Below are 72,089 nucleotides of genomic sequence, written 5' to 3'. Positions count from 1 at the left end.
GTGTGTAAATCAACCATACTACTCCATGCGTTAAATTCAGGGCAATAAAGATAACTAAATGTAAACTGAATGAAGTGAAAATCAATTCAAAATTTTTAATGACATTTATGTTGAGAATCACTCAGGGTCTAAAGCTTGGCTTTATTCATTAATAGCATAACATCTATGTAACCTTGAGTAAATTATTCCGTCTCTTTGTTGTCAACTTGCCATATATACCGATGAGAAAAATAACTAATCAATCATGGAACTGATAAGAGAATTAAAAGAATATGTACATATAAAGCATCCAATAAGTGAGCACTATAGAAGTGTAAACTATTAGAAGACTCCAAAGATCTGATTTAGGAGATGGATTCACTGTCGGCATATGAACTTAGAAAACTTCAGTTCTAGCTGCAACGCAGTTTACTCATATACAAAAACAAGAACTTGAGAAGGTGATCCATAAAGACCCTTCCTCTTCAGAAGTCTACTACTGTGTAGATAAGATATCACCAAACTGTGCTGTCATGCCTATGTTACAAAAGTGGTAAATGCTGATGAAAAACTGATTGTTCTAATAAAATAATACTTGTGCATTTCAACTTCTGTGCAACTGCTTTTTGTTCATGCATCTGCTCATTTACTTCTCTTTGCTACCGAACATCTTATGAGTCTCAAATCACATTCATGGAAAATAATACGGAGGGAGCTGATCTCATCTTGCTCGGACTCACAGATGACCCACAGCTGCAGGCTCCTCTCTTCGTAATCTTCACCTTCATTTACCTCCTCACTCTGATTGGGAACCTGGGGATGACCACGTTGATCCTGCTGGACTCTCGTCTTCACATCCCTATGTACTTTTTTCTCTGTAACCTGTCTCTGGTGGACTTTTGCTACTCTTCCACCATCACTCCAAAGGTGATGGCTGGGCTCTTTATAGGAGATAAGATCATCTCCTACCATGCATGTGCGGCTCAGATGTTCTTTTTTGTAGCCTTTGCCACTGTGGAAAATTATCTGTTGGCCTCAATGGCTTATGACCGCTACGCAGCAGTGTGCAAGCCCCTGCATTACACCACCTCCATGACCACAAGTGTGTGTGCACGTCTGGCCATAGGCTCTTATATCTTTGGTATTCTGACTGCTGCTATCGATGTTGGGGACACATTCTGTCTCTCTTTTTGTATGTCCAATGTCGTCCATCACTTTTTCTGTGATATTCCAGCAGTCGTGTCTCTGACTTGTTCAGATAAAGACATTAATGAGCTGATTCTTTTTCTTATTTCGAGCTTTAATATCTTTTCCGCACTTCTTGTTATTTTGATTTCCTACTTGCTCATATTTACCACTGTTTTGAAGATGCAATCAGGTGAAGGCTACCAGAAGGCTTTGTCTACCTGTGCCTCCCACCTCACTGCTGTCTCCATCTTCTATGGGACCGTCATCTTCATGTACTTACAGCCCAGCTCCAGCCACTCCATGGACACAGACAAAATCGCATCTGTGTTCTATACGATGCTCATCCCCATGCTGAACCCTATGGTCTACAGCCTACGGAACAGAGAAGTCAAGAGTGCATTTAAGAAGGTTGTTGAGAAGGCAAAGTACTCTCTAGGTTTAATCTTTTAATGGTGTGACATCCACAGAAATTATTTCATCTCCCTTAGACCTATTCTACGTCATAACTCAATGTTCACAGCCATGTAGGGACTCAAACATAAAATTTTGTCAAAGTTTAGGAACAGGTCCAAGCTTTCAAAATTCAAAAATATTATAATTATTTTGAATAAAATATTTTAATGAAGTAAATGTGGCTTTTGACACGTTTTAATAAGATCAAATAATATCATCATCTTAGAAGTTAACGTTTGAATTGTTACTGAGGGTTTTGGTGAGAGAAATCATGTTCACGTGACAATTTCCAAAAGATAAACAGTCATGTTAGACTAAAAGTGCAGAGAATATTAAGACCTTTTCTTATGTTAACTTTATGACTACCATCTCTCTACATTATGTTAAAAATAGTGCAGTGATATTATTAAGGCTATTTTCTTTTATCTTCCTTTCCTTTTTTCAGAAATGCTTTGAAGTGGCTGATTTCACCATAATACTTAACTTGAGCTATTACCTTGTTTTATCACTCTCCTACCCACTCACCCCCTTTAGTCCCACTGATTTCTTGCTATTCCTGGACAGTGCTACACATACCCCTGCCTCAGAAGCTTTGTATTTGCCCTTTTCTCTGCCTAGAATACTTCTCAAGTCATTTCAGATTGCTTGTTAGATGTTATCTGTTTAGGGAAGTCATATAGGCCTTCCTTGGACTACTTTATAAAATAGTCACTTCACTCTCTTTAAGGCTTCTTCTTCAGCCTGCTTCCTTCTTTACAGTTGCCATCAACACTCAGTTCTTTTATTTGTTCACCTATTTTCATCTATATCCCTCAACTTGAATGGAAACTCCCTGTGAGCTCTAGCTTAATCTGGTGATTTAACTGGAAATAAAACTTTGAATCTTAAATTAAAATTCATTTTGTTTAGTGTTAACAACTCAATAAATTTCAGTTTGTGTTGGTGGAAGTAAGTCATAAAAACTCTATAAACTTCAAGAGAGAGCAGGCACCCTAACAACCACTTGATAATGACTTCAGATTCTGTAATAAATTGGCATTGCCTGGTACAACAAATACCTGAGGCATGAAGCAAAAATATCTGAAAAACCAAAAGGCTATCTATAGATACAACTACTATCTTGATCCAAAGGAATTTTCCAAAGCTTATTATTTATGTTGTCATCATTTTTCTTCTTGTTGTTTCTGTGGATTTTGAATAATAATAATAACATTAATGATGATGATTGTTATGTAGGTAGACAGACAGATAGATAGATTTAGACAGATAGACAGCATACTTGTTAGACAGCTATTGCCTTCCAGGATTTATGATATTTGCTATTTCTTGTTGTTGTTGTTTAGTTACTAAGTCACATCTGACTCTTTGTACCCTATGGACTATATAGCCCACCAGGTTCCTCTATCTGTGGGATTTTCCAGGCAAGGATACTGGAGTGGATTGCCGTTTCCTTCTCCAAGGAATCTTCCTGACCCAGGGACTGAACTTGCATCTCCTGCACTGGCAGGCAGATTCTTTACCACTGAGCCAGCATGGAAGCCCATGCATGATATTTGGTATAGGGCTTATCTAATCTAATACTCACCACAACTCTATGAGGCATGTTCTATTATTATCCCTGTTTACAGGTAGATGAGGCACCTGAGACTTAAAGTTAACTAATTGTCCCAAGGTCAGCAAGCACGTGCTAGAGTGGGGCTCCATGCCTGAGCTCTTCATTGTCATAAACAGTCTCTTGCTGTGACCTCCTATATAATCACTATCTCCTATATAATCACTCAATCTGAAATTTACTGCTATTGCATTTTTCTTTTTCCTTTTACATAGTAGAGAAAAGATAAAAGTTCAATCTGTGGAGAGAGGAAGCCGTCAACACCATGTATTTTGCAGCCCTGATGTGCTAGTAGTTTGCAACGTATGCAGCACATACAACTCACATACTCGTAGCTGTATGTGAGAAAATGAAGTACCTAGATTAAATGGATAGTATCTTTTGAGTTTTAGAAATTTTTATTCAGTTTAGCTCAGTTCAGTCACTCAGTCACGTCCGACTCTTTGCTACCCCATGAACTGCAGCATGCCAGGTCTCCCTGTCTGTCACCTTTTTTCACTCCTGGAGTTTACCCAAACTCATGTCATCTCTTTTCTTGAGAAACTTTCATTATGATGACATAAAAATCTTAGAAAAATGTTGAGTGGATTTGTGTAAGAAAAATATTAAGAAAAATTGCACTGGTGGCCAAGAGATTTGGATTCACAAATCAGCCTTTGTTTTCTTTTTCTTGTCTTATTGCACTGGCTTGAACCATCAATACAAGGTTTATTTGTTTTTTATTCCAAATTTGGCCACCTGATGCAAAAAACTGACTCCTTGGAAAAGACCCTGGAGCTGGGAAAGACTGAAGGCAGGAGGAGAAGAAGACAACAGAGGATGAGATGGTTGGGTGGCATCACCGACTCAATGGACATGCGTTTGAACAAGCTCCGGGAGTTGGTGATGGACTGGGAGGCCTGGTGTGCTGCGGTCCATGGGGTCACAAAGAGTCAGAAACGACTCAGTGACTGAACTGAACTTAATCCAAATTTGCTACCATGAGTTCTCCTTGGGTACTGAGCCTCTGGGATATTCTTCTGTCTTACATGTCTTAGTTAATATTTTTATTTATTTACTTAATTTTTATAGTTTTGAGATATAACTGACACATGACAAAAATTTAAAGAGTACAAAATGATTTGATATATATACAGTGAAATGATTGCTACAATTACTTAACATCCATCACCTGACATAGTTATGAAATTTTTCCCTTGTGATGAGAACGTGTAAGATGTAGTCTATTAGCAACTTTCAAAGATACAGAACAGTGTCATTAACTGTAGTCACCATGTTGTACATTACATCCCCAGGACTTATCTGTCTTACAGCTGGAAGCTTGTGCCTTTTGACCACCCCCACCCCAGTTCCACCACCCTTCACCCTCACCTCCAGTGCCCCCACCCTCTATCCCTTGCCTCTGGAAGCCACAAATATCTATTTCTGTGAGTTTGAGTTTTTTAGATTCTACTTATAAGTGAGATCAGATAGTATTTTTCTTTCTCTGGCTGACTTATTCACTTCCAATAAAATGTTGAAGAGAAATGATGAGAATGAAAATCCCTTTCCTGTTCTTGACCTTAGGGAAATTTTCAGTCTCTCAGCTTTCATTATGCACAGATGACTTTTTACCAGGTTAAGGGAGTTCCCTCTGATTCCTAGTTCATTAAGAATTGTTTTTTTTTTCTCCCCTAAAATCAAGGATGAATACTGGATTTTGTCCAAAGTCAATTTCTGCATCCACTAGAATTATCAAACAGTTTAATTTTTTGCTTATTAATGTGGTAAATTACACTGATTGCTTTGAAATGTAAACAGTGTTAATTTTCTCTGAGAGAAACCATACTTGATTGCAGTGTAGTAATACTTTTATTGTCAAAGAAAGCAGAGGATGTTCCTGGGTATTCTTAGCTTGTTAAAAAGGTCACCAAGGGTATTGCCTAAAGTTATAGGCCAGTTTTAAATGGGATTCATGATTCTGAGTCATCTAAATTCCTCTGTTAAAAAGAGACTACAGAGAGAGGCATAAGCCGTGGAAGGAAGACAGAGGCAAATGAGAAATCTGAGATGTTTCCATCTTCTGAGGAATGTGTTCTGAAGGAGGCATTCCCAATCTGAATTCAGCCCTGAGGATGTAGATCTGGTGGGGAGATGGCTAAGGATGAGAGCAGCGTGGACTGGGGAGGGCAGATGGGGACGTGTGGTTTCGGGAGTGACGGTGGCCCCTGCGGGTCTGAGACAGGTGACCCCCTTCTCTGGAAGAGCTTTCACCTCCTCCTCCATCGTCCTGACTCTGCTCTGTTTCCCTGCCTCCTGGGCCGCTGCTGCTCAGCCTCCTTTGCTGGCTCCTTACTTCTGACTATCAGAGTCATCCAGGACTTAGTCGCAGGTCTTCCTCTCCCTCTGAGGTCACTCCTTGGGTAATTTCACCCCGTCTCACGGCTTTAAGTGCTTGAGGTATTTGAATAAAATTCAGATTCTTTGTCATGACCTCCAAGATCCAACCAGGTTGGGTACCCAACTACCTCCAGGACTATACTTACCTCCTCTTCCCCACAGTCCAATGCACTTACTATTCCTTCAACATATCAGACACGGTCTTATATCAGGATCTTTATTTATTTATTAAAGGATCTGCTCTTCCCTTTTCTTGGAATGTGTTTTTCCAGATCTTGTCATGGCCCACTCCCTAATTTTATTCGATTCTCAGCCCAAATACCTGAAAAAAGCCTTCCTCAACCCCTGAACTTCCTTACTTAAAATAGCTGTTCCAACCTGTGACACTGTCTGTCACCTGACCCTACTTCTCCTATCACAGGCCTTCCTGTCCCGCATATTAAAGCCAGCATGTGTCTCCATCATCTATCTCATGCACAATGAAGCGACAGCCAGGAAAGCCACGGTGCTGCTGTTTTTCCTTTTGACTCACTATGTACTCAAGAAACGTTTGTTTGGTGAAGAAATAACAAATATTTGCTGACACTTTATGTATTAGGTTTTACAAATCGTTTCTACTCGATGTACGGATTTTTTCTCCCCCAGATATTTCTCTTGCAATTGTGTTACCTACACTTAGATGGCAGGGTTGTCTATTAATTTATTCACAAAGCTTAAACTTGCTTTTCTCAGGGATAGCGAACATAAAAGAACAAGAATGTTATAAAATTTGGTTGCCTGTGTCTTGCACAAAATATTTATGCTTTCTAAATCTAATGAGATGAATTATTGATTAAATGCCATCTTTGCTTCTCAATTCTTAAAAATCCTTAATTTTTTTTCCAGTTTCTCTCTTTAGTTTGTGAGTGCATTAAAGGCATAGACTGTGAATTATTCATTCTTTGTCCCAGGGCCAGACTCAGAGTGTGATGAATAGAAGGTTTATAATAGATGTTCGTTGAAAATGACAGAGGAATGATTCAGGGAAATACAAGAATTTAAGTACAGATTTATGTCTTTGTTCTGTAAAAATTGCCAAGGTTTTCATAAAAATTTGTGATTCCCTATCTTCTTAATTAGTTGTCTTTTGTGTCCCAAACTTGATCTTAATTTAATTTCTCAGGCAAACTCCCAACCTGCATTTAAGTCTATTTCTAACCAACCCAGCTTCTCCATTACTCACTGCAGATGGAGTGATATCTTAGAATGAATGCACCTTCTGTAGGATCTGTAAGGCAGAGGTAATAGAGGTCCAGCTCAGGTCCACAGGGACGAGGCCCAATTCAAACCAAATGATCGAGGTCTGACCATCATGGTTCTTATCCTATCAAATATGGGCTCAATGAAATCACAATAAAGAGAGAAAGTTATAGCTCTGCCTAACTGACGTTATGCAACGTAGAAGATTCTGGCATGATGGTTTAGTGGGCAAGACAGCCTTTATTCCTTAAAATTAAATTTAAAAAGTGCTTTTGTTCTTCCTAGAGTAAGAGTCACTATAAAATGTTAAAACGATATTATCAGATATAGTATTAATCACTCTACTCCATGAAACAGAACCACCACTTTGGTTACATGCTGCTATATAACAAACCCCAAGTGTAAGGGGCTTAAAATAATAGTAGTCATTTGATTGTTGTGTCTCAGAGTTCTAGGAGTTGACTGAAAGCAACCAGGCAATTTTCACTCAGAGCTGTGAAATGCAACGACATTTTTGCCATCAGAGCTGAGGCTGGGATCAGCAGGAGTTTCACTCCCTCGCGTGGCGGGTGCCTGGCAGGAAAGCTCAAAGCCTTGTTGGTTGGAACACCTGGTCCACCCTGCGCATCTCTCTCTGACTCTCTGGTCTCTCCAGCAGGGCGACCTCAGAATAGAGGGACTTCTTCAATGCTAATTCAGGCCCCAGAGTGCATTCTTGAGGGAGGGCTACAGGAACGTGTGCTGGGTTTTCTAAGAGCCTCGGGGATCACGCAGCACCACTCTGGGATCCTCTGTTGGTCAAAGCCACCCCCACAGTCCTGCGGGTTCAGGGGAGGGCCTCAGACTCCACCTCTTGATGAGGAAGTGGCCAGTCCTTCAAGAGCACATGGGACGGAAATGTTGTCGCGTCCATTCTTGGAAAACATAGCCTGCCATGGCCGCTGTTAATGTCTTGCTGACTCTCCTCCCAGGCATCTCCTTCTGCATATTCAGTTTTACATGAGTGGATTTTAGCGATACACACCTTACTTGTTCTTATTAGATCACTTGTCATTTTGCAGGTTAGTAACACGGCTTGTCACACAGTGAGTTAGCAGCAGACTCGGGTCAGATCCGAAGCCTCTCGAGCACAAATCTAGGTCTTATGCTGGCCCACATGGAATAAAGAGAGCAGAGGTCGTGACGGCTCCTATTGGAGCTATGGGCCAGGGTGGATTTTGAGGTACTTGAGGAAGGATGTTAAGAGGATGTTTGGTAACCCATAGAAAAGCAGGTGGATTTTACACCTGCTTTTTAGCAATGTAGTTTGAAGGAATTGGTAACAATTGTCCTCAAAGATGCAGTAGCTAAACTATAGGTAGTACATGCACTTCTTATTGTCTAAGTTATGAACAATTTTCACAGAACTCTCTAGTTGCATAAATGATAATCAATAATGTATGTTACTGTTGTGAGTCACCATGGGCATAAGGCACTTTGTTTCCAAGACCAGTGTGGTGTGGAAAAGCCCCAGCCCCGCAGTGACTGGAATAGGAAGCAGATTTCTGAAAGCTCATCAAAAGTTAAACCATCCTGTCTATGCTATGGACTCTGAGCAGAATCATCCATTTTGCAGCGGGGACAAAAGGAATTCAGATGCTCAGGGCATCACAGGGAGAACCCTTTTTCCCACAGAGGAGTCTCCTCAGGGCCCCTTTCATGTCCTTGTTCCTCAGGCTGTAGATGAAGGGGTTCATCATGGGGGTCACCACGGTGAACAGCAGCGCCCCGATCTTGTCTCTGTTGTCAGGGTCAGAGGACGAGGGGAAGAAGTAGACCCCTACGATGGTCCCGTAGAAGAGGAACACGACTGTCAGGTGAGAGCCACAGGTGGAGAAGGCTTTCCACCGCCCCTCGGGGCGTGAGAGTCTCAGGACAGCCCTGGTGATGCAGGCGTAGGAGACGAGGATGAGGGCGAAGGGCAGGGTGACGACCGATGAGCCCACGACAAAGAGCATGAGCTCGTTGACCGCCGTGTCTGAGCAGGACAGCCTGAGCAGCGGGGCCAAGTCACAGAAGAAGTGCGGGAGAGCGTGGCCGTCACAGAAGACCGACCGGAGGAGCAGAAGGGCGTGTGTTAGGGCGACGGCATTACTGAGGGCCCAGGGGGTGGCGGTCAGCCAAAGGCAGAGCCTGGGTCCCATGATGGTCGTGTAGTTCAGAGGGTGGCAGATGGCCACAAAGCGGTCGCAGGCCATGACCCCCAAGAGGAAGTTGTCAGTGACAACAAAGACAATGGAGAAATACATCTGTGTGATGCAGCTCTCATAGGAGATGGATGGACTCTTGGTCTGAATATCCATCAGCATTTTGGGGACTGAGGTGGAAATGGAGGAAATATCAGCCAAGGATAGGTTGGCGAGGAAGAGGTACATGGGGGTGTGAAGGTAAGGGTCCAAGCCGATGGCCGTAACGATAAGCGCGTTCCCCACCACGGTGACCAGGTACATAGCCAGGAAAAGTGCAAAGAGGAGCTCCTGCTGCCCAGGTTGGCTGGAGAGTCCCAGGAGGAGAAATTCGGAGAAGCTCGTTTGGTTTCCTTCATGCATATTTCTGCTGATCTGGAGAAAGGACCACAAAGTCTTCACCCCCACGTGAAAACCCAGTGTGGGGCCATTCAACTGGGGTCATGGCAGGGAGGTAGACACTCCCTCTAGGCTGAAAGGGAATGAAGGATGGAGAAAGATTATTTAATAAGGAACTCCGTTAGCAGTGCAGAGACTCAAGAAATGCCTTAGAAAGAAAAGTTGGGGACATGATAGATATTTCCCGATGAATATGTCTTAAACTCTAACATGGTTCGGAAAGTGACTTTTACAGTTGGCTCCAAATTAGTGACAAGCCCTGAACTGAGGACAATATATGAGGTATGTTCCATTCTCTAAAGATGTTAGATAACTCTGAAGGAATTACTTAAAAATGAACTAACTGGTCCCAAGACCTTTCCCACTATTCACCTGCATCCTTTTGAAGAGTCATTAAAGTAACGAGTTTGGGGACTAGCCAACTGAGTGTTAGGTATGCTCATTAGAATAATTCAGGGGCCAACCCCAAAAGAACTGTTCTTGGAGAAGGTGTACAAGAAAGGGAGACCAAAAATTTACTTCGTTTGTGGTTAGATGTTAGGTGAATGGAGAAGGTTTAGGGGACATGTGAAAACCTAAACTCTTGGAATTTCCTCTCTGTCGGAAGATGGGAAGCACAGTGGATCTGCTCACTGCTTATATGGCAGGACCATCCTGCATCTATCCTCACACGGGACACAGCGTGACTTGCCCACAGGCCAAGTGGTGGCTGCAGGAAATCATTGAGCTCAAGCCTCCTTGTTGGGACTCCAACCAGGAAGGAGCCTTTTGGGGTAGAGGAGGTTATAGAATAAGGGGTCAGGGAGGGGCTGTCTTAGGAAACGGCAGTCAGAGAGAGATCAGGGAGAAAACTCATCACCCTTGTCAAGGAAATGCTTCGTGGAGCAGTCCCTGAAAGGCCTCTGAAGAATCCCAAGTGTTCTCACGATGGAGCAGGCCTGCCACCCACAACTCACCACCCCCGAGTACTCCACGGCAGCAGAGAGAAGATGCCCCCTTTCCACTGCCTGTCTTCTCCTTACGGCTCCCGGCGCCACACCCCAAGCCGCAGAGCTGACTCGTCTCAGAAGGGAGGATGCAGGCTGCGAAGGACGTGAAACTGAAGTTTCTAACTGGGCTGGGCTTTTGGCCACCTGGAAGTGAGTCTTTAGTTTCAAGTTAAAACTTATTTTTACAGGCTAAAAGTGATCAGAAAATGATAAGAACCTCCCAAGGTGCTACCCGGGGCAGGGATGTGACTATTGGGAAGAAAATCGGCTTGAGAGCCGAGAGGCACGGGTCTCACCTTTCTGCTCTCCTGGTATTCTCTCCCTCTCGGTTTTCTCTCTCTCCGCTGTTATTTCCAAAATCTTTGTCCCTCAAAGATTAGGGAGAGCCAAGTCTCCATGTAGGTTTTCTTTCCATGAAGGAGCCAGAAGAAAATCAATTCTTGACCCCAGGATTCTGGAAAACTGAAGGCAGTGAAGACTGGAGTAGGAGGTCCGGGGTTTCATTGCCCCCATGAAGCGTGACTTACAGACGAGAGAGACAGAGAGAGAAACTTAGAGTGGAGGTGCTGAGGCCAAACTAAAGAGAGACAGAGGAGCAGCAGGCATCTCTACCCAACCTCGGGGCCAGACACGGAGCAGCCTTCGAGGGGCCCGGGAGGGTGAAACCCTAGGCTGGTTTGCGCTTGACTAGCATGAGCAAGTGTGTATTTTGAGCGACGATCTCTAACCTCCCCTTCCTGCCCTACCTGTCCTGCCACCAGAAGTCCTACAAAACCCGCCCCGAGTCCCTGGGGCCCCTGCCTAACTAGTCGAGAGCAGCAACGCTGCAGTCTAACCGGGCTCACCTCTGGAAGAGGCTCGGACCTCAGGACGCCGCTGGGCTCTAGACCAGCAGCTTAGCTTGTTGGGGGCAGGGCTGCGGGGGAGACAGACAGCAGGTCCCGTGTTCTTCCCAGAACCAGGCTCTTTCCCCAAGCGCAGCGCTGATACAGTCACGGCGCCGGGCTCACGTGGGACAATGAGCTACTTCTAAATCCCTGGGGACAGTGTCTCTGAAGGGTTTTCCTCAGGACAGGTGGTTGTTTTCAGATCCCAGGCTCAGTGAGGTCTACCGGGAATAGATAGGCTGCTCAGCATTTTTGTCTGTCTTCAGGTGCCTCTTCCCACCTGTGATTCCCTGTTTGTAACTTAGTCGCTTACTACCTTTGGTAGCAAGTGAATTATTTGCTGCATGTCTTATGTTCCTAGCGAGATAGATGGTAAGAATTTTGAGAGTTCCTTCTCTGCTTTCTAGCTAGTGACAAGTAGAGCAAAAACAGTAAATACCTCAAGAGCCAACTGTAATTCCTGCACTAGGGATTATGACTCCAAAGAGACACCATCTCTCGTGGAAGGGGGTAGACTACAGTCTCCTTCCCACTTGAGTGGATGTCAGTGTTGGAAGGGAATCGGGAGACCCAGCGATTTGGCCCTTGGAGCTCGTAGTTGTAAACTAAAGAAGTAAACTCTGGGTTTTTAATGTTGAAAGGAAACATATTGCAATGATCTTTGGTTGTTCACAGATACACTGGGAAGGCAGGAAATATAGACCCTGAAATAGACAGGAAAAAGGAAGGCTGTGTATACAGTGAAAGTGAAAGTTGCTCAGTTGTGTCCGACTCTTCGTGACCCCCATGGACTGTAGCCCACCAGGCTACTCCATCCATGGGATTCTCCAGGCAAGAATATTGGAGTGCGTTGCCATTCCCTTCTCCAGGGCATCTTCCTGACCCAGGGATGGAACCTGGGTCTCCTGCGTTTCAGGCAGATTCTTTACTGTCTGGGCCACCGGGGAAGCTCAGATAGCCAGAAAGACAACCAGAATTAATCGACTCCTACTTCTAATCACTACACATGCTTCATAATCTAGTACAGCTACTTCTCACCCAAACCAAGAAGAGTCACCTCCTCCTCAACAGGAATCAGTGTAACCCACGGACTAACTGTATAGATATTTGTGACTAATATTTAAAATAACTGAGTAAGGGAGAAAAAAAGGCAAATTGTTCTGTCTATCTATCTGTCTGGTCATGACTAGGAAAGAAATGTGTGTGGAGCCAGAATCCTTATTTCTATGACTTGTCCATGAGGCATATTTTTGAGTTCCTTCTCCTACTACTGCTATGGTCTGAATATTTGTGTCCCCTTAAAATTAGTATGCTGAAACATGACCCCAGGTGATGGCACTAGGAGGTATAGTCTTGGAAGTTGATTAGGTCATGGGGACAGAGCCCTCAGGAATGGGATTAGCATCCTTATAAATGAGGTCTGAAAAAGCTCCCTTTCCACTTTGGGATGATATAATCAAAAAATGGCAGTCCACGAACCAGGAGGCAGGCTCTCACCAGACATTGAATTGCTGGAGTCTTGGTCTTGGACTTCTAGCCTCCAGCGCTGTAAGCAATAAATTTCTGTTGTTTATAAGCCACCCGATTTATGGCATTTTGTTATAGCAGCCCAGAGGGACTATGATAACTACGATCTCATCACAGGTCTTCTCAGTTCTAGAGCCTGAAGGAAGAATTTAAGTCTTGATATTTTATTGGGAAGATGAAATCCCAGGGATTTAAGGAGGAGGACAATAGAGGGTGCAGAGGCTAGGCTAGATGCAACACAGTGCAATGAAAGGCGCTGTTGCAAGGGTGATTGTTCACAAGAACATGGTCTCATTAGATATATTCAGTCAACATACTCTTCTGGAAGGAGAAATCCTAGCTAGGATCAGTCCAGGGTGAGAAGAAATGGACACTTACATGCCCTGTTCCTTTTCATCTCTTGCTTCCCATCAGTCAACATCCATCCCGGGTGGGGGGGGGGGGGGCTGACACTCTCAAACTTTCAAGTTGCATCATCTGTCCCCTTGGTGGCCACGCGGGAAGTTAGGAATCATATTCCACAAGAAGACCTTTTGAGTTCAGAAGCTGAGGGAAGCTCTGCCTGGGCATGCTGGGCATATAGGTTTAATGCAGGTATCAGCCAGCTAGAGAGCTTGGAAAGAGCTAGCAGAGTTCCAGAGGTGAACTATGTCATTAGAAAGAAGAAAGTAATATAAGGTTTGTGTCCAACACCACCCAACTCCTGTGCTACTCATATCTATTCACATCCTTTCATTATCTCCAGTTCTCTAGTATAATTTTTGCCAAACAATGAAAATACTCTGAGAAGGGAAGTTCAAGCCCAGTTAGTCTAGAGCAAGGCTTCTCATTCTTTTATCCATTATTGCCCAGGCATGTCCTTAAGGAGCCTTTATAGATCCTTTAGTCTCGCTTCTCTCCATCTCCCATGAAATTAAACATGATGACATAAGATTTTGTCAGATAGGGTTGAGTTTTAGGAAGGCACAAACCATTAAAATGTCTGATTTTTTTTCACCCCTGACGGACTAACTTTTACCCTCTTGAGGGTGAATATCATCCTTGTTGAGACCCTCCCAGAGTGGTGGCAAGTCTTGATCTCCTGCAAAATTAAGTCCAAAATGTCATCAGAAAATATCACAGTCCTCCTGTCTGTGGCTGGTGCTCCCTCCCTCCACCAGTGGTCTTCCCCTTCTGCCACCATCACTCCGTAGATGCCCTCACTCGGGGCTCAGAGTGTGGCAGGTCTAGATGGTTTTCTGGGGAACCCAGAATTTTCCCCTAGCTCCGCCACAGTGCCGGGAGCCAGCACATGAGATCCCACCCATGACAAGGTCGTGAGAAGACCTGACAAGCAAGGCAGATCAGGACTTCAGGAATTTCGAAAAGCTGCCCCAGCGCTCACCTTAAAAATGATCTCTGTCTTTCTGATGCTTGCTATATTAGACTACTCCCTAATTTCTGTGACACGGGTAGAAGGCCTTCCCCGATCTCTTTCCAAACAGAATCAACTTAGAACTTTACTTAATATGTCCGCTGGACTATCGTATCCTATAAGATTATCCAGGATGAAAGGAGTGTTTCAATTTAGACCCCTTTGCTGGCATTCTAGCCTGCTTGGCAAATGCGTACTAAGGCACATGACTGCTCACAACACCTTAATCATAAACAGCATAAAGGCCTGATCACATAAAGGCCCTAATAGGCACAGAGCCCTTCGGGTGTGAGGAAGCCCTATTAGAGAACACAAAAATATTATTCTAAAAGTGGTTATAGTTAAAGATTTAGAAAACTAAGAGTTCAGAATTGTTAATTTTAACCAGTAATGCTAAACAGGGGCTGCCTCACTGGAGCTGCAGAGTCTTTGTGTTGTAAACCTTTTAGATAAATTTAACTGATAACTTCTGCAAGAGGACTAACCTTTGTGTTCATTAAAGAATAGATTACAGAAAACAGTTTTGCATTCACATAGGTCATAAAATGCCAGTAGGCCCTGAGGCCAGAAGATAATGTACAAGACCCTCATAAACAAAGAAGTATGCAGAAAACACCCTGGTTTCATGAAGGATGAGCCAACGTAATATTAAACTATCTTCCCCTTAAAAATGTACTAACTTAGAATATAAAAGCTACGGTAAAAAAATAAAGATTTGCCAGACTCTGCTGCACCCCCCCCCCGCCCCCGCCCCGGTCTGGTTTCTCTCTCTCTCTGTCTCTGTCTCTGTCTCTCTTTCTCTCTCTCTCCCTCGCAGACTTGGCCCCATCAAGGCTGGTCTCACGTATCTTGCCTCGCTGACGCCGTTCATCCTGAGTGTACCCCCTGGGTCCTGCCAGGGCTGGACCCCAGCACCACAGTATGAGCCATGAGTGAAGGAATTCACCAAAATAAAGCCTTTGTTCACACATACAAAAGTTTAGCCAAACTTTAGGCCAGCTTTCTTTATAATCAATCACCAAGTATTGGAAACAACACAAAGGTCCTCACATGAGGAAGGGAAAAACAACAACAAAACCACTGCATAAAATTTATATTATGGAATTCTACTCTGCAATTTAAATGTTCTACTATAGATATCAAGTAACAATATAGATGGACCTCAAACTGAATTATTCCAAGTGGAAGAGGTCACAAAGACTGCATATTCTATGATTCTAGTTAAGGACACACTCGCAAAGGCAAAATTATGTGGAAAAATTATGGGTTATAAGGGTCAATGGGTTGGTGACTGAGTTAACTGCAAAGAAACTCAGGGAAATTAATAGTGGTTGACTGTAGTAGTGGTTACCCGACTCTACATTTGATTAGATTCTTACAGTTATACAGTAAAAAGTATACATCTTACTGTTTGAAAATTATGTGCTAATTAAAAATGAAAACAATATAAAGTAACAACAACAACAAAAAAAAACACGTACACACTCAAAATATCCAATGTGGTCCCCACAGATAGTCTAATTACTTCTTCCTAGAAAAGTAGGAAGAAGCACTGCAGACGTTCTCACGCAGCCAGCCCCTGAGAGCACCGTGTCTCTCTAAGTCACTCCTGGTTCCCATGCATTAGCTTCTGAAATCCAACTTGACTCTGGATGACCTCCCTTTAGAGGAACCAGACTGTGGTCCTAAGCTCTGTGATCACCCTGTATTCATCTAAATGTTAATAGTTGTTTGTACATGCAGGTCTTCTTCTGGCTATTAAGATTTCCTATGACCCTATAGCCATAGCCGAGGAAACACTTCAAGGTAAAAATGAAATTGAGTAAATATACTAAGCTTTACTTATATTCTCTATAATTTAATTATATTAAAACTACAAACCCTCCTCTCAAGTTATTTTATAGACATTTCTTTATTTGCTATTTACAAACACAATTCTATGGATTTGGGAGGGAAAGTAATTCTATTACATTTATTTTACAAATGAAGAAGTGAATGATTTCTCCAAGAGCACAGAAAGAATGCATGGAGAATTCTGAACTTGAATCCATATTAACACAGTTTACACTATTATTTCCTGACTTAGAGACCTTGACATCTTTGAACACCACTTGACAGAGCTTCCCTAGCAGTATTTATGCTTTATTCCATGGCTGGATTCTTTATTCCAAACAGCTCTTCAGGATTGGCTGCTGCTTGTTTTCAAGCAGTAAGGTAAGCTTCTACACTCAATTGCTGTTGTTTAGTAACTAAGTTGCATCCAATCCTTTGCATCCTCATGGACTGTAGCCCACCAGACTCCATGGGATTTTTCCAGTCAAGAATACTGGAGTGGGTTGCCATTCCCTTCTCCAGGGACCTTTCTGATCCAAGGATTGAACTCATGTCTCTTGCACTGTCAGGAAGATACTTTACTGCATTATACACGTTCAGTGAAAACTGTAATTCATGCAAAAGCAATGTGGCAGCTACATCCAATGATTTACTAAGCACAGATATATTAATAGATATTTTGAACAATTGTTTAAACATTCAGGAGTTTTCTTTTAAAAAGCTGCATATTAAACATCAAAACTTCTATCAGTAGGAAGTTAGGTGATACTTAGAAACATTATCATGATGTTCCTCTAAAAAGATTATTGAAAAAAATAGGTAATGCTCTGATTAGGTACTAATTTCATCTTGTTCACTATATGTGAGCCTCTTATTAGAGGCAAAGGGGAAAAAAGGAGAGTTATATGACCCTTCTTTAAATTACAGAAGAGACCAAAGCAAATTAGTAAGATTCAAATTTCATTTTAATATTATCCCAGAATTTTATTTTTAATATTTCTAGCATAGCTATCCATGTTGGCAATGATGTGGATAAAAATATAGGCTTTTGATTAGGTTTTAAATGGGTTTAAATCTTGAATCGTCCTCATATCAGCTGTGTAATTGTAGAGCACCACATTCCTTCAGAAATTCTCAATTCTCTAACAGTAAAATAAGAATAAGAATGCTACCTACCTTGCATACAAACACATTTTTATATATTAAGCTCTTAGCATTTGTTGCAGAACATAGTATATAATAACATGATTATGTATGTTAAGTTTGGTGAGCATAAAGCCTTCATGGGCTAGGCTTGTAAAGTGAAGTTGCCAAAGGTTCAGGAGGAAAATGATAGAGAATAGGAGATAGCATTGAATGGCTGTCTTTCCAAAGGATTCTGATTCAAATAAAAGGAATTAAAATTCTGTTCCTACACAAGAACAGATTCACATAAAATATTTAACAACTTGAGGTTTGCAGCTAAAACAGACCTGCAGGGTAAAGGCAAGCCACAAATAATTATTCACCTTCCATCTGTGATTCAAATATGGGATTACCGTACTGAAAAAAAAAAAAAAAAAATGAGTTTAAGAGAAGGAGACTCTTTAAACACAAGTTAAAATATGTCTTTCAAGGAATAATTTTTTTTTAAGAAACTGGCTACATGAAAGTACCAAACCAGGCAATTGTATGAGTGGAGCAGGAACAGAGCGAAAAGTACTGGAGGGTGTAGAAAGTCTCAGTGACTTTATGGTGTGACAAAAGGCAAATTAAGAAGCAGCTTCAAGATTTCACAATTCACACATAAAGCACCACATGCTGCACCCACCTTACCAAATCAATGTAGAAACCATCATTCTATCCTAATAATGTTATAGCTGACACTAAGCAGGGATGATAAACAGGTTTACTCATTGGTTTTTAATGCAATGTCTCATTGATTACTCAATAGCACCTTGAGTTAGATCTCACTATGGGAAATAGATGGGGACATAGTGGAAACAGTGTCAGACTTTATTTTTTGGGGCTCCAAAATCACTGCAGATGGTGATTGCAGCCATGAAATGAAAAAACACTTACTCCTTAGAAGGGAAGTGATGACCAACCTAGATAGCATATTAAAAAGCAGAGACATGACTTTGCCAACAAAGGTCCGTCTGGTGAAGGCTACGGTTTTTCCAGTGCTCATGTATGGATGTGAGAGTTGGACTGTGAAGAAAGCTGAGCACTGAAAAGTTGATGCTTTTGAACTATGGTATTGGAGAAGACTCTTGAGAGTCCCTTGGACTGCAAGGAGATCCAACCAGTCCATCCTAAAGGAGATCAGCCCTGGGTGTTCATTGGAAGGACTCATGCTGAAGCTGAAACTCCAGTACTTTGGTCACCTCATGCAAAGAATTGACTCGTTGGAAAAGACCCTGATGCTGGGAGTGGTTGGGGGCAGGAGGAGAAGGAGATGACAGAGGATGAGATGGCTGGATGGCATCACCGACTCAATGGGCATGAGTTTGAGTAAACTTCGGGAGTTGGTGATGGACAGGGAGGCCTGGCGTTCTGCAATTCATGGGGTGGCAAAGAGTTGGACACAGCTGAGCAATTGAACTTGAACTTGAACTACTTTTATTTTGTAGATGGAAAATTTTAGGTTCAGGGGACTTATGTTAGGATTCATGATTTCTGGATAGCAAACAGTAAGGCTGATCTGTAAATCATCCCAGAGTCCAAGATCTATATATGATGCTATGCTTTCCCCACAGAATCACCTCGACTGGTTGTATAAGTCCCTACTGGTCAAGTTATCCCCCCACATACACTGTGTATATAAGTCTCAGTAACTACACCGTGAAACTCCAAACACTGGATTTGAACCAATGGAACAAATGAGCAATTTTAAATTAAGTTAAATTTAATTTGATTTAAATTTAACTTAATTACAGTTAAATTTACTTATTTACAGTTAAATACTTTGGCCACCTGATGTGAAGAGCTGACTCCCTGGAAAGGACCTCGACGCTCGGAAAGATTGAAGGCAGGAGGAAAAGTGGATGACAGAGGATGAGATGGTTGGGTGGCATCACTGACTCGATGGACATGAGTTTGAGCAAGGTCAGGGAGTTGGTGAAGGACAGGGAAACCTAGCACGCTGCAGTCCGTGGGGCCGCAAAGAGTCCGACACGACTGAGGGACTGAACAACAATTTGATTTAAATTCAATTAAGATCATTTTGCTTAGAAATCACTCTATTTGGATCAGAAACTTGGCTTGCCATCAATATTTATGATTATATCACAGATTGAATGCACATGAATCTGAGCAAATTCTGGGAGATGGTGAAGAACAGGGGAGCCTGGCATGCTGCAGTCCATGGGGTCACAAGGAGTTGGATACAACTTAGCAAAACTGAACAACAACAACAACAAAATATGAATAAATTACTCACCATCTTGTTCCTCACTATTTAAATAAAAATAAAAACTAGCCAACTTCTAGAAATTGCTGAGATGAATCAATGGATATATGTGCAAAGTGTCTAGAGCTGTTATGGTAGTTGAGTGATGAAGTGTAAGCTTTTGGTGGTGGCTTAGTCGCTAAGTCGTGTCCAACTCTTGCAACCCCATGGACTGTAGCCTGCCAGTTTCTTCTGTCCATGGGATTCTCCAGGCAAGAATACTGGAGTGGGTTGCCATTTGCTTCTCCAGGGGATCCTCCCGACCCAAGAATCGAAGCGGGACCTCCTTCATTGCAGGCAGATTCTTTACTAATTGAGCTACAAGGGAAACCCTACAAGTGTAAGCTTTTACTAGGATAGAAAAAAAAACTGAATTGGCAGAGACAGAGCATCCCAGATAAGTAATCTTGAACAAATCATTAAATTTCCCAAATACAAGTTTACAAATATACAAAATTTTAAAACTAGAGAGATAAGGTCTCTGTTGGTTTGGGAAAGTTTAAAATTTAAGTTTTTAAATCTAGATAATTAATGTATTAAATTTTGCAGTTAGATATCAACAATCTTGAAATATGTATTAGCTATAATGAAATAAGCATGTGATATATAAACACTTCAGTTTCACTGCAATTTTAATTCCACTTAACCCTCTTGTCCTTACTTTCACTTGCTACAAGACATCTCATGATTCCCAAAGAACATCAATAGACCACAGGATAGAAGTGACACAGTTTGTCCTCATGTCTGACTCTGTGACTCCATGGACTGTAGCCCACCAGGCTCCTCTGTCCATGGGAGTCTCCAGGCAAGAATACTGGAGTGGGTCACCATTCCCTTCTCCAGAGGATCTTCCCAATCCAGGTTTTGAAACCAGGTCCCCTGCATTGCAGGCAGATTCTTTACTGTCTGAGCCATCAGGAAAGCCCTCTTTACAGTTTACAAGGTCATCTCCTGTAATGCTTGTGCTGCTCAGATGTTCTTTTTGCAGCCTTTGCCACTCTGGAGAATTACTTTTTGACATTAGTGGCCTGTGATCACTATGCAGCAGTGTGTAAACCCCTAAATTACACCACCACCATGACACTATGTGTGTGTGCACATCTGATCATAGCTGCTACTTTTGTGGCTTCCTGAAAGCCTCCATCCATGTTGGGAATACATTCTGTCTCTCTATCTGTAGATCCAATATGGTCCATCACTTTTTCTGTGATATTCCAGCCTTCATGGCTCTGTCTTGCTCTGATAGGCATGTACGTGAGATGGTTCCTGTTTCTCTAGCCAGCTTCAACATCTTTTTGGCTCTCTTGGTTATCTTCAGTTCAGTTCAGTCGCTCAGTCATGCCTGACTCTTTGTGACTCCATGAATGGCAGCACGCCAGGCCTCCCTGTCCATCACCAACTCCCGGAGTTTACTCAAACTCATGCCCATCGAGTCGGTGATGCCATCCAGCCATCTCATCCTCTGTTGTCCCCTTCTCCTCCTGCCCCCAATCCCTCCCAGCATCAGGGTCTTTCCCAGCGAGTCAACTCTTCACATCAGGTGGCCAAAGTACTGGAGTTTCAGCTTCAGCATCAGTCCTTCCAATGAACACCCAGAACTGATCTCCTTTAGGATGAACTGGTTGGATCTCCTTGCTGTCCAAGGGACTCTCAAGAGTCTGCTCCAACACCACAGTTCAAAAGCATCAATTCTTCAGCGCTCAGCTTTCTTCACAGTCCAACTCTCACATCCATACATGACTACTGGAAAAACGATAGCCTTGACTAGACAGACCTTTGTTGGCAAAGTCATGTCTCTGCTTTTTAATATGCTATCTAGGTTGGTCATAACTTTCCTTCCAAGGAGCAAACATGTTTTAATTTGATGGCTGCAATCACCATCTGCAGTGATTTTGGAGCCCAGAAAAATAAAGTCTGACACTATTTCCACTGTTTCCCCATCTATTTGCCATGAAGTGATGGGACCATAGGCCATGATCTTAGTTTTCTGAATGTTGAGCTTTAAGCCAACTTTTTCACTCCTCTCTTTCACTTTCATCAAGAGGCTCTTTAGTTCCTCTTCACTTTCTGCCATAAGGGTGGTGTCATCTGCATATCTGAGGTTATTGATATTTCTCCCGGCAATCTTGATTCCAGCTTGTGCTTCTTCCAGCCCAGCGTTTCTCATGATGTACTCTACATGTGAGTTAAATAAACATGGTGACAATATACAGCCTTGACATACTCCTTTTCCTATTTGGAACTAGTCTGTTGGTCCATGTCCAGTTCTAACTGTTGCTTCCTCATCTGCATATAGGTTTCTCAAGAGGCAGGTCAGGTGGTCTGGCATCCATCTCTTTAAGAATTTTCCATAGTTTATTGTGATCCACACAGTCAAAGGCTTTGGCATAGTCAATAAAGCAGAAATAGAGGTTTTTCTGGAACTCTCTAGCTTTTTCAATGAGCCAGTGGATGTTGGCAATTTGATCTCTGGTTTGTCTGCCCTTTCTAAATCCATCTTGAACATCTGGGAGTTCTCAGATCATGTACTGTTGAAGTCTAGCTTGGAGAATTTTGAGCATTGGTTTGCTAGTTGGTGAAATGAGTGCAACTGTGTGATAGTTTGAACATTCTTTGGCATTGCCTTTCTTTGGGATTGGAATGAAAACTGACCTTTTCCAGTTCTGTGGCCACTGCTGAGTTTTCCAGATTTGCTGGCATATTGAGTGCAGCACTTCCACAGCATCATCTTTCAGGATTTGAAATAGCTCAATTGTAATTCCATTACCTCCACTAGTTTTGTTTGTAGTGATGCTTCCTAAAGCCCACTTGACTTCACATCCCAGGATGTCTGGCTCTAGGTGAGTGATCACACCGTTGTGATTATCTGGGTGGTGAAGATCTTAATATCCTCTATATTCATATTTACACCATCCTAAAGATGCACTCATCTGCAGGGTACCAGAAGGCTTTATCCACCAGTGACTCCCACCTCACTGCAGCCTCCATCTTCTATGGGGCACTCATTTTCATGCACTTATAGCCCAGCTCCAGCCATTCGATGGACACTGACAATATGGCATCTGTGTCCTACAGTAGGGTCATCCCTAAGATCAATTCTGTGGTCTCTAGGCCAGAAACAAAGATGTCAAGAGTGCATTCAAGAAGGTTCTTTAGTAGGCAAAATTGTCTCTAGGTTTGTGATTTTTGATGTCACAGGATTCATGGAAACTTTGTTTTATTTTTCTCAGATCTTCTCCATGTATGCAATCACATTTAAAGGCCACACTGAATTAAATTCCTGAAGGCATATCCTTCTCAAGGAAAATTTATGTCCAGACTTATAATACCTTAATGCAAATGGCGAAGATGAAGCACAACATATCTTGTGTCCAATTCGTCAAAAACTTTGTCAAGGAGATTTTTGACCAAAAACTTGTTCTATATGCATGTCCTCTACCACATGCCACTCTAAAGATACATGTGAAACAGAGGCATAAATGAACCCGTGAACAGAGGTCTCTGTATGTGCCTCACATGGATGTATATATATGGGAGTGTGAAATTTGCCATATATGATGGAATGTTTCTGGTTTTTTTAATTTAAATAATTCAAGTAATTAATTGGAGCATTAAAACATCAATTTAAGTTGAATGTTACTTATTTCTTTTGCTGAATTTAATAAGTGTTATAACACTTATAAATGTTATAAGTGGCCTAGATTGAAAATAAAATGATAAATTTTAAATAAAAGTATTTGCTTTTTCACATTTTACCTATAGATTCATAAGTATAGCACATTAAGTTAATTTTTTGAGTTGACTGAGTCATTTTATACAATCAACATGTTCACATTGAATTTTCCAAAAGAATAGAAGAGCCAGAGTCCAATAAAAATGGAGAAAAAAATAAAAACATTTTTAATTAGAAAATCACTGCATTTAAGTTATAATTGACTGAAATTATTCTGAATGTTCATATAAATATAAACATGACATATCTGTCAGTATGTTTCTCATCTTGGAACCATTTCTAATTATTATTTTAAATGATTCTTTAATTTAAGAACTATTTTAGGTTACATAAAATATCAAAAATAGAACCAAATGTTTCTAGGTAATTTTGTGGCAGGCTGAAAATAGCCTGCCTAAAGATCCAAGGCTTAATTACTGGAATCTGTGAATACTAATTTATATGGCAAGAAAAATGACTATTTAGAATGACTATTAAGAATTTTAATTTGAGAGGTTATTCTGAATTATCTCTGTGTATCCTAAACCCTAAGGAAATCCCATGTATTATTATAGGAAGGAGTTAGAGAGGATAGGATTCTGGAAAAATGCAGGAAGAGAATGCAGAAAGACTGGGAATATGGGTGCCTCTCTAGACAACAACTGCACAGGAAGAATCTGTCTGGTGTAAAAATTTGGGAACTCTGAAGGCTTGCAACCTTCAGAGGAAGATTTGGATGATAAATTTTGATTGATTTCAGCTCTTACAGACCCATTTCTCACCCCTCGTGGTGTTACAGGCAGCTGTGTTTGTGTTCCTAGAGCAGATTGCAGCTCTAGGTGATGGAATTCCAGGCTGGCAAAAAGGACTCTTATTTTCCCAATACTGGGAACTTGTGCCCTGCTTTCTGATTGTTGCTTCTAATCACAAAGTTGCAAACAAAGAGATAGGCAGCCATTGTTGCTGCAATAGAGATCTCCTCAAGAAAATTAGAGATACCAAGGGAACATTTCATGCAAAGATGGGCACTATAAAGGACAGAAATGGTATGGATCTAACAGAAACAAAAGAGATTAAGAAGAGGTGACAAGAAAACACAGAACTGAAATGAAATGAAAGTCGCTCAGTCATGTCCAACTCTTTGCAACCCCATGACTATATTGTCCATGGAATTTTCCAGGCCAGAATAATGGAGTGGGTAGCTGTTTCCTTCTCCAGGGAATCTTCCCAACCTAGAGATTGAACCCATGTCTCCCTCATTGCAGGTAGATTCTTTACTGTTTGAGCCACAAGGAAAACCCAAGAATACTGGAGTGGGTAGCTTATCCTTTCTCCAGCAGATCTTCCGGACCCAGGAATTGAACCAGGAATTCCTGCATTGCAGGTGGATTCTTTACCAATTGAGCTACCAGTGAAGCCCAGAATACACAGAACTATACAGAAAAGATTTCAATGACCCAGATAAGCACGATGGTGTGATCAGTAACCTAGAGCCAGACATCTTGGAGTGCAAAGCCAAGTGTGCATCACTATAGACAAGGCTAACAGAGGTGATGGAATTCCAGCTGGGCTATTAAAAATCCTAAAACATGATGCTATGAAAGTGCTGCACTCAATATGCCAGCAAATCTGGAAAACTCAGCAGTGGCCACAGAACTGGAAAAGGTCAGTTTTCATTCCAATCCCAAAGAAAGGCAATGCCAAAGAATGTTCAAACTACCACACAATTGCACTCATTTCACCAACTAGCAAAACAATGCTCAAAATTCTCCAAGCTAGACTTCAACAGTACATGATCTGAGAACTCCCAGATGTTCAAGATGGATTTAGAAAAGGCAGACAAACCAGAGATCAAATTGCCAACATCCACTGGATCATCGAAAAAGCAAGAGGATTCTGGAAAAACATCTACTTCTGCTTCATTGGCTATGCTAAAGCTTTTGACTGTGTGGCTCTGAACAAACTAAAGAAAACTTTTCAAGAGATGGGAATACTACACCATCTGACCTGCCTCCTGAGAAATCTGTATGCAGGTCAAGAAGCAACAATTAGAACAATGGACTGATTCCAAACTGGGAAAGGAGTATGTCAAGGCTATATATTGTCACCCTGCTTATTTAACTTATGTGCAGAGTACATCATGAGAAATGCTTGGCTGGATTAAGCACAAGCTGGAATAAAGATTGCCAGGAGAAATATCAGTAACCTCACATATGCAGATGACACCACCTTTATGGCAGAAAGAGAAGAGGAACTAAAGAGCCTCTTGATGAAGTTAAAACAGGAGAGTGAAAAAGTTGGCTTAAAACTCAACATTCAAAAAACGAAGATCATGGCATGCAGTCCCATCACTTCAAGGCAAATAGGTGGGGAAACAATGGAAACAATGACAGACTTTATTTTCTTGGGCTCCAAAATCACTGCAGATTGTGATTGCAGTCATGAAGTTAAGACACTTGCTCCTTGGAAGAAAAGTTATGACCAACCTAGAAAGCATATTAAAAAGTGGAGACATCACTTTGCTAACACAGGTCTATCTAGTCAAAGCTATGGTTTTTTCCCTGTAGTCATGTATGGATGTGAGAGCTGAACCATAAAGAAGGTTGAGTGCTGAAGAATTGATGCTTTTGAACTATGGTGTTGGAGAAGACTCTTGAGAGTCCCTTGGACTGCAAGTAAATCAAACCAATAAATCCTAATGGAAATCAACCCTGAATATTCATTGGAAGGACTGATGCTGAAGCCGAAACTCCAATACTTTGGCCAACTGATGCGAAGAACTGACTCATTGGAAAAGACCCCAGGGCTGGGAAAGATTGAAGGCAGGAGGAGAAGGGAAGGCAGAGGATGAGATGGTAGAATGACAACACTGACTGGTTGGACGTGAGTTTGAGTAAACTCCAGGAGATGGTGAAGGACAGAGAAGACTGGCACGCTGCAGGCCATGGGGTCGCAAAGAGTCAGACACAACTGAGTGACTGAGCAACAACTCCCTCAGCTGAAGTGATTTCCAGGGAATTTAAGAAAATGCTTGTGTGTGAGTCACTCAGTCATGTTCGACTCTATGTGACCCCATGGACTGTAGCCCACCAGGATCCTCTGCCCATGGGATTCTCCAGGCAAGAATGGGTTACCATTATCTTTCATGGGGGATCTTCCCACCCCAGGGATTGAACTTGGGTCTCCTGCACTGCAGGCAGACTCTTTACCATCTGAGCCACCAAGGAGCTGCATTAAAAAGTACAGTGCTCTTTTTATTTGCTCACATTACTTTTCTCTTTTCCCCCTCTTTGGGAGCCCTAAATTAAAACCAGGACATCCAATGGGGACATTGGAAAGTGACCACAATTACCCAGGAAAGGGTCAGAAAAGATCTGAGAAGACCTTAAGTTTACATTCCAGGCTGATTCTTGGCATAGCGACATCCTACAACAATAAAAAAGCAAAAACAAGAAACAGAAGCAATAGCAGAAAGCATCAAACCCTAGGGAAAGAAGAAAATCTTATGTCCAGAATTGGTAGATTAAATTGTTTAGTTTTAAACAGTAACAACAGCAAATCACTAGGCAAACAAACAAACAAGAAAGTCTGTCCAATTCAAAGGAAAAAAATAAACAGAAACTGTCTCTGAAAAAGACCTGATTTTAGATTACTAAACAAAAACATTTTAAAAAGTTGTCTTTAAAATGCTCAAAGAACTAAAGGAAGATGTGCAAGAAGTCAAGAAAACAATATGAACAAAATGGAAATCTCAATAAAGAAAGAAAACCCAGCAGTAGAAGCTATCCCTGAGGAAAACCAGATGTTACTCTAACAAGAAAAAAATTTAATTAGATAACACAAATCTGGTCAAAGAACTAAAGAATACCAAGCCTGAAAATTCAAAGGAAAATAGAGAACAATGTCTCACCAAATAGAGAACATCAATATAAATATACAAATTATTTCAAAAACCAAATAGAAATTTTAAGTTGAAAATAAACAAAATATAAAATTTACCAAAGTTGATTAGTAGCAAATTTAAGCTGAGAGAATAAAAAAATTAAAGAGTTTTAAGATAGCCAGTCTGAGGAACAAAAATTCAAAAGTAATGAAGAAAATTAAAGTCTCAGAGACAAACAGGATGCTATCAAGAGTACAAATATATGTATAATGGGGAATCTCAAAAGAAGAGAGAAACTGCAAAAAGAATATTTGAAGAAGCGATTCCTGAGGAAAGAATGAAATATATATAGATTCAGATATTTTAGCAAAGTGAGACTTAAACTATTAATGACAAAATTATTAGCATATTTTTAACATTACATATAATTTGTTGATGCTTAAAGAATCCACCTGCAATGCAGGAGACCCTGGTTCATCTTCTGGGTCGGGAAGCTCCCCTGGAGAAGGGACAGGCTACCCACTGCAGCATTCTTGGGCTTCCCTGGTGGCTCAGTTGCTAAAGAATCCATCTGCAATGCAGGAGACCTGGGTTTGGTCGCTGGGTTGGTAAGATTCCCTGGAGGAGGGCATGGCAATGCATTCCAGTATTCTTGCCTGGAGAACCCCCACGGACAGAGGAACTTGGAGGGCTGCAGTCCACAGGGTCACAAAGAGCTGGACACGACTGAGCAGCTAAGCATAGCACATCACATTGTAATTCTTGGTACTTAAAAGTTTTAAATCAAACATTATATATTTAAGTTCATTAAAGTATGCCTTTAATTCTCCCTATCATGTTAATCATTCTTTTTTTTCTTCTTACAAGATTACATTGCTTTACACAGGCATTTATTTTCCTAACTAAATTTCCATCTGAAATTATCTAAAAGTAATACATTTTACATGATAATTTTAATTGAGAAAACATGTAAAGCATGGAAAGAAATGTAATTTTAGGCCTGCCCACCCAGCGCTGTGGGAGCAAGCACACACAGTCTGGCCACACTGCAGCAGCCGGACCCTTGGCTGACCCAGGGAGCCCCACAGAGACGTGGACTAGACATTTGTCTATTAAAAATATAACTCCTGTAAGAGGAACAAGATGGCAGAGGAGTATGTGGACACGGAATACATCTCTCTCCACGGATACATCAGGAATACACCTTCAGACACAGAAGTGCATGCAGAATGCCAGCTAGAGCAGACAGGAGTACCTGACCAGCAGAAAAGAATATATAGACCCATGCGAAACTTGAGATCATGCCCTGAGCCTTTGGAGTAGGAGCACTGACTCCAAGACCCTAGACTACCAGAGAACTAACGCTAGGGTGTGTCAATAGTGAGAACTCACACAAGGGAAACCACTGGAATACAAGACCCACCATCACCCAACCACTACCAGCAGCCTGTGCAGGACGCCCCATGTAAACAACAAACAAAACAAAAATACAAAACCAGTCATCAGCAGACAGGATTACTACCTCACTCAGCCTTGCCCATCAGAAGAAAAACAAACAAACAAAAACTCAGCACAAATCTCATCCTATAAGAAACTTACACAAACCACTGGACCAACCTTTGAGGGTAGAAACCAAAAGGAAGAAAGAATTCAACCTTGAAGCCTGGGGAAAGGAAACCTCAAACACAATAAGTTAAAAAAAAAAAAAAAAGAAAAGAAAAAGCAGAGGAACACTACACAAATGAAAGAACAAACTAGAAACACAGAAGGCCAGATAAAGAAGAGAAAACAGGAAAACTACCTGAAAAATAATTCAAAATAATGACAGTAAAGATGGTCAAAAACCTTGAAAGTAAAATGGAGAAAATGCAAGACTCAACTAACAAAGACCTAGAAGAATTAAAGAATAAACATGCAGAGACAAACAAACAACACAATTACTGAAATTAAAAATACTCTGGAAGGAATCAATAGCAGAATAGCTGAAGCAGAAGAACAAATCAGTGAGCTGGAAGATAAAATGGTGGAAACAACTTCTGAAGAGCAGGAAAAAAAATGAATGAAAAGAACTGAGGATGGTCTCAGGGACATCTGGGACAATATCAAACACACCAATATTCGAATTATAGGGGTCCCAGAAGAAGAAGAGAAAAAGAAAGGATATGAGAAAAAATTTGAAGAGATTATAGTTGAAAATTTCCCCAACATGGAAAAGGAAATAGTCAATCAAGTCCAAGAGGCACAAAGAGTCCCACACAGGATAAACCCAGGGAGAAACATGCTAAGACACATACTAATGAAACTAACAAAGACCAAACACAAAGAAAGAATATTAAAAGCAGCAAGAGGGAAGCAACAGGTAACATACAAGGGGAACCTCAGACTCTTAACAGCTGATCTTTCAGCAGAAACTCTGCAGGCCAGAAGGGAATGGCAGGATATATTTAAAGTACTGAAAAGGAAAAATCTACAACCAAGATTACTGTACCCGGCAAGGATCTCATCCAAAATTGATGGAGAAATCAAAAGTTTTTCAGACAAGTAAAACTTAAGAGAATCCAGTACCACCAAATCAGATTTACAACAAATGTTAAGTGGACTTATATAGTCAAGAAATACAAGAGAAGAAAAAAGATCTACAAAATTAACCCCAAACAATTAAGAAGATGGCATTAGGAACTTATATATCAATAATTACTTTAAATGTAAATGGATTAAATGCTCCAACCAAAAGCATGGATACAAAAACAAGACCTATATATATATAGATATATATGCTGTCTACAAGAAACCCACTTCAGACCTCAAGACACATATAGACTGAAAGTGAGAGGATGGAAAAATATATTCCATGCAAATGGGACACACAAGAAAGCTGGAGTAGCAATCCTCGTATCAGACAAAATAAACCTTAAAATAAAGATTACAAGAGATAAGGAAGGACACTACATAAAGATCAAGGGATCAATCCAAGAGAAACACATAACAATTGTAAATATCTAGGCCTCCAACATAGGAGCACCTCAATACATAAGACAAACACTAACAAACAAAAAAGGAGAAATTGACAGTAACACAGTAATAGTAGGAGACTTTACACCCCACTCTCACCAATGGACAGATCATCAAAACAGAAACTTAGTAAGGAAACACAAGTTTTAAATGATACATTAGATAAGATGGATCTCATTGATATCTTCAGGACATTCCATCCAAATGAAGAATACACCTTCTTCTCAAGTGCACATGGAACATTCTCCAGGATAGACCACATCTTGGGTCACAAATCAAGCCTCAGTAAAGTTAAGAAAATTGAAGTCGTATCAAGCATCTTCTCTGACCACAACACTATGAGACTAGAAATTAATTACAAGAAAAAAAAACTAAGAAACACAAACACATGGAGATTAAACAACATGTATCTAAATAACCAACAGGTTACTGAAGAAATTAAAAAAATTCTAGAAACAGATGATAATGAAAGCACAACAACTCAAAACCTATGAGATGCAGTGAAAGCAGTCCTAAGAGGGAAGTTTATAGCAATACAAGACTACCTCAAGAAGCAAGAAAAACATCGAATAGACAGCCTAACATTACCCCTAAAACAACTGGAAAAAGTAGAAGAAGAAGAACAACAACAAAATTAGTAAAAGGAAAGAAATCATAAAGATCCAAGCAGAAATAAATGAAAAAGAAATGAAAGAAACAATAGTAAAAATTAATAAAACCGAAAGCTGATTCTTTTAGAAATAAACAAAATTGTCAAACCTTTAGTCAGACTCATCAAGAAAAAAAGAGAGAAGAATCAAATCAACAAAATTAGAAATGAAAAAGGAGAGGTTACAACAGACAATGCAGAAATACAAAGAATTATAAGAGACTTTTATAAACAACTATGTGGTAATAAAATTGATAACCTGGAAGAAACGGACAGATTCTTAGAAAAGTTCAATCTTCCAAGACTGAACCAGGAAGAAATAGAAATTATGAACACCTCAAATACGAGCACTGAAATTGAAGCTGTGATCAAAAATTTCCCAAAACACAAAAGCCCAGGACCAGATGACTTCACAGGAGAATTTTATCAATCATTTAGAGAAGAGCTAATTGCCTATCCTTCTAAAACTCTTTCAAAAAATTGCAGAGGAAAGAACACTTCCAAACTCATTCTACAAGGCCACCATCACCCTGATAACAAAAACCAGACAAAGACAACACAGAAAAAGAAAACTACAGACCAATATCACTAATGAACATAGAGGCAAAAATCCTCAACAAAATTTTAGCAAACAGAATTCAGCAACACATCAAAAAGCTCACACACCATGATCAAGTTGGGTTTATTCCAGGAATGCAAGGATTCTTCAATATATGCAAATCAGTCAGTGTGATATACCACATTAACAAATTGAAAGATAAAAACTATATGATAATCTCAATAGATGCAGAAAAAGCCTTTGACAAAATTCAGCACCCATTTATGATTAAAACTCTACTAAATATGGGCATAGGAGGAACCTACCTCAACACAGTACAGGCCATATATAATAAGCCTACAGCAAACATTATTCTCAATGATGAAAAACTGAAAGCATTCCCCCTAAGATCAGGAACAAGACAAGGGTGTCCACTTTCACCTCTGTTACTCAACATAGTTCTGGAAGTCCTAGCTATAGCAATCAGAGAATAAAAAGAAATGAAAGGAATCCAGATCAGAAAAGAAGTAAAGCTTTCACTGTTTGCAGATGACATGATACTGTACATAGGAAACCCTGAAGATAGTATCAGAAAATTACTAGAGCTAATCAGTGAATTTAGCAAAGTTGCAGGATGAAAAATCAATGCACAGAAATCATTTGCATTTCTATATACTAACAATGAAAAATTAGAAAGAGAAATTAAGGAATCAATCCCATTTACCACTGCAACAAAAAGAATTAAATGTCTAGGAATAAACTTACCTAAGGAGACAAAAGAACTGTATACAGAAAATGATAAGACACTGATGAAAGAAATCAAATATAGCATAAACAGATGGAGAGATATTCTATGTCTCTGGGTGGGAAAAATCAATATTGTGAAAATGACTATATTACCAAATGCAATCTACAGATTCAATGCAATCCCTATCAAATTACCAATGGCATTTTTCACAGAACTGGAACAAAAAATTTCACAATTCATATGAAAACACAAAAGACCCCAAATAGTCAAAGCAGTCTTGAGAAAGAATAATAGAGCTGGAGGAATCAACCTTCTTGACTTCAGATTATACTACAAAGCTACAGTCATCAAGACAGTATGGTACTGGCACAAAAACAGAAACATAGACCAATGGAACAAGATAGAAAGCCCAGAAATAAACCAATGCACCTATGGGTACCTTATTTTTGACAAAGGAGGCAAGAATATACAATGGGGCAAAGGAGCAGCCTCTTCAATAAATGGTTCTGGGTAAACTGGACAGCTACATATAAAAGAATGAAATTAGAACACTTCCTAACACCACACACAAAGATAAACTCAAAATGGATTAAAGACCTAAATGTAAGACCAGAAACTATAAAATTCTTAGAGGAAAACATAGGCAGAACACTCAATGACATAAATCAAAGCAAGATCCTCTATGACCCACCTCCTAGAGTAATGGAAATAAAAACAAAAGTAAACAAGTGGGACCTGATTAAATTTAAAAATTTTGTACAGCAAGGAAAACTACAAGCAAGGTGAAAAGACAACCCTCAGAATGGGAGAAAATAACAGCAAATGAAACAACTGACAAAGGATTAATTACTAAAATATACAAGCAGCACATACAACTCAATAGCAGAAAAACAAACAACCCAATCAAAAAGTGGGGAAAAGACCTAGACAGACATTTCTCCAAAGAAGACATACAGATGGCTAACAAACACTTGAAAAGATGTTGACATCACTCATTATTAGAGAAATGCAAATAGAAACCACAATGAGATATCACCTCGCACTGGTCAGAATGGCTATCATCAAAAAGTCTACAAACAATAAATGCTGGAGAGGGTGTGAAGAAAAGGGAACACTCTTGCATTGTTGGTAGGAATGTAAATTGATACAGCCAATATGGAAGACAGTATGGAGATGCCTTTAAAAAGTAAGAATAATACCACCATATGACCCAGCAATCCCACTCCTAGGCATATACCCTGAGGAAACCAGGGTTGAAAAAGACACATGTATCCCATTGTTCATTGCAGCACTATTTACAATAGCTAGAACATGGAAGCAACCTAGATGTCCATTGACAGATGAATGGATAAAGACATTATAAAACGGAACACATTTGAGTCAGTTCTGATGAGGTAGATGAACCTAGAACCTATTATACAGGGTGAAGCAAGTCAGAAAGAGAAAGATAAATATTGTATTCTAATGCACATATATGGAATCTAGAAAAATGGTTCTGAATAATTTATTACAGGGCAACAATGGAGAAGCAGACATAGAGAATAGATTTATGGACATGGGGAGAGGGGAGGAGTGGGTGAGATGTATGGAAAGAGTAACATGAAAACTTACATTACCATATGTAAAATAGATAGCCAATGGGAATTTGGTATATGGCTCAGAAAACTCAAACAGTGGCTCTATATCAACCTAGAAGGGTGGGTGGGGAGGGAAACCGAAGGGAGTTTCAAAAGGGAGTGGATATATGTATACCTATAGCTGATTGATGTTGAGGTTTGACAGAAAACAAAATTCTGTAAAGCAATTCAGTTCAGTTCAGCTCAGTCACTCAGTCGTGTCCAACTCTTTGCAATTATCCTTCAATAAAAAATAGATTTTAAAAACAGAGATGCATTTTATTAAAAACAAGAATAAACAAAAAGACAATAAGAAATCAATACTCAGATCTTTGAAGCTATTTTCATAAAGGTCAACTTCTTAAAATATAAAACCTGTTTCATTTTCATATGTGAAAGGACAAGGTGATATAACTTTTAAAAAACTAAATATATAATATTTATATACATTATATATACTAACATTCTATTTCCATAAGTCAAAATATTTATACTAAGAATATATTCTCAGACATTCAAATAATAATTCTACATTCTATAACAGCAGATCTATCTCATGTCTGCCTTAAGCTTCTCCATCTGTAGTTGTTTGGGTTTAATGAGTTTCTCATGAATGACATGCATGTGTGCATATGCTAATATATGCATGTAAATGTACATGTTCATGTGAGAATGTGAGTGAACATGCTTTTTAAGAAGAATTTTTGTAATATGAATTCCATGTTCATGAGTGATTTTTCTTAACCTATTATTCCTAGGTCTGATTTTTTTAAGATTTTGCTTTGTAGACTTAATAAACAGTTGGAGAAACTACTATAAGAAATTAGAAAATTGAAAATAGACAGTTAAATATTTTTCTCAGTTAGATTTAAAGTGGTTGACAGTGCCTTACTGTAAATTCAAGATTTTTAAAGTATGAATCCTATAGAAGACTTTGCCTTCCCCACAGCCGTTTTAAAGGCACCCTTGACCTCTTTGTTCCTCAGGCTGTAGACCAGTGGATTCAGCATGGGGATGACCATGGTGTAGAACACGGACGCCATTTTGTCTGTGCCCATGGAGTGGCTGGAGCTGGGCTGTAAGTACATGAAGATGACGGTCCCATAGAAGATGGAGACAGCAGTGAGGTGGGAGGCACAGGTGGAAAAGGCCTTCTGGCGTCCTTCAGATGAGCGCATCCTCAGAATGGTGATAAATATAAACAGGTAGGAGATGAAGATGACCAGAATAGAAAAGAGGTCATTGAAACCCACCACGAAGAAAATAACCATCTCACTGACGTAGCTGTCTGAGCACGAGAGAGCCAGCAGAGGAGGAGCGTCACAAAAGAAGTGGTTGACGACGTGGCACCCACAGAAGGAGAGCCTGAAGACGTTCCCGGTGTGGACGCAGGCATTCAGGAAGCCGCAGAAGCAGCAGCCTGTGAGCAGACGTGCGCACGCTTTGGTCGTCATGGCGGCGGTGTAGTGCAGGGGTTTGCACACGGCTGCACAGCGGTCATAAGCCATTGCGGCCAAGAGGAAACTTTCTACGGTGATAAAGGCCACGAAGAAGAAGAACTGGGTGGCACAAGCCTCGTAGGAAATGGTTTTGTCTCCTGTGAGGAATCCTGCCATCACTTTGGGAGTGACCGCTGAGGAGTAACCAAAGTCCACCAGAGAGAGCTGGCTGAGGAAGAGGTACATGGGCGTGTGGAGACGAGAGTCCAGCAGGATCCGCTCGGTCATCCCCAGGTTCCCAACCAGGGTGAGGAGATAGATGAGAGAGAAGGTGAGGAAGAGCAGGATCTGCACTTCCGGGTCATCGGATAACCCCACAAGGACGAACTCGGTCACCTCTGTAGTGTTGTCCATGGAGATCTATTAAGAATTGTGTGGCTGCTCTGTAGCAATAAAAAACAGAATGAAAGTAGTAAATGAAAGGGAGTCTCCATGGAAATCAATTATCATGATCACTCTGTGCTTTATTTCCGTATTAAAATAACTTGTTTCCAGGAGTGTTTAGATTTAAAGCCTGACCACAATAGCTAAAATTATAAGTTATTTAAAGGTCATAGAGTATCCCAGTTAAAAGGATTTGGAGATAATGCATCCCAACCTCCTAACTTCATTTGTCACTCAGTCGTGACGACTCTTTGTGACCCCATGAACAGTAGCCTGCCAGGCTCCTCTGTCTGTCATGTGATTCTTCAGGCAAGAATACTGGAGTGGGTTGCCATTTCCTTCTCCATCCTAACTTCATAGAAGACTGAATTAAGGTAAAGACAAGAAAAGAAAGTTGTTAACTAGAAGAGTTCTGGCTCCCAATTAAAAGTTTCCAAAACAAATACAAAAATTATTCTTTAAACTAAACTAGAGTAAACTTAGTAAAATAAATATGAAATTGGATTAATTTTACTTCAACTAACTTTTTTTGGCTTTCCATTGTGTCAAGAATAGTGTTGTATATAACTTAAAATGTTCTCACTATATTGTACAGTAAATAGGGTATATAATTTACCCCATAGTGGAAAACAGTAGAAATTTGTGCCCAGGGAATAAAGACATCTATAAAATAACAGTTTTTAACTTTTACTAAATTCATGCAGCTTCTAACTTTCACACTCAGATGTCCCTGATCTGGATTCATGTTATAGCCATATTAAAAGATGCAACTTCCAGCATCACCTTGTACAGAACTGATGAACTTCTTTTCTGGTGGCATGCAACATCACGTGTCTGTCAATTATCCCATCAGTTCTTCCCAGCAGCCAATGAGGTTGGTATCACAAACTCAAAACTATGTAAGTTGTTAGATATTATAATTCAAACAGCAGGTTTGGTCTATCTATATTGGAGAGGTGGATGACCTAAGATATGACTTGCCAATAAGAGTGAAATCAAAGGATTGATAACATCATTCATGTTGTTTGTTTTCCCTGCAAACTCCTTCTACTATATGATTTTAAATATGGTGGTCTGGTAATAAAAATAAATGGAAAAAATAAATAAATAAATAAAACAGGGGAAAAAATATATGGTGGTCTGGGATAGACTCATTCACAAACATGAGAGTTTTTACTAAATGCCTGAAGGAAGTAGGGGAGCAGGCCTGGAGTCTACTTAGGGGAAGGGCACAGCCCAGGCAATGAACATGAAAATGTTAGTCACTCCCTGCTGTCCCTCTCTGCAACCCCATGGCCTGCAGTCTGTCAGGCTCCTGGTCCATGGAATTCTCCAGGCAAGAGTCCTGGAGTGGGTGCCATCTCTTCTCCAGTGGATCTTCCCAACCCAGGGATCAAACCCAGGTCTCTTGCATTGAAGGCAGATTCTTTACCCTCTGAGCCCCCAAGGAAGCCCATAGCCCAGGCAGAGGAAACAGCAAATACATGGCGCTGGGATTTAAAACATGCCAAGTAGTTCCAGGAACAGCAAGAAAACCAATAAGGCTACAGTTGAAAAGTGAGAGAAGTACAGCAGTGTGAAGCTAAAATGACTTCACACACTACTTTAAGTTATTGAACTTTAATTCTGAAAGAGATTGGAAAGCATTATAGGATTTGAACCAAAAGTGACATAATCCGAATTCTTTGAACAGAATCACTCTGGTAGGTCTGTAGGTACTTGAATTTAGCAAGATAAAGATGAAAGTTGCAAAAGAAATTATAGGCTATTATATTATTCCAGGTAAGAGAAGATGATTGCTTAGACCAAGGTGGTAGTGAGAGAGATAATAAAAAGTTGTTCAATTTTGGATATATTTCAAAAGTAGAGCTGACTGGATTTACTGATACTTTGCATATTGATGGCAGAGAGTGGGATTAGTGCTGACTCCTGTTTTTGAATAGTGATACAAAGAATGATGGGAAAGGAGCAGATTCTTGGGACAAAGAGAAAAAGAAATCATCATTAAGCCTGAGATTCCTTTTGGCCATCCAAGTAAAAGGATTGCACTAACAGCTCTGATACAGAAGCCTGGAGCTCAGAAGAGAGGGCCAGATACCTCAGTTCAGTTCAGTTCAGTCGCTCAGTTGCGTCTGACTGTTTGCGACCCCATGGACTGCAGCATGCCAGGCTTCCCTGTCCATCATCAACTCCTGGAGTTTGCTCAAGCTCATGACCATTGAGTTGGTGATGCCATCCAGCTATCTCATCCTCTGTCATCCCCTTCTCCTCCTAGAGAGAGGATGTCTCAAATTAGATTAATTTGAACTTTCTTAGGCTTCCCTAGTGGCTCAGTTGGTAAAGAATCTGCCTGCAATACAGGAGATCTCCTGCAATGCTAAAGACCTGGGTTTGATCCCTGGGTCAGGAAAATCCCCCGGAGAAGGAAATGGCAACCCACTCCAGTATTCTTGTCTGAGAAATCCCATGGAGAGAGGAACCTGGTGGGCTACAAACCATAGTGTCGCAGGAGTCGGACACGATTTACCAGCTAAACCACCACCATTAAATCTCTTGGAAATTTCCGATGGCTCAACGTACATGTGTAATATTAAATCCATCACATTAAAACACCAAAAGGAGCTTTCCTGGTGAGTCAGTGGTTAAAAAAAAAGAAAAACAAAAACCTGCCTGTCAATGCAGGAGATGCGAGTTCAATCCCTGATCCAGAAAGATCCCACATGTTGCTGAGCAACTAAGCCCATGTACCCCAACTGCTGAGTCTGGCTCTAGAACCTAGGAGCCAGAGTACTGAGCCCACGTGCCACAGTACTGAAGCCAGAGCCCACGAGAGCCCATGCTCTGCAACAAAAGACGCCTCCTCAATGAGAAGCCCTCGAACTGCAGCTGGAGTAGCCCCTGCTCGCCACAGCTGGAGAAAGTCCACGCAGTAACAAAGACCCAGCACAGCCAAAGATAAACAAGTCAATGAAATTTCTTAGAAGTATCAAAGAAAGCATTTAGACAGACTAATACTAGGTTGCTATAAGGTCTAAAAAATGAAGAGATTTAGTAGCAAAGGGAGTATGGGAGAGGAGGTTACTGCCTCCTGAGATAGCTGACCTGTCCCAGGACACAGAGAGATTTTGGCTAAACAAAGGAGGTAAAGAGAACTTTTGAAGGAAAGGTTAAGTGTGTATTGGGTTATGCTGATGGTTGACTGCAAATTTCAGAGTGGAATGATATCAGAAGTTGGGCAGGAGGGGAGCTGAGATCAGTAAAAGAGAGATACAGAGATGTGTGGGCTTGATTTCGTAGGAGTTGAGGGCTGATAGGACAACCCTGAGCTTCAAGCTGAGTGACAGTAATGAATGCAACAATGAGATGAGTCCTCTGGTCTCAAGGTGAAGATAGGGGGTGGAAGGTGATTAGACAGGTGAGGGTCAGACCGAAGCATGGAGATTTCTGGGCAAAGGTCACTCCTGCAGTTAGTGGTATTAGACTCATTTATACAGAGCAGGGTGACTAGGATATCCTGTTGATTCCTTAAATACTGCTCACTTGAGTAATAGCGTGGATACAAATTTCTCAAATCCTGGAAACAAAATTTGTTCTAGGAATCAATATAAAACTCCCCACCCACTTTCTCCTCCACATGGGAAGTCTTAGGTTTCAGTACAACGTTCTCCTGGAGGAAAAATAAAGCTAAAGCTTGTTAGTCAAGATAACTACTATGATCACATTCCCTAAAAGGGAAAATTGAGATTGGAATAGTTTAAATAACTTGTTCAAAGTCAAGCAAGTTTATACTTAGCCAAGCAGAGACTCAAGGTCTTCCTGTGCTTTTCTCAGTGTCCCATGATAAATATACTTTGTAAATATATAGATATAAATATATAAAATATACAACATAAATATATAGAAGTTTTAATAGGACCTCTATAGTGTTTAGGTGAAAACTTTCAATTGTATAAAACAGATATAAGAAATATTCAAAGAACTTGAGCACCAGCTCTGAATAAATCAAAGGGTAAATGGCTTCCTTAATGCATTTTCTTGACTATGTCTATTTATGCAAATTTATGCACACAGGAGATTTCATCCAGTTGATTTGTAGGCTTACCTGACTGCCTGAACAATACAACATGCAAATCCAGCACCTTCATACGTGAGTTGACCTCAAATCAGAAACTCAGTTGATGAAAGCAAGTAAACATTCTATTGTGATGCTTTTCTTTAGTGTTTGACCAGAAGGTTTAAAGTTCCCTAACTGCAGGAAGAAACTGGAGGAAAAAAAGTGGTTTCAGCCTTGGAAGCAGTGCACAAGAGTTCTGCTCCCGGGTCTGGTGCTCACTCTTCCTAGATAAGTCACTTAACCTCTTTGAGCTTCAGGGTCTTTATCTATAAAATAGAAATAATAAAAAGGCAGTCCCAAACAGCATCTTGTCTGAAGACTACTGCTATAAGAAAATTCCTATAATACTTCATACTTAGTAAGGAGTGGTCCTCACAATCATAGTCATCATCAGTGTTATTTAGGATAGTTTTTCCCCGGACATTGTTACTGCTTTTAGCAATATCACAATTTGGGGGAAGGTCATTGTTGCTACTGGACAACTATTAACAAATCGAAAGAAAAATAAATGGCCAAAGTAACTCTGATTCTTTGGCTCCACTTTCTAATATGAGGACAATTAGAGTGATGTGGGAACCAGGAGGGAGTTATGTAGACATAGAATTCTCAGGGGACAAATACCCTATGAGGGCTATAAATCTTGTTATCTCACCTAACTAGGGAACATGTGATTGACCTGTCTATAGGGATCCAGCTCTGCTTGTTGAGGGAGATCGTGAGTGTATGTTCACTATTTGCAGTAATTCTTTTTATTGCTGTTTATTAGTTGCAAAGCCATGTCTGACACTTTATGACCCCATGGACTGCAGCACGCCAGGCTTTCCTGTCCATCACCAGCTCCCGGAGTTTATTCAAACTCATGTCCATTGAGTCAATGATGCCATCCAACCCTCTCATCCTCTGTCACACCCTTCTCCTCCTGCCCTCAATTCTTTCTGATGTTGCACTAATTCAACCACAGCATGACCTCCAGAGCTACAATTTGACATAAATATTGGGGGACAGAGACACAGGCTCTGTCATTAAATAAGACATAGTGGACCCATGGAATTAACAGTTCACTTAATTCACCTTAAATGTTTGTACAATGAGAAGAAATATCAACTCATTAAACTGTTTACTAATCCCAGATGGATATAAACTATAACCGTGAGACATGGGACTATATACTCATGCAAAATTAAATCATTCTTGCATACATGATGCTTAAGCTTAGTGAAGAAGATAGGCATCAAACAAGGAAATAACCTAAGCCTATGAATATATAGAGAAAAACATATATTTATATTGCATATATATGTAACATTATGTATAGGATAAGCAAGTAATTGTACATGGAAAAATAAGAGAGACAAGAAGAAATCTGATTGGACAGAATGCTTTCTAAGGGAAAGTTAACATGTCAGCCAGGCCTAAAAATGACAAAGAACCAGTCTGGAAAAATCATTCCATGGAAAACAAAAGGCGTGGGATCACAGCTCCAAATTTCAAGGAAGTTGCCAGAATCTAAAAGAAGGCAATGTGGCTGCAGCATAGCTAGCAAGGCCTCTTCCTCAGCACTTTACATTTCAACACCCTCCCAGAATAAAACCCTAATAAAAGAAAGTAAAAACACCCATTCCCTAAATGAAAACTGTCATCAGGATTATTGGTCTGCATCACTGCACCATGATAGGTGGGTTAACAGGAAAGCACTGATATCATCCTGCCAGAAGCAATGAAGTTTGGGATCACAATTAGCTTGCAATTGGAAACTCTTTGTTCTCACTAACTTGGGAATCTGTATCATTGGGAGAAAAGCCATCACTATGCCTTGAAGAGTACCCATCATGTCAAAAAATTATAGCAAGTAGTTTTAAGAACCCATGATAGTATTAGTACTCTCTACTGTGTGAGCTGGGGATGAATGGGAAATCTCTCTACCTTCTGCTAAATACAGCTCTGAACCTAAAACTGTTCTTTAAAACATCTATAAAAAATTAAGTTATTGGTACATTGCTATAAGGGCTTCCCTGTTGGTTCAGCGGTAAAGAATTCAACTGAAATGCAGGAGCAGTGGTTTCTATCCTTGGGTCAGGAAGATCCCTCGAGAAGGAAATGGCAACTCACTCCAGTATTTTTTTTTTCCCAGTATTTTTTGCCTGGGGAATTTCATGGATAGAGGAGCCTAGCAGGCTACAGTCCATGGGGTTGCAAAAGAGTCAGATGCAGCTTAGTGACTTAATAACACATAGGTAAAAATCAAGTCACATCATTACATCTAGGGCACATATTTGAAGTAACCATGGGAGTATAGAGACACAGGCTCTAACATTAAACAAGCAAAATGAATCCCAAACTTACTGCAACCCCTCATTCCTTAAATCTTTACACCATTATTAAGAATTATCCATTCGCTCAACTATTTCTTGATCCCAAAGGAGTATCAGCCAAAGTTTGTAGCCTAGGAAGACATATTCATTCAAAACTCCAATATTAGTCTTACTAGTCTCACGTGCTTAAGTTTAGTGGAGACGACAAACAGGAAACAAACGCACAGATAAGCATGTAGTTATAAACTGAAAAAGGTGTCCATATGACAGTGAATAGTAAAATCTACTGTGAGCTGAATGGTCAGAATATTTTCTCAGGAGAATCAATGTCTCAGCCAATGCCCGAAAGATAAAGAAAAGCAGTATGGCAAAGACCACCCAAGGAAACAGAGAAGTTATGGGAAGGCCCCGAGTTGTCCAAGAAGCTGGCAGAATCTAAGGAAGACAGAGGGACTCCTGCGCAGGTAGCCTTTTCCTGGCAGTTTCCTTTCATTGTTTTTTCCAGAACAAAATCTGCATGCAACATTTTCTAATTTTGGTGTCAGGGTAATGCTGGAATGAGACAGAGATTAAGAATGAGATTGGAAGTATTTATTTCTCTTCAAATTTTTGAAATAGTTTGAGAAAGATAGATATCTAACTCTCTTTAAATATTTGGTAGAATTCATCTGTAACGCTATCTAGTCCTGGACTTTTGTCTGATGGGAATATTTTTTATTATTCATTCAATTTCATTACTAGTGATCAGTCTTTTCAGATTTTCTATTTCTTCCTGATTCAGTCTTAGAATATTGTATGTTTCTTGGAATGTTTCACTTCTTCCGGGTTGATGAATTTTTTGACATATAATTGTTGGTAGTGATCTTTTGTGGATCCTTTGTATTTGTGTGTTGTCTGTTGCAACGTTCTTTCATTTCTGATTTCATTTATTTGGGCCATTTATTTTTCTTAATGAGTCCTGCTAAAGGTTTATCAATTTTATCTTTTCAAAGAATTGGCTCTTATTTTCATTGATATTTTCTTTTATTGTTTTAGTCTTTATTTACTTTTGCTCTGATCTTATTTCCTCCTTTCTTTGGGCTTTGTTCTCCTTTTTCTAGTTCCTTTAGGTGTAAACTTAGATTATTTTTTTTGATACTTTTGTTTGTTTCCTGAGGTAGGCCTGTATTGCTATAGACTTTCCTCTTAAAACTGCTTTTGCTGACTGTTGGGCAGCTCGGTGGGTAAAGTCGGGAGGTCCCAACCGGGGGCGCCGGTTGGAGACATGATTGCAATGCGGGCCTTAGGATTTGAGCCAAAGAAAGAAGAAATTAAAAAGATGATAGCTGAAACTGACAAAGAAGGAATTGGCACCATTAGTTTTGAAGAATTTTTTGCCATAATGAGTGTAAAAATGAGTGAAAAGAATGAAAAAGAAGAAATACTGAAGGCTTGCAAATTATTTGATGATGATGATACAGGAAGTGTATCACTGAGCAGTATCGAGAGGGTGGCTAAGGACCTAGGCGAAGATTTAACAGATGAGGAACTTCAGGAAAGGCTGATGAGGCTGAGCGTGACGGGGATGCAGAAATAAGCAAGGAAGAATTTTTTAAAATGATGCTAAAGACCACTCTTATTAATACTGTCTTCTGTGCCTTCTGGAAAGTTGTTAACAAGTTTGTATTTGTTGTAAGTTCCATAATAGCTGAATGTATTCATTTTCAGTGTTTAAGTTTATATACATAAACTGGTCTCTTGATGTCTAATCCATGTGAGCAGTTACATGTTGCTACCAACATGTTGTTAAATCTATAACATCAAGAAATAAAATGTAGTGACTTCCTTAAACTATGAATCTGAAGAACAGTATTAATTACAAGTGCTATTTTTAGAGCCCCAGGTTCTAAAACTTAGATTTTTTTTTTAACTTATGGAAATTGGCCCCACATCATAAGCCAGTCATCACTTTCCCTATTATTTTCCTTTTGTGCAACTCTAAAAATGAACATTTGCTTTTTAACTGTTTATTCAGATATGTAAAGCCTTAAATAAAACTGGCAGCGTCAAAAAAAAAAAATTGCTCTTGCTGCATCCTGTAGATTTTAGAACATTGTATTTCCATCTCCACTTGTCTCAAGGTATTCTTTTATGTCCTGTCTAGTTTCTTTGCTGGATCATTGGTTATTTAGAAGCACATTGCTTATCTACCATGTGTTAATGTTTTTTTTCTGGTTTCTTTCACAGCCATAATGGCATGACACTAGAAGCCACTGACAAGAGGCTGTGAGGGGAAATAGGTCAGAGATAGGGTTGACCACAAAGAAGATTAGGAAAACTTATAATGAGTAATTGTGGACACGACTTAGCAAATCAACAGCAGCAGCAACAACGATTGTGGTAGTGGCTACATGACTCTACATGTGACCAAAGTCTTAAAACCATACACTAAAAAGTATGCATATTACTGTTTGTAAGTTATACGTCAATTTTAAATGGGGGCTATAACAAGAAATTTAACAAGTAATACCAATGAATGTACTGACCCTCAAAATATCCCGCTTAGTCCCACAGGAAGTCAAATTGCTTCCTCCTTGGAAAGTGGGGTGACGAGCTGTAGACGCCCTCATGCTCTCCCAGGAGGTCATCCCTGGGGAGAGAGATGTCTCTATAATTCCCTGCTGATTAGCACACATTAGTCTCTGAAATCCCACCCTGACTCCGGTCAACATCACTTCAGGGGAGCAGACTGCACGCTGAGCCCTGTTACCACCATTTATTAATCTGCATGTTAATAACGGCAGGCTGTTAGTCTGGCCGGTCCTCAGCTGACCTTCAGTCATCAGGGAAAAAGCCCCAAGGTAAACATTATACTAAGCAACCTTAAAATAATAACCTCTTAGTGTTTTATAGACCTTCCTTTATTTGCCATTTACAGAGGCAATTTTGTGAATTATGTGGGAGAAGTAATTTAATTATATTTATTTCACAAATAGGACATAAGCAGCTCCTGCAAGGGCACAGAAAGAATGCATGGTAGATTCAGAAGCTGACTGCATACTAGTGTTCTTTCCCTCATCTTCCCTCCCTTAGAGACCTGGGAGCATTTCTGCCGCTGCCTGGGAGATGACTTCTCTGACAGCATTTATGCATTATTTCATGGCTAAATTTCTGACTTCAAACTTACTATTCAGGGTTAACCATCCTATTTTGTCAAGGAGTAAGGTAAGTATCTATATTCAATATACACATTTAAATTTAAAATGTTTTAAACAAAAAGCTTGCCACTGAAATAGATCTACAAGCTAAAGGTAACCCAAAAACCCTGAACTTTCAACCCTCTACATCTGTGATTCAACTATTGGATAAATAGTAATAAGAAAAAAGAAGAAAAGGAGACTATTTCAACCTAAGCTGATATATAAGTTTAAGAAAATTAAGCAAAAGAATGGCTCACTGACCAGAGCGGGCAATTATACAGGCAGAGCATGAACAGAGGGTGATATATTGGGAAGCACCAAAAATTGAATGGACCTAAGTGGTGTGTGAGCAAAAAGCAAAATGAAGAGGAGATTACAAGGTCTCAAAACTCATCCTCACCTGGAGCTCTGCACACCATCATCCACCTTGCTCAAACCAGCATAGAAAACCACGATTCCCTTTTTTTTTTTTTTTTTTAATTTTTTTTTTTATTAGCTGGAGGCTAATTACTTCACAACATTTCAGTGGGTTTTGTCATGCATTGACATGAATCAGCCATGGAGTTACATGTATTCCCCATCCCGATCCCCCCTCCCACCTCCCTCTCCACCCGATTCCTCTGGGTCTTCCCAGTGCACCAGGCCCGAGCACTTGTCTCATGCATCCCACCTGGGCTGGTGATCTGTTTCACCATAGATAATATACATGCTGTTCTTTCGAAACATCCCACCCTCACCTTCTCCCACAGAGTTCAAAAGTCTGTTCTGTACTTCTGTGTCTCTTTTTCTGTTTTGCATATAAGGTTATCATTACCATCTTTCTAAATCCCACATATATGTGTTAGTATGCTATAATGTTCTTTATCTTTCTGGCTTACTTCACTCTGTATAATGGGCTCCAGTTTCATCCATCTCATTAGAACTGATTCAAATGAATTCTTTTTAATGGCTGAGTAATATTCCATGGTGTATATGTACCACAGCTTCCTTATCCATTCATCTGCTGATGGACATCCAGGTTGCTTCCATGTCCTGGCTATAATAAACAGTGCTGCGATGAACATTGGGGTGCACGTGTCTCTTTCAGATCTGGTTTCCTCAGTGTGTATGTCCAGGAGTGGGATTGCTGGGTCATATGGCAGCTCTATTTCCAGTTTTTTAAGGAATCTCCACACTGTTCTCCATAGTGGCTGTACTAGTTTGCATTCCCACCAACAGTGTAAGAGGGTTCCCTTTCCTCCACACCCTCTCCAGCATTTATTGCTTGTAGACTTTTGGATAGCAGCCCATGATTCCTTTTTAATAGTAATGTTTTATCTATCTTCTTCAGACTGTGCTGCACACTCAGCTTTTTGCTCATTGTTTTTCATGCATTATCTAACTTAATTCTCAAAATAACACCTGAGTTAGGTCTCCTTACTATCTTAATTTTCCAATTGAAGAACAACTGGTCCAGGAATGTCAGTTGATGACCAAAGACTCAGGCTGTTAACTTAGGGCTCTTCTCAGAGTCCAGACTCTATACCCAGTGCTATGTCTTCCCTTAAGAACTGCCTCTGCTGGCTGTACATGCCCCTACTCCTCCAGTTACCCCACTGCATACACTGTGTATGTAAGTCTCAGATTCTTCACTGTGCAACCTCCAACACTGAGTTTGGACCAATGAAGACAATAAATAATTTAAACAGAGCTAAATGCAGCTTAATTTAAATTTAGTAAAGACACATCACACTTGAGAAATGCTTTGTCTGAGAAGAGAATCTGACTTGCCACTAAATATTTGTGGAAATACAAATTACTCGTCCTCTTGTGTCTAGAGCGGGTCTTGGCATATAAACAGCAAAGAAGTGTATGAATCTAATAGGCTAGGAAAAAGCTGAACTGTCAGAGTTATTAATTCCAAAATGATCATGTTTTGACATATTTAAAATAATTTAAAACTGAAGACTTGATTCATTACAATCCCTCACTCAATACTTTAGAATTCTAGATGAATAATACACTAAATTTCGCTCTTAAGTCCATGCTTTAGGTGTGGAGAATCTTGAAGCACATATCATTTCTGTAATGAAAAATATTCATGCGATATAAACATTTAAGTTTCACCATTACAGCAATCTTAACTAAATTTGACACTCTATTCCTTTGTTTCTCTTTGCTCTAGGACATCTGATTCTTAAGTAACCCGGATGGAGAACACGACAGAAGTGACAGAGTTCATTCTCCTAGGACTAACCAACACCAAAAAACTACAAGTTCCCCTCTTTCTAACATTTGTTCTCATTTACGTGATCAATGTGGTTGGAAACATGGGCATCATCCTCTTGGTTCTCTTGGAGTCCCGTCTCCGGGCGCCCATGTACTTTTTCCTCAGTAACCTGTCTCTGGTGGACTTTGGCTACTCCACAGCTGTTATTCCCACAGTCCTGGCTGGGTTCCTTACAGGCGGCGGGGTCATCTCCTATAGTGCGTGTGCCGCTCAGATGTTCTTCTTTGCAGCCTTTGCCACTGTGGAAAATTTCCTCCTGGCAGCTATGGCCTATGACCGCTACGCAGCGGTGTGCAGACCCCTCCATTACACCGCAACCATGACGACAAGCTCGTGTGCTAGTCTGTCCACAGGCTCCTGTGTCTGCGGTTTCCTGAATGCCTCCATCCACGTTGGAATCACCTTCAGTCTCTCTTTCTGTGGGTCCAATGTGGTCCACCACTTTTTCTGTGATGTTCCAGCAGTCATGGTTCTCTCTTGCCCAGATAGGTATGTTGGTGAGATGGTTCTCGTTTATGTAGCCAGTTTCAACGTCTTCTTTGCTCTCCTGGTTGTCTTAATATCCTACATATTCACAGGTGTCACCATTCTGAAGATGCACTCCTCCGCAGGGTACCAGAAGGCCTTTTCCACCTGCGCCTCCCATCTCACAGCAGTCTCCATCTTCTATGGTACGGTTATCACGATGTACTTACAGCCCAGCTCGTCATTCCATGGACACTGACAAAACTGTGTCTGTGTTCTATACCATGGTCATCCCCATGCTGAACCCTTTGGTCTATAGTCTGAGGAACAAGGAGGTCAAGAGTGCTTTCAAAAAGATGATTGCAAAGGCAAGATTGTCATTTTAACATTTTAGAGTACGTAATGATCCAGTTTGACTCTTCTCGGATTTTTCCCAGGCACTGAGTCACATGCAGAAATGAAGTCCTGAATAATACCCTTATTTTTTTCCAAAGTATATTGTCTAGAATAAGGAAGCATTGTGTTCGGAAATCTAACAACTAAATGAGGATGGCCAAAGAAAGCATAAAATACTTTCGTTCTGCTTGTCAAAAAAGCGTGTTAAGGACATTTACATGCTCAACACGCATTTTACCTGCCACATGCACAACAGCATACAGGTGAAGCAGGAAAGCAAGCAAGCCCATGACGAGAAGTGCATGCCTGTGCCCTAGAGACACACATACACATAGGAGGAGAAATTAGCAAGAGATGGATGGAGAGTGCTTGTTTTTATTAAAAATAATGTGAACAGTGACTTAGTGGATTAAAATATAAATTTATATCTAATATTACTTTCTTTAGTTGAATAACTGTTCTAAAAGTCCTAGTCTGAGAAAAAAAGTAATAAACTTTTGATGAAACTATGTGCTTATTTTGTTGGCATAGTTTACTGACAGATGTATAAACATACCATCTTAAGTGAATTAATAATCGTCTTGATCGAGTCATTTTATTAAGCTGCATTTTCACGTCGCAGTCTTCAAAAGGATATAATAGACACAGTACAAGAAAAATGGAAGAAAAATAATATAATAATTTTTAAATTTTTTCATCCATGACTACCAACATTCACATTTTTTTAAAAATGCACCGAGATAGCAATAACATTGTGTATTTTTCTGTTTGCAGTTGCTTTAAAATAAATTAATGATGCTTATTAATTCCCTTTAAATGGTTTATAGCATTATATAAGTTTCACATCATTGTTGTTACTGTTTAGTCGCTAGGTCATGTCCAACTCTTGCAACCCCATGGACTATATGGCCCACCAGGCTCCGCTGTTCTGGGACTTCCAAGGCAAGAATACTAGAGTTGATTGCCATTTCCTTCTCCAGGGGCTCTTCCTGACCCAGGGATCGCACTCAGATCTCCTGCATTGGCAGATGGATTCTTTACCACTTGAACCACCAGGGAAATCCCAAGTTTCATGTATACAATGTTATATTTCCACTTCTGTATACAGTGCAGTGCATTCATCACTAAAAGTTTAGTTTCTACTCATCACCATACAGTTCACTTCCTTTAACCATTTCACCTGCCCCAGCCCTCTTCACCTCTAATAACCACTATTCTATTGTCTCTATTTATGTATTTGTTTTTATTTGGTTTGGTTTGTTCATCCATAAAGAGAATTAAAATTTACCACTGACTATAACATGAATGGACCTAGAGGGTACTATGCTAAGTAAAATAAGTCAGAGAAAGAAAGACAAATACTGCATATTTTCAAATACAAGTGGAATAAAACAATAAAACAGATAAAGGAAAATAACAAAATTGAAACAGGCTCACAGATGCAGAGACCAAACTATTGGTTACTAGTGTGGAGAGGCCAAGGAAAATGGACAAGATAGAGGAAGGAGATTAAGAATATAAACTAGGATATAATATAGAGCACATGGAACAGAGCCAATATTTTATAACTTTAAATTGAGTATAATCTGGAAACCTATTGAATAACTGTTGTATACCCATAACTAACATAATATTGCAAATCAACTGTACTTCAAGGCAAAATAATAAAATGAATAAAATAAAGAGTATCAATAGCCAAGCCATGCCTTGGACCCAAGACAACCCTTAAATCTACACTGAGTGGTTCCTAAGACTATGATCTGCATTGTTGTTCAGCCGTTCAGTCATGTCCAACTGCAACACGTAAGGCTTCCCTGTCCTTCACCGTCTCCCAGAGTTTGCTCAAACTCACATCCATTGAGTCAGCGATGCCATCCAACCATCTCATCCTCTGTCGTCCCCTTCCCCACCTGCCCATAATCTTTCCCAGCATCATGGTCTTTTCCAATGAGTCAGTTCTTCATATCAGGTGGCCAGTGTATTGGAGCTTCAGCATCAGTCTTTCCAATGAATATTCAGGGTTGACTGGCTTTAAGTATATTTAGATCAAATTTAATTTAACAAAATTTTCAACTTCACCTTGTCAAGGGTTCACATTGAAGTAAAAGATATGTGCATAGAGCATGTGTAGAAGAACTGGATCAACAGGGGCATGTCCATCAACAGAGGCGGCTCCGAGAGGAAGGCGTAGCATTGTGCATGGAGGACAGGCTCTGGGGTGAGGCACACACCAGTCTTCCATTATCTCCCTTAAGGCATTGTGAAAGTGAAAGTGAAGTCGCTCAGTCGTGCCCAGCTCTTTGTGACCCCACGGACTGTAGCCCACCAGGCTCCTCCGTCCAGGCTCCTCCGTCCATCTCCAGGCAAGAATAGTGGACTGGGTTGCCATGCCCTCCTCCAGAGAATATTCCCGATCCAGGGTTCGAACCCATGTCTCTTATATGTCCTGCATTGGCAGTCAGGTTCTTTAGAACTAGAGCCACCTGGAAAGCTCTCATTTTACTAGGCATATGTCCAAACCCACTAGAGAAAGAAATGGCAACCCACTCCAGTATTCTTGCCTGGAGAATCCCATGGACAGAGGAGAACTGGCGGGTTATAGTCCATGGGGTAGCAAAGAGTTGGACACGACTGAGCGAATAAACAGCAAACAGCATGTCCAAGCCCACAGCGTGTAGAACACAAAGAGGGAACCAAGCTGTAGAGTTTGGATGATTATTTTACCTTTTTAAAAATTATAATGGCAACATGTTGATTTAACAAAAATGACTCAGTCAAGACAGAAATACTGATTCATTTAAGATATGATATTTAGGTATCTCTCAACAAAATGTGCCAAAAGAGTAGATACTTTCATTTTAAAAACTATAATTCTTCCTTCTATTCAGAATGTTAAAACAGTTATTTCACAAAAGACATAATTGCTATTAGACACAATTTTATACTGAATATCTCAACTAACAATTTAAATTATTTTTATTAAAAACTAGCCATGCTCCATTTACCTCTGACGAATTTCCCATTCCAGTGTGTACGTGCCCATAATAATGACAGATCAAATACATCAGTACATAATTAGTACTTTACCACATAATGAATCAAATATCAGAAGTAAGTTTTGACAAACAGGTCCCAAATTTTCCATGCTTTTCCTTAGCTATCTTCATTCAGGTATTGAATTTCTGAATATGCTTTCTTTTTACCAGAAATCAGACTTTTGAAAAGATAAGGGTGTCATCTCAGGAATTTAAATGCAGCGTGGAGCTTCAAAAATTAACTCATTGCTTGGGAAAATCTGAGGGGAATTAATAAAGGTTACTGTTCTTAACTGGGCTTCCCAGGTGGTGCTCATGATAAAGAATCCACCTGCCAATGCAGGAAACAGAGATGTGAGTTCAGTCCCTGGTTCGGGAAGATCCCCTGTCTTAGGAAATGCAACCCACTCCAGTCTTCTTGCCTGGAAAATCCTGTGGGCAGAGGAGCCTGGTGGGCTGCAGTCCATGGGACCACAAAAAGTTGGACATGACTGAGCAGCTGAGCACACACGCTGCACATCTGCAGTGTTAGAATTCTGTAGGAAATGTTGCCTTCTCTATGACTCTCGTGAATGCACCTCCGTGTTCCTCAGACCACAGACCACAGAGTTCAGCATGGGGATGAGCACAAGAGTAGAACACAGAGGCCACTTTGTCTGTGTCCATGGAGCGCCCGGAGCTGGGCTGTAAGTACCTGAAGATGACAGTCCCACAGAGGATGGAGACAGCGGTGGGGTGGGAAGCACAGGTGGACAAAGCCTTTCGGTGCCCCTGAGCTGAGTGCATCTTCAAGATGTTTACAAATATTAATAGACAGGAAATCAATATAATCAGAAGAGCAAAAGAGACATTAAAGCTCATGATGAAAACAAGAACCACTTCACTAATGTGTTTATCAGAGCTAGAGAGCCAGGACAGCTGGAACATCACAAAGTCATGGGCTGTGTTGGACTTGCATAAAGAAGGACCGAATATGGAAAGAGGCATTCAGAAAACTACAAACATAGGATCCCGTGGTCAGACATGCGCACACATGTGTTGTCATGGTGGTGGTGTTGTGCAAGGGCTTGCATACTCCTGTGTAGCAGTCATAAGCCACTGAGGCCAAAAGGCAAGGCTCCACACTTGCAAAGGCTACAAAAAAGAACACTTGAGCGGCACGTGCATTGTAGGGGACGACCTTGTCTCCAATGAGTAATCCAGCCGTTACTATGGGAGTGACAGATGAGTTCGCCAGAGACAGGTCACTGAAGAAAAAGTGCATAGACGTGTGCAGACGAGAGTCCAAGGGAAGCAATGTGACCACTCCCAGGTTTCCAGTCACACTGATGAGGTGAATGATAGCGAACGTGATAAAGAGGAGGATCTACAGTTCTGGGGAACTGATCGGTCAAAAGAGGATGAATGGTGTCACTTCTATCTTGGTCTCCATCAATGCCATTTGGGAATTATGAGAGATGCTGTAGTAGTGAGAAATAAAGGGGAAAAGTGACAAACAGAAAAGAAATTGCAGTGAAATTTAAATGCATTATCATGAACAATTTCTACTTCAAAATCATTCTGATCTAATATTAAGAACTTTACATGTAAATGTGTGTATGAGTATGTGTGTGCCTCTGTGTGTGCATATGTGTACAATGTGTAGTACTATTATTTTTATTTTGCCATTAAAGGAGTTAAAGATTTGAGAGATTATACAATATTCTGCAATTCTATTGCTAGTCTAAAAAACTCAAGACTGAAGCCTAATTTTCATCTAATCAAAATCCAGGGGCTTTTAGTCACCTCACTGTCAACACATATAAAGGTACTAATAAATATAAAGATGGTAAAAGGTTAAATTGCTGTTAGATCTTGCTAATTTATTGATTTCCTTTTGTTCTCTGTGTAGTTTAAAGAATAGTCACTTCACACTTCTCCTTTTTTTACCTTTAATGAGAGACCAACTGTTAATGAACAAGAAAAAACATTGCTACCTGCTCAATCAGAGCACCATCTGTCTTATTTTTTATTCATCTTCTTTAGGGAAGCAACAGGAGTGTTCATAAGTACCACTAAACTTCTCACCAATGGAAATTTTGATATTAAGACTCCAATCTCAAATCACTATTTTAGAAAAAAGGTTCAAAACATCATTTCTATGCTCAAAAAACTCATAGTATGAATAGGCTTCCCATTGTTTTTGCATGAATTACACTTTTCACTGATAGTGTTTATGGAATAATTATCTCACTCCTTGAAGAGAAGGAACAGTCAGTCCTGAATAGTGAATGTGAAATCAGAAATTCAGCCATGAAATAATGCCTAAGTAATGATAAAGAAGCTGAACTGTAGGTAGTGGTCTAAAGACTCCGAGTACCTTAAGACAGTGAAAGATCAAGGACGAAACTCTAACAAGGACCCAGGAATCAGGACTAACAGGGACCCAGGAACCCAGGTTCAAGTCCCAGATCCACCATTAATTCTTGCTGTGCCCTTGGAGGCATCACCTTCTCCTAGTTTGTAAAATAAACATTGTGAACTCCCGTGTAGCTTACAGAGTTGTGTCTGTAAATAGCAAATAAGGGAAGGTCTACTGAAAAACTCAGCAGAGAGGGTTACCATTTTAAAGTCATTCAACATAACTTTTAACTTGAGGTGATTTCCTTGGCAATAAGTAGGCTCATAGCAGTTCCTTAGGTGGGAGGGAGACCTGTGTGCAATGACGATGATTAATATTCAGGTGAGTGTATGATGACCTAGGAGCTTGGCATGCAGTCAGGCATGATGTTACGTGGAGTGTTGTTGGTATTTCAGAGGCTGGTGCAGGGAACCAGCAGTGAGTTACAGAGACATGGAGCTCTCCGGGGATGCCCCCATGGGACCATCTACAGCTCCTCAGCCCACCTTCCCAGGGAAGAAGTAGCTGAACACCCTGTGGGGACCTTATTGCACATGAGTGTGCATGCATATTTTGGTATTACCGTTTTTTTTTTTCTTTAAATGCGTAATTGCAAAACTGCAAAATCCACAAATTTATGTGTATTATTCTAATAATTTAAATATGTATAGCTATCTAACCATTTATAGAACACTTCTACCATGTAAATAAAACCCACAGTTCTTTGTGGTCCACTCCTTCTAGCCACTGCCTCTGGAAACTACTTGTTTTGTGTATATAATTTTTTAGCAGTACTCCATTTTTTGGACATTAGATTGTTTGTTACTCAGTTGAGGAGCATTATGTTGGTTTAGGGTTTGGTGATTATGAATAAAGCTGATCTAAACATATACCCTAAAGAGATTTTCTGCAAATATAGGTTTTTATTTCACTTAAGTAAATATCTGTGAGAAAGATAGCTCGGCCATAAAGTAAATATGTGCTTAATTGAAAAAGAACATCAAACTGTTTTCTGAATTTATTCTACTAGCTGGTTCTCACCTACAATGCATTACACTTGTTTCCTATTTTTCCCAGGGCTTGATGTTTTATTGTGTTTTAAAATTTAATTTTTGTCTCATATCTGTTCTTGCTCTTTCACAAAAATGTCTCAAAAAGCTCTCAGAAAATCCTCTTTAAAAACCACATTTGCCTTACCACCACAGCTCTGTCCTAGGAACTTTTTTGCAACAAAGGAATTAGATCCATGATTTCGTCTCTCCTTTTGCCTCTGATCTCACACTCCACCAAAAGGCATCACACTTTTTTTAGTGCAGTAAATCTAGTGGTCACCCATTTGTTCAATGCATGGAGATGGCGTCACCCTAAAATTTAAGTAATTTATTTAACTCCTCCAAACTCTAGCTTCTCATCTGTAAAGAGGGAGATAATAGCACATAATTGTCAGAGGATTGTTAGGACGATCATCAGATGACATCTATACCAAAAGGAGTACAGTTTCCAGGGCATTTCTGGTGTCCCTTAAGGTTAAATATTACTCTTTTCTTATTCTCAAAAATCGGTATAAAAAGATTTTAAATCAATTGTTTTAAATATCCTTAAATAAGTTTCACAAATATACTGGTGTTCAAACAGTCCATTAGCTTTCCCTCACATGTGACTACTCCATTGCAACTCAGCAGAGATATTTACTAATTGTAGACAATGGACTTGGAAAAATGTGTCACGTCAGGGTGGGTGAAAGCACATGTATGACACACTAGCTGTCTCTTCTCCTGACAGACTGAGGAAACTCAATTTTCTAGCTCAATTAGCTGCTGTGGATGATGACACTTTCATTAACCAACATCTTTTAGTGACCACATTAGGAAGCTCTCTTTTTCCCAAAGCAAACTGTAATGGACATAGTAGCACATTGAGAAGCAAATCTGTGAGAGGCTGAATAATGTCTCCAAATAAATGAGTCCCTAATATCTTGGACCTTTATATGGCTACTGTTATGGACTGAATCATGTCCGTCCTCCCCAAATTTAACATAGTGCAGATATAGCCCTTAATGTGACTGTTTCGGAGACAGGGATGAGAAAGAGGTAATGAAATTGTATAAGGTCATAACAATTGGGCCTTAATCCAATAGAACTTCTGCCTTATAAGTAGAGAGAAAAGTATCAGAGCTCTCTTTCTCTACCATGTGAGGGCACAGTGAAAAATTGGCGTCTGCAAGCCACGAAGATTCCTCACCAGGAACTGAACTGTCCAGCACTTTGATCTTGCAATTTCCAGCCTCCAGTAATGTAAGAAAAGTAGCGTCTGTTAAGTCACCCAGTCTGTGGCATGCAGTTATGGAAGTCCAAGCTGACCAATACAGTTATCTTCTGTGACAAACAATTTGCAGTTGTCATTAAGTTAACAGTATTGACATGGGAAATTAACCTAGATTATTCAGTGGGTCCTAAATGCAATAGCCAGTGTTCTTAAAAGAGACAAGGCAGGAAAAATGGCAGATTAAGGAATTCCACAGAAACACCAAAAAAGCAAGCAGAAATTTTCGGAATCAAATTTTTGTCATAACTCTGAAAAATGTTCAAAGGTTTATAGCAATTAACAAACACTAAATCATAAAAATCATGACTTAATCATGGACTTTCAGTCAGTTCAGTCGCTCAGTCGTATCCAACTCTTTGCGACCCCAAGGACTGCAGCACGCCAGGCTTCCCTGTCCATCACCAACTCCCAGAGCTTGCTCAAACTCATGTCCATCTAGTCGGTGATGCCATCCAAGCATCCCATCTTCTGTCGTCCCCTTCTCCTCCCACCTTCACTCTTCCCCAGCATCAGGGTCTTTTCCAGTGAGTCAGTTCTTCACATCTGGGGGCCAAAGTAATGGAGTTTCAGCTTCAACATCAGTTCTTCCAATGAACATTCAGGACTGATTTCCTTTAGGATGCATTAGTTGGATCTCCTTGCAGTCCAAGGGACTCTCAAGAGTCTTCTCCAACATCACAGCTCAAAAGCATCAATTCTTTGGTGCTCAGCTTTCTTTTTTTTTTTTTTTTTTTTTTGGTGCTCAGCTTTCTTTATGGTCCAACTCTCACATCCATACATGACCACTGGAAAAAGCCATAGCTTTGACTAGATGGACCTTTGTCAGCAAAGTAATGTCTCTGCTTTTTAATATGCTGTCTAGGTTGGTCATAGCTTTTCTTCCAGGAAGCAAGCATCTTTTAATTTCATGACTGCAGTCACCATCTGCAGTGATTTTGGAGCCCCAAAAAATAAAATTTGTATATGTCAAATCCGTAAGTGACCTCAAGCCAAAGCAACAGAGACTTCTGAAACCTCACATAACAAAGGATACACTCTTAAAAAATAGTGTAGAAAACTCTCCGTGAAAGGATTACAACCCACAGCAAGCAACAACAACAACAACAGAACAACCCTGGGAGGAAAAAGATTCTGATCTCTAGAGTTACCACACTATAATATTCTAAAAGTCCAGTTTTCAACCGAAAAATAAGAGACATTTAAAAAACATGAAAGTATGTTTCATTCACATAGAAACAGAAATTAACAGAAGCACAGACATTGGACTTACTGGTGAAAGATTTTAAATCAATTGTTTTAAATATCCTTAAATAATTTAATTAAATATAGAATAAAGGTTTAAAGGAATATTGAGAATGCTTTTTCAACAAATAGAGAATATCAACAAGACAGTATAAATGGAACCAATAGATTTGGAGTCTAAAAGTATAATAAATGACAATTAAACATAGTCCTACAATAAATGTAGGACATGGATGTGTTAGTAATCTTGACTGCTATAATCATTTCACTATATATAAATCTTTGTGTTTTATACCTTACATTTATATAATTTTTATTTTTAAATTAAATTAAAAATAAGTACAAAGATCAAACTTTTTAGATGCCAAAGAAAGTATCTAGTTCAGATACTTAAACTGCTATAAGAAAATACCATAGATTATACAATAAACATTTATCTCTTGCACTTGAAAAAGCTGAGAAGTCCAAGGTCGAGTAGCTGGTCAATTTATATCTGATAAGAGCATCCTTTCAGTCTTGCAGATGGCCAACTTCTTGCTATATCCTCACATGGTGAAGAGAGACAGCTCTTAATGTCTCTTCCTTTCTTTTTAAGGGCATGTAGTCCCCACCTTATTATCTCCCCACCTTCATGATCAAATCTAACTCTAGATGCCTCTCAATGCTGCATCTCCAGATGTCATGGCACTGCGTATTAGGACTTCAACATAGGAACTGGGAGGAAGAGACAAAAACAATTCAATCTGTTGCAGAGGGGAACATAACAGAGTAATAATAATTGTCCTAAATCAGTTTTCTTATTTTAAAAAAATTGAAGTGATTATTCAGTGGCCTGATAGCTTTAAAAAAAATAGGACAAAATAAATATCAGGCTAGATTTCCATAGCCAGATAAACTATTTGAATGTGATGGCAAAATCAAACATTATCAGAGATACAAAAATCAAAAGTTAGTATACTATCCACAGGTGCAGAAGTTCAGGGAAAGTGCTTCCGCAGGAGGTAAGAGATTAATTCATCAGACTGCAGAAATTGGAAGAGGAGTAGAGCATAATTTGTTCTTTCTTTTTCTTCCTTCTTATCTGCAGCAAAGGTGTCTTTTGATCTTCTATCCCGCTTTAATTATGTAGAAAAAGTAATGGTAGGAACTGCTCATCAAAGGAGAGACCACTAATCCTAGGATAAATATTAGGTTAGATTTTCCATAAGCAGACCCAGAGTCAAGGATTTTATTTCATTTCATTTCCCTCGTTTCCAGTGGTTAAGACTCTGCACTTTCACTGCCAAGGTCCCGGGTTCAATAACTGGTTGGGGAACTAAGATCCTGCAAGCTGAGTGATGTGGCTAAAAAAAGGAGAGGGGGATTTCATTCCAAATAGTTGTATGTTAGAGGTAACAGAAGAAAGCACTGATTGAGCAGCAAGCAAGTGAATCAGGAACAGAAGCTTGGCCAATACAGGCGACATGAGTGAGCGTGCTGCCCAGGTGGACGACTAGGCCTCAGTTACCCCAGGGCTCACTTGAAGACCGCATAGACGTGCCTCAGAGCTTTACTACCTGAAAGATGAAGAATCTGAGGGATTTATCACTCTGCCTCTATCTGCCAACTACTGATGGCTGCCACCAGAGAAATTATATGGTTCGTACATAGACTGAACATATTCTAGCAGCAAAAATAAGCCCTCATTGTAAGAGCTGGTACTCTACACAGACAAAATGATTGCCATGGGTTTGTAGATAGGGTACCACTAGCCTATACACGAGGGTAGTTCAAGATCAAAAGAAGCCCATCTTCCTAAAGAGCTAAACCAAAATTTTAAATTATCAGGATAAAAGTTGATTTAATTCCCATCTTTCTTATTCCTGTGCCATATCTGTGTGTTCAGTGCAAACCCATAAAAGAAATAAAGACATTGTCAGTCTGCTAACACTTGCAGTAGCCTAATCTTTGGCTAGAATATTTAAAAGATGGAAAGGTGAAAAAGGAAAATGTTTTGTCCATAAAAACAAAACAAAATTTTAATAGAGACGCTGATGCTGGGAAAGATTGAAGACAGGAGGAGAAGGGGATGACAGAGGATGAGATGGTTGGATGGCATCACCGACTCAATGGACATGAGTTTGAGCAAGCTCCAGGAGTCGGTGATGGACAGGGAAGCCTGGTGTGCTACAGTCCATGGGGTCACAAACAGCTGGACACGACTGAGTGACTGAACTGAACTGATAGTTCAAGTCTCAACAGTCACAATAAATTAAATGGATTAAATCTGCTGTTCATGTACATAAATTACATCTTAATAAAATATGGGGGGGGTGACATGAGTTGCTGAAAAATGCATCCATGTGCTCCTCAACAAACCAAGCTATGTCCCTGTAGGCAGTTGAATTGTTTCTTCCCCAGATACGTGAGGAAAGAAAAGTTAATTGCCCTCATAGGACACCTGCTCCTCCAAAAGCAATGTACCTTTATAACTTTCTCCTGGTTCCCATTTATTAGTCTCTAAATCTTATGATGACACCACATGGCATTATTATCTTTTTTAATGGCATTAGTTTTTAAAGGCTAGACTCCAAGCAGAAGCATTTGTTCACCATTTATTCAGGTGAATGCTAATACATTTTAGTCAACACATTGGCCTTTCCTTAAGCTATTTATAGAGAGTCTTTAAAGACAGCAGGGGAAATGCCCTATGGTAAAAACTTGTATTCATTCTTGTTGAAAGGAAGAGGTATAAGGTCTTTTATAGACCAACTTTCATTTGCTCTTTACAGGCAAAATACTGCAAAGTATGTGGGAGTGACAATTTTATTATTTCTTTTTTAAATGTCATAAATAAAAAGGCTGAACTTGGCAGAAGGTAAAGAACTCTTCCAAATACTCAGAAAAACCCAGTAGATGTGAGACTTGAATTCAAGCTTCCTAGCTCCATATAATTATCTTTTCTTCATTTCTTTATGATTCAGGGACATTGGAACTTTGAAGCAGATCGTGAGAGACAAAATCTCCAAATAATTTTGAGGATGATTTCTGACTTCAGATTCATATTTCAAGATTGACTTTTCCTTTTCTCAAAGAACACGGTAAGCTCCTATATTCAATATTCATTTTTAGTGAAAAATGCAATTCATGCAGAAGCAGTCACATATTTTATGAGTTTCTGAGCTCATATCTGGCTCTTTGAATACTTTTCTGAAGTCATCATATGGATCTAGTATTTAAATGTAAAAATATTTCACTCAGGAGGTAGTACAGTAATATTTAGGATATGTCAAGCTGCTTTCCTTCAGAGACTGAGCAAAAACCTAGATTAAATGATGCTCTGATTCATAAACGCATGTTGTCATAAATGCATGGTCATAAACACATGGTCATAAATGCATGTTGTTTTTATATGCCATGCTCTCCTCCAGGGGATCTTAGGAGCTTATGTGTATATGGATATGAATATGTATGCACAAACTCTCCTTCTCCTGTCTAATCACCTATCTCTCTATCCATCCATCCATCCATCCTCTGTATTTCTATCTGCCTGCCCACTTGTCTGTCTTGTCTGATTTCTGTCTAGCTGAGAGATAAACTAGCACATAAGCATTATGTCAGAGCTGTCACTAATCCCCATAAATGTGATTTGGGAATGGATTCATTCTACATATATGACTTTGGACAAGTTAATACTTCTTTTTGCATTTCTGTTGATTAATAGACACAATTAGGAATTTGGCCACATGATCTATGAAGACACCTCAGATTCAATAATCTCTAATTCTATAGATAATTTATCTATTATATGCTTTTTTCATTCCCATTGTAGCAGTCTAAATAATGGCTTCCAAATATGTCCACATTCTAATACTAGAATGTGTGTTTATGTTCTCTAATGTGGTGACAAGTATTGTGTGCATGTAACTAAATTAAGAATTTTAAGAAGCCGTTATTTTACTGGATTGTCCATTTGGGCCCAATAGGAATTTACCTGTCATCATAAAATATAGCAAATGCTAAATAAGAAATTATAGCTTATACTACGATTTGAGTGATGTGTTTATATACAAATACAATCAATTCAGACACATGAAGGAATGTGTGGAAGGGCCAGGTAGAAAATGGTAACAAGTAGTAGTTACCAGAAAATGAATGCCCTCTCAAAGACTTAATGTACAAATTAATTGACTTAAAACATTTGTCTTGCTCTTGAACAATCTGCAGGGTTAAAGTCAATGCCACAGACATGAATTTTCAACCCTCAGTATCTGCAGTCCAGCTAAAAGTTGACAGTAATGACTCTAAGAATGAGTCTAAGATAGTCATTCAACACAAGCTAAAATGCGTATCAAACTAAAAAAAAGTACTTAAACAAAACAAGTCTTGCAGATCCCTGGCTTCTTGCATAGAGTAGTTGACAAAGCCAATAACATAAGACAGGAAGACAGAGTGGGAAACACTGAAAAAAAGAAAGAAAGAAAGAAAGAAAGGTCCAAGTGGACATAGTGTGTGAAAAAAGTAGAAATCACAAAATAAAACTACAATACTTAAAAACCCATCCACGCCTCAAAGCCCTGCATGTTGTCACCAGCCTTTTCTAAATCAATAGGCTCCATCATTCTATCTTAATTATCAGATTATAGAGAGCACTCATCAGGATGGCACTGAGCCCCCACATTGTCTGAACTGCTTGTCATGATTATTTTATTTAACGCTCACAGGAGTTCTGAAGTAGGTTCCAATATCACCTCATCTTATTGCTAGATAAAAGGAGCTGCAGGAAACTCGGTTTAGGACGATGTCTCCCAGGTCATCAACGGCAGGGTTTATAGGGAGTGCATGCGCCTGTCTCCTCGGAACTCAGTATCTCACCCCAATTCCATCCCTTCCCTTCAGACCTGATTGGCTGGTTGTATTTGTCTCTAATGCTGCATGCATCTCACTGCATCTATACACATATCTGTGACTTACTCTGCTGTGTCATCCCAAGCATAAAGCTTGGTGGAATGGATACCATAATCAAATGAGAATTGAATGAAATTAAAACCAATTCAAATTCGTTAATGTCCTTTACTTTGGAAACCATTCTGATGACTCTAAAGCATTGCTCTCTTCATAGCCATGTAAACTTGAATAAATTACTCAACCTTTCTGTTGCCGTGTTACTAATATATAAATAGTCATAACAACTATCAATTTAATAAGAATAATGAGAGTATTAAAAAATACACGTGAGCACTATAAAAGCATACGCTCTTGGGCTGCTAATCCACTTCAGTCGTGTCCGACTTTTCGCGACCCCGTGGACTGTAGCCTGCTAGGCTCCCCGTCCATGGAATTCTCCAGGCGAGAATACTGGACTGGGTTGCCATGCTCTTCTCCAGGGGATCTTCTGCCCCCAGAGATCCAAGTGGCATCTCTTACCTCTTCTGCATTGGCAAGCAGGTTCTTTACCACTAGCTCCACCTCTTGGAAGACTCAAAAATCTGATTTAGAGATCAATGCACTCCAGGCATATGCCCTTCCAAGCTCATCATCCCTTCCTGTAACTCAGATTTTTCATATAGGAAATTTACATGTTGGAAAGGTGTCCATGAAGAATCTTCTCTGTGAATTCTATTATAATAATATAAAGGTTGTGCGTTTCAATTTCTGTGCAGCTCTTCTTTCTGCATCACTCTCTCCCTTATTTTCATTACGAGAGCATCTTGTGATTCTTAAATCCATGAAGAATAGCACAGAGGTAACCGATTTCATCCTGCTCGGACTCACAGATGACCCACAGCTGCAGGTTCCTCTCTTTGTAATCTTCACCTTCATTTACCTCCTCACTCTGATTGGGAACCTGGGGATGACCACGTTGATCCTGCTGGACTCTCGTCTCCACACGCCTATGTACTTTTTCCTCTGTAACCTGTCTCTGGTGGACTTTTGTTACTCCTCCACCATCACTCCAAAGGTGATGGCTGGGCTCCTGAAAGCAGACAAAGTCATCTCCTACCATGCATGTGCGGCTCAGATGTTCTTTTTCATAGTCTTTGCCACTGCGGAAAGTTATCTCTTGGCCTCAATGGCTTATGACCAATACGCAGCAGTGTGCAAGCCCCTGCATTACACCACCTCCATGACCACAAACAGGTGTGCTTGTCTTGTCGTAGGCTCTTATGCATGTGGTGTTCTGAATGCTTCTGTCAACACTGGAGACAAGTTCAGTCTCTCTTTCTGTGGGTCCAATGTGATCCATCACTTTTTCTGTGATGTTCCAGCAGTCATGACCCTCTCTTGCTCTGAGAAACGCATCAGTGAAATGATTCTTGTTCTTGTCTCAAGCTTCAATGTCTTGCTTGCACTTTCTGTAATCTTGATTTCCTACCTGTTCATATGTATGACAGTTTTGAGGGTGCACTCACAAGAGGGGTACCAGAAGGCTTTGTCTACCTGCGCTTCTCACCTCACTACTGTTTCCATATTTTATGGGACCGTCATCTTCATGTACGTACAGCCCAGCTCCAGCCACTCCATGGACACAGACAAAATCACATCTGTGTTCTATACGATGCTCATCCCCATGCTGAACCCGGTGGTCTATAGCCTACGGAACAGAGAAGTCAAGAGTGCATTCAACAAAGCTGCTGAGAAGGTGAAAGTTTCTCTAGATTTTCTCTTGCTATAGAATCCACAAAAGCTATTTTACCCCTTTTGAATCTGCCCCATGCAATGACTCAAATGATAATGGCCATGGGGAGGGAGGTGGAAGGGGGATTCAGGACGGGAAACACATGTAAACCCATGGCTGATTCATGTCAATGTATGGCAAAAACCACTACAATATTGTAAAGTAATTAGCCCCCAATTAAAATAAATTAATTAATTTAAAAAAAAATTTTTTAAATGATAGTGGCCATCTGGGACAGAAGGATACAGATTTTGTCTCATATTTTTTCTCTCTTTAGTTGAGGAATAGTCCCAACCATTTAAAATGCAGGCAAAATATAATAATGGTTTTTAATGAAATATGTGTTTTTGTTGGCACATTTTATCTAGAGCTAAATAATTATAGTAGTTTAATAAACCAATGCTTCAGTCATTAATGAGTGATTTGGAAAGAGAAAGCATATTCATGTGAAATTTACCAAAGGTAAATAGCCCTATTAGAATAAAAGGATGTATATGATTCACTTATTTTTACCTTAATCTTATGAGCACTAACTCTTCACATTTTGTTTTTAAAATTTCACTGAAAATAATAACAATGCTACCCATTTTTTGGCAATAAATGTTTTTAAATTGTTGATGCCACTCCAACATTTATATTCTACTCAGCTATCTCATGTCCTACCAATATTCAATTCATTCACTCTACTTCATTTACACTGACTTCTACCAAATCTGGACCACTCCAAACTCGCCCTTGTCTCAGCTTCTTTGCACTAATGTTTCCACTGCATGGAATATTCTTCCACTCACTTCAAATTCCTAGTTAAATTTTACCCACTTGGGAGATTATAGAGGCTTGCCATGAGCTACTTTATGAAATAGTCACTTCCCTCCCATGGAGTTTTTTTTCTAAGCCTGCTCTCTCATCTCCATAGTCATTATCAACATGCAGCTCTTATATTTATTTTCTCACCTGTTCATATCTTTTTCTCAACTTGAATGGAAAAGCTCTTTGAGCAGTAGCTTAACCTGGTTATTGCACTGGAAATAAAGCTTTGAAACTTGATTTTTAAATTATTTTACTGAGCATTATGACAACTCCAGAAATTCCAAATTACATAAAAAAAGAAAGCTGCAAAAACTTTAAGGGGAGAATCCACCAATATCCAGTTGACAATGACCCCAATTTCTTGCACGTGCTAACATCTAATAATCCCTATTCTTTTGAAATTCTTCAAACTGCTTGCTCACTTGCAGCCAACCAATCGCTGACAAATGTACCTGAAGACCTCTCCCACTTCTAAAAAACCGTATCTTAATAAACCACTTGTAAATCATACACTGACTCAGTATTTATTCATTTTACTCCACAAGTTGTATGGCACGGCCAAAAACCCCATGGATTTATTTCTGACAGTTCTGGAGGCCAAATGTCAAGGGTCGGTTTCATTGGGGTGAAATTATGGTATGTCTGCAGAGGTTCCCGGAGAAGGCAATGCCAACCCACTCCAGTACCCTTGCCTGGAGAATCCCATGGGCGGAGGAGCCTGGTGGGCTACAGTCCATGGGGTTGCGAAGAGTCGGACACGACTGAGCAACTTCACTTTCACTTTTCACTTTCATGCAGTGGAGAAGGAAATGGCAGCCCACCCCAGTGTTCTTGCCTGAAGAATCCCAAGAACGGGGGGAGCCTGGTGGGCTGCCATCTCTGGGGTCGCACAGGGTCGGACACGACTGAAGCGACTTAGCAGCAGAAGCAGCATCTTTACATACTCCCAGCCCAGCTCCAGTCATCCCATCGACGCAGACAAAACGGCGTCCACGTTCTGTACGATGTCATCCCCATGCTGACTCCCGTGGTCTGCAGCCTAAGAAACAAAGAAGTCAAGAGCGCTCCTAAGAAAGCTGTTGAGAAGGCAAAATTGTCTCTAGGTTTCACCTCTTAAAGGTGTAGAATCGCCAGTAACCTACATAATTTCTGTCAGATCATCTCCATGCATTAAATCATATTTTACTGCTCACACTGCATGAAAATTACGGAGATAATACCTTTCTTCTCAAAACCTGTCACTGAGAAAAAAGAAAATAATGTGTCCAGATAAATAATATCTGAATGAGGATGGCGAAAGGAGACCTTGAGGTTTTTTAGATCTTGTTTGTCATAAATTTTATTAATTATCCTTGATTTATTCATATGGTCATATTTTCTCTACCATATTCTATGCAAGTGTATTTATAAGAGAGGGATCAAACTCATCAAAAGAAGCACATGAAAGGATCTTGTGTATGCACATACACACAGGTGTGAGAAATTTGTTAAAGGAGTCAAATGGACCATAGCTAGTTTTTAGTTAAAAATAACTAATTATGCTATCAGAATATAAATTTAGCGTTTTTCACTTCTCTAGCTTAAAAGGCTAGTGGAATTCTAAAATGAAGAAAAACATGATATAGATTTTTTTTAAATAAAGATATACATTTTGGCTCTTTTTTGTTGTCTCATGTTTTTTCTTAACTGAAGTAGAGTTGATTGACAATATTAATCATATTGCCTTCAGGTGTATGGCACTGTGATTAGCATTTTTTCAGAGCTATGCTAGCACAGCGTCATAAAGGAGTTCATATTTCTGCCTTCAGTAAGTCATTTGGTAGGAAAAGTATGGTCACATTATAATTTTCAAAGGCGAGAAAACCAGAGAGCACACACTAAATATAGCTTTATACTGAAGTCTCTGATATAACCCATTTTATTTCAGCCTTCCCTCTTATTTGTCTGACCAACTCTTTTTCATGTATTTGTTCAACTCTAGTATCAGGTAGAGCTATTCCAGGATTGTCAGCTGGTACCCAATTCAGTCTTGTCATAGAGTTCCTTTTACTTTTAGACTATGGGTTTGACAATTTCCAGTCAATACATTTTTTCGACATTAGCTGAATCTTTGTTTCCCCTCCCCTTTCAGGGACTTAGATTCTTTTGTAATAGTCTTCATTCTATCCTGGGGTTTTCCAACCTCCAAATTGATTCCATTTGTTTGTTTGTAACGTTAACAGGTCACTCTTCATGACAAGCAGTTCTATGGGCCTTGATGAATGCATACATTCATGTATCTGCCACCTCGAAAACATACAGAATAATTTCATCACTCAAAAATTCCCGTAGTGTCCCTTTTATAGACAATAGCTCCCTGTTCCCCTAGCCCCTGATTACCACTGAATTATTTTCCATCTCTACAGTTTTGCCTTTTTCAAAATGTCATACAAATAGAATCTAATAATGTGAAGTGTTTTGGTCTCTTTTTCTTATCAAAAGTGAAAGTGAAAGTTGCTCAGTTGTGTCCAACTCTTCGTGACCCCATGGACTATACAGTCCACGGAATTCTCCAGGCCAGAATACTGGAGTGGGTAACCTTTCCCTTCTTCAGGGGGTCTTCCCAACCCAGGGATCGAACCCAGGTCTCCCACATTGCAGGCAGATTCTTTACCAGCTTAGCCACAAAGAAAAACACTTTAAAATCATCTATGTTTTGTAGAAATCAATAGCTCACCTCTTTTTTATTACTGGATAGTATTCCAGTTATATCTATAAATACCACAGTTTGTTTAGCTATTCATCTTTAGGGGTATATCTGTTTGCTTCTAGTTTGGGTGAATCTCAGTAAAGCTGCAATAAACACTGACAAACAGGATTTTGTGAAACATAAGTTTTCAGTTCACTATGGTAAATACTTAAAGAGTGCAAGCACTGGATCATACGGTAAATCCATACATAATGTTATAAGAAATTGCCAAACTGTCCTGAAAAGTGATTGTACCTTTTTGCATTACCATAGCAAATCAATGAGTGAGGTTCAAATCTTTACTAGTATTTAACACTATCAGGATTTTTTGCCATTTTAACAAATTCAGAGTAGTATATCTTTGTGGTTTCAATATTTATTTTCTTAATGAAAAATTCTATTGAGCACAATTATGTGTACTTCTCATCTGTATATATTCTCTTGTAAAGGTTCAGATCCTTCACGCATTTTTAATTGAGTTTTTTTTTTTATTTTGCCTTTAAAGGACACTCTATATATTCTATAAAACAAATCCTTTATACAGTGACATCAACAAGGTAAGAGAGTATATTTATCCTCCCAAGTGAAACAACAGTTACATAGATAACTGCAGACAGAAATAGCTCTGGGAGGGCTCAGGAGTCCAATTAAGAATCTGCAGTAACACAGTGAAGGATAAAAAGTGGAGAATAAGTACAGAGAAAAGGTCACCGGGGGAGACTGGCAGAGACGAGGCGTCTGGCTAGGAACAGAGGGGAGTGTTGATGTCAGGGTCAGCCACAGGCTGAGTGCCCCTGGCTGCGGTGCCCACCTCGAGGACCCCACGCAACCCCTGCCACTCCCCACAGCTTTTGCGATGGGGGGCCCCCGTGAACCCCAGTGTTCATTAATGTAGATTCCACAGAGGACTCCTGCCACTTACGCCACTGAGGTGACCAGCAGCTGCAGACTCTGGAGAGGGAGACACTGAGCCCACCCCCGGACGCCTGCCCCAGGGGAAGAGCCAGGCTGGACTTCTCTGAGCCCTGGGCTCACGCCCGCCTCCAACCCTCCACTTGCCGTGGACCTTGGAGCCAACCCTTCTTGGACCACTGGTTCTGGGGCAATTCTCCCTGTGTCTGCACTCAAGATTCGGGCTCCATGGCTGTCTGCACACACCACACTTCAGTCTCCAGGACCCCTGGCAGTGAAGGCTAGCCCGCACCCGGGACGGCAGGATGTGAGCTCCGCACCCCAGACCCCAAGTACCCAGCCACTCGGGGAGCGCCCACAGCAAAGGCGCTCAGAACCGCCATTGCACCGGGAACGTCCCCACTCATACAGAGCTCTGGACACAGCCCTGAACGAGCGGACCTCAAGTGTTCTCAGGCAGAGAAACCAATGGTAACTCTGAGAGGTGATGAATATGCTAATTATCTTATTATGGCAATAATTTCACAATTTTACCCCTATATAAACATTACATAGTACACCTAAAATAGACTGAATTTTTATCATTCATCCTCAATAAAGCTGGAAAAATGTAAATAATCATTTATATGTAAATTGAAAATATTATATGCAAAGAAATGTGATTTGCAAATATTTTCTCCCAGCCTATGCTTTCTTTTCTAGAACAAAAATTCTAATATTGATAAGTAAAATTTGTCACTTTGCTCTTTCAGAGACCATCCTTTAGACGGTAAAGAATCCGCCTGCCATGAGGGAGACTTGGGTTCAATCCCTTGGCGGGGAAGATCCCCTGGAGGAAGCCATGGCAACCCCCTCCAGTACGCTGGCCTGGAGAATCCCCATGGACAGCGGAGCCTGGGGTCCGTGGGGTCGCAGAGAGTCGGACACCGCTGAGCGGCTAAGCGCACAACACAGCTCTGACAAATTCAACGCCAAGCTCGAAAATTCCCCGTCTTCTTCTGTATTTCTTGTGAAAGTTTTATAATTTTATGTTCCACATTTAAGTGGTATCCATCTTGAATTAATTATTGTTTTAGATATCAGGTACACTTTGAAGTTCATTCGTTTTTGTATATAGACATCAACTGTTGCTGCACTATTTGTTAAAAAGAATATCACTTTTCCGTTTAACTGCTATGGCAAAGACTAGTTTGCTATGTTGTATGTTTCTATTGACGAAATCTCTATTCTGTTCAAATGATTTATGTGTCTGTTGTTTCACCAAAATACACTTTCTTGATTAATGTAACTTTCGAGTAAGTCGTGAAATCAGTTAAGGAGCATATTTCAACTTTATTCTTCTTTTTAAGAATTACTTTAAGTATTCTAGTAGCTCTACCTCTTCATATGAATCTTTCAGCTTGAATGTTTCCAAAATTCTTGCTTGAATTTTTCTTGAGATCAGATTGAATCTGTAGATAAATATGAAGAAGCTGATATATTAAAGTCTTCCAATCCATGAAAAATATATCTATATGTATATACACACATACTTGTCTTCTTACTATACATCTATAATATTTCTTATCAGATACATGATTTGCAAATATATTCTCCCATCCTTGGGTTACATACTCACTTTAGTGATGGTATAATTTGAAATACAAACGTTTTTACTGTCGATACAGTCCGATTTACTTTTTCTTTTATTACTTAAGTTTCTGCTGTTTTATGTAACAACCAACTGCCAAACTCAAGGCCACTGTATCAGTTATCTAGGGCTGCCATACCAAGTACCACGAACTCGATAGTTTACAACAACAGAAATTTCTTCTATCACACAGGTCTGCATGTCTGAAATTAAGATGTCAGCAAGACTACATTCTTTCTGAAACCTGTAGGGAAATTTGTCCTTGTTATCCTTAGTCTGTAGTGGTTTTATGGCAAACTGTGGAGCTCCTTGGCTTGAAGTTGCCTAACTACAAGCCTGAGCTTGGGCACTGACGGAGGGGGGCAGTGGCCACGCCAGAGCAGCTCCAGGGTGTGAGGCGCGGGCACTGGTGCCCTAGACATGGGGCACAGCCACAGAGCTAGTGTCTGCAGAAAGACCGGGCAGCGAGCAAACGCTGCTCTGGGGCCCAGTGCGTGGCATTCCTTCTGCAGCGTCGGCCCCAGTGTCCTGGGTGTGGGCACTTATGGAGTGGCTGTATGATTGCGATAGATATAAAATAAGTGGAGAGAAATTAAAGACGTAAATAAGTAGAAAGGCATCTGATGTTCATGGGAAGGAAAACAATATTATTAAGATGTTAATGCTACCCAAAGTGATCTCAGTTCAGTTCAGTTCAGCCACTCAGTCATGTCTGACTATTTGTGACCCCATGGACTGCAGCACACCAGGCCTCCCTGTCCATCACCAACTCTTACAGCCTGCTCAAACTCAAGTCCATCAAGTCAGTAATATCATTCAAACATCTCATCCTCTGTTGTTCCCTTCTCCTCTTGCTAGCATCTTTCCCAGTATCAGGGTCTTTTCCAATCAGTCAACTCTTCACATCAGGTGGCCAAAATATTGGAGTTTCAGCTTCAGCATCAGTCCTTCCCATGAATATTTGGGACTGATTTCCTTTAGGATGGATTGGTTAGATCTCCTTGCAGTCCAGGGACTCTCAAGAGTCTTCTCCAACACCACATTTCAAAAGCATTAATTCTTTAGCACTCAGCTTTCTTTATGGTCCAGCTCTCATATCCATACAAGACTACTGGAAAAGCCATAGCTTTGACTAGAGGGACCTTTATTGGCAAAGTAATGTCTCTGCTTTTTCATATGCTGTCTAGGTTGGTCATAGCTTTTCCTCCAAGGAGCAAGTGTCTTTTAATTTCATGGCTGCAGTCACCATCAGCAGTGGTCTTGGAACCCAAGAAAATAAAGTCTGTCACTGTTTCCGTTGTTTCCCTATCTATTTGCCAAGAAGTGATGGGACTGAATGCCATGATCTTTGTTTTCTGAATGCTGAGCTTTAAGTCAACTGTTTCACTCTCCTCTTTCACTTTCATCAAGAGGCTCTTTAGCTCCTCTTTGCTTTCTACCATAACAGCGGTGTCATCAGCATATCTGAGCTTATTGATATTTCTTTCAGCAGTCTTGATTCCAGTTTGTGCTTCATCCAGTCCAGCATTTCACATGACGTACTCTGCATGTAAGTTACACAAGCAGGGTGACAATATACAGCCTTGTATTCCTTTCCCAGTTTGGAACTAGTCCGTTGTTCCGTGTCTGGTTTTCATTGTTGCTTCTTGACCTGCATACAGATTTCTCAGGAGGCAGGTAAGGTGGTCTGGTATTCCCATCTCTTGAAGAATTTTCCATAGTTTGTTGTGATCCACACACTCAAAGGCTTTGGCGTAGTCAACAAAACAAACGCAGATGTTTTTGTGGCACTCTCTCGCTTTTTCAATGATCCACTGGATGTTGGCAATTTGATCTCTGGTTCCTCTGCCTTTTCTAAATCCATCTTGAACATCTGGAAGTTCTCAGTTTACATACAGTTGAAGACTTCTTGGAGAATTTTGAGCATTACTTTGCTAGCGTGTGAGATGAGTGCAGTTGTGCTATAGTTTAAACATTTTTGGCATTGCTTTTCTTTGGGATTGGAATGAAAACACCTTTCCAGTCCTGTGGCCACTGCT

At 40.1% G+C, this 72,089-nt stretch overlaps 4 protein-coding genes and 3 pseudogenes across 4 annotated transcripts; 4 read left to right on the top strand and 3 right to left on the bottom strand.

Annotated features, from left to right (window-relative positions):
- The first annotated feature begins 669 nt into the window (after positions 1 to 669).
- LOC122449877 (olfactory receptor 5B3-like) lies at positions 670 to 1,617 on the top strand. Its single transcript, XM_043481934.1, has one exon. It carries the CDS (start codon positions 673 to 675, stop codon positions 1,615 to 1,617), a length of 945 nt encoding a protein of 314 aa, XP_043337869.1. The 5' UTR covers positions 670 to 672.
- A 6,864-nt stretch (positions 1,618 to 8,481) lies between these two features.
- LOC122449384 (olfactory receptor 1S1-like) lies at positions 8,482 to 11,343 on the bottom strand. Its single transcript, XM_043480891.1, has 2 exons — positions 11,309 to 11,343; positions 8,482 to 9,450 (listed from the first exon to the last, which is right to left on the bottom strand). Exon 2 carries the CDS (start codon positions 9,436 to 9,438, stop codon positions 8,482 to 8,484), a length of 957 nt encoding a protein of 318 aa, XP_043336826.1. The 5' UTR covers positions 9,439 to 9,450; positions 11,309 to 11,343.
- A 1,470-nt stretch (positions 11,344 to 12,813) lies between these two features.
- LOC122449383 lies at positions 12,814 to 22,710 on the top strand (annotated as a pseudogene).
- Positions 22,711 to 34,620: 11,910 nt separating this feature from the next.
- LOC122449876 (olfactory receptor 5B12-like) lies at positions 34,621 to 35,565 on the bottom strand. Its single transcript, XM_043481933.1, has one exon. The coding sequence runs from the start codon at positions 35,563 to 35,565 to the stop codon at positions 34,621 to 34,623; it is 945 nt and encodes a 314-aa protein (XP_043337868.1).
- An 11,821-nt stretch (positions 35,566 to 47,386) lies between these two features.
- Positions 47,387 to 48,320, top strand: LOC122449765 (annotated as a pseudogene).
- A 3,602-nt stretch (positions 48,321 to 51,922) lies between these two features.
- Positions 51,923 to 55,758, bottom strand: LOC122449382 (annotated as a pseudogene).
- A 66-nt stretch (positions 55,759 to 55,824) lies between these two features.
- On the top strand, positions 55,825 to 68,895 carry LOC122449381 (olfactory receptor 5B2-like). Its single transcript, XM_043480890.1, has 4 exons — positions 55,825 to 55,835; positions 58,280 to 58,313; positions 63,026 to 63,934; positions 68,638 to 68,895. Exons 1-4 carry the CDS (start codon positions 55,825 to 55,827, stop codon positions 68,893 to 68,895), a joined length of 1,212 nt encoding a protein of 403 aa, XP_043336825.1.
- Positions 68,896 to 72,089: the final 3,194 nt, after the last annotated feature.

Source organism: Cervus canadensis, chromosome 11 (assembly GCF_019320065.1).
Source record: "Cervus canadensis isolate Bull #8, Minnesota chromosome 11, ASM1932006v1, whole genome shotgun sequence".
NCBI classification, from domain to species: Eukaryota; Metazoa; Chordata; class Mammalia; order Artiodactyla; family Cervidae; genus Cervus; species Cervus canadensis.
This window is presented reverse-complemented; position numbering and strand designations above follow the sequence as displayed.

Excerpts from the sequence above, each read along its gene's own strand:
- LOC122449877 (XM_043481934.1), top strand. The coding sequence starts at position 673 with ATGGAAAATAATACGGAGGGAGCTGATCTCATCTTGCTCGGACTCACA.
- LOC122449384 (XM_043480891.1), bottom strand. The coding sequence starts at position 9,438 with ATGCATGAAGGAAACCAAACGAGCTTCTCCGAATTTCTCCTCCTGGGA.
- LOC122449876 (XM_043481933.1), bottom strand. The coding sequence starts at position 35,565 with ATGGACAACACTACAGAGGTGACCGAGTTCGTCCTTGTGGGGTTATCC.
- LOC122449381 (XM_043480890.1), top strand. Across the intron at positions 58,314-63,025 it reads GGAAAGTGCTTCCGCAGGAG|AATAGCACAGAGGTAACCGA; the intron begins GTAAGAGATTAA and ends AAATCCATGAAG. Across the intron at positions 63,935-68,637 it reads TCAACAAAGCTGCTGAGAAG|ATTCGGGCTCCATGGCTGTC; the intron begins GTGAAAGTTTCT and ends TCTGCACTCAAG.